The sequence below is a fragment of the Nestor notabilis genome, unplaced genomic scaffold (genome assembly GCF_000696875.1).
Source record: "Nestor notabilis isolate BGI_N333 unplaced genomic scaffold, ASM69687v1 scaffold127, whole genome shotgun sequence".
Classification (NCBI taxonomy): Eukaryota; Metazoa; Chordata; class Aves; order Psittaciformes; family Psittacidae; genus Nestor; species Nestor notabilis.
This window is the reverse complement of record NW_009934882.1, coordinates 3,559-57,603: the sequence shown is the minus strand read 5'-3', so window position 1 is coordinate 57,603 and position 54,045 is coordinate 3,559. Positions and strand designations below refer to the sequence as shown.

General features: G+C 44.2%; 1 protein-coding gene across 1 annotated transcript; it reads right to left on the bottom strand.

The window, feature by feature from the left end:
- Window positions 1–4,036: 4,036 nt before the first annotated feature.
- On the bottom strand, window positions 4,037–34,064 carry LOC104408069 (1-phosphatidylinositol 4,5-bisphosphate phosphodiesterase delta-1-like; the record flags this gene model as incomplete). The annotated part of the gene is made up of 8 exons (XM_010017542.1): window positions 33,965–34,064; window positions 28,986–29,150; window positions 17,342–17,570; window positions 12,620–12,749; window positions 8,152–8,380; window positions 6,823–7,024; window positions 5,208–5,352; window positions 4,037–4,186 (listed from the first exon to the last, which is right to left on the bottom strand). Coding segments are annotated over exons 1-8 (1,350 nt in total), but the record flags the coding sequence as incomplete, so codon positions are not given.
- Between the last annotated feature and the right edge of the window lie 19,981 nt (window positions 34,065–54,045).

Sequence of the window (54,045 nt, the reverse complement as noted above, 5' to 3'; positions counted from 1 at the left end):
CAAACCATTCTATGATTCTATGATTCTACAAAGTCAGGAGCACTCCTCAAGCCTGCAACCTCCAGTGAGGTCAGTGGGAGATTTGTTGCCACCTGGATGTGTTCAGTGCTCCTGGCTTTGAAAGGTGCTAGTTATTCCAGGATACAATCTCAGAATTAGCCAATGCAACCCCTTAGTCTGCGTAGCATGTTCCACTTTTCTCTGCAATACCCTCAACTTGCCCTTTCCACAACAGCAAAAGCAACAAACCCTTTCTCAAATGACAGGGCTGTGGAAAACCGAGAATCTTTCATAAAGCAGCACAAGCATTTTCAAAGAACACAATTCCCCCTTTGTGGGTGCAAGCAAATTGCATCACGTCTTTACAGAGACCAGCCCAACTCCTCACCACGCCACTAAACTGTGGATGAAGCTTGGATTGAGCTGAAATTTGAAACTGGCACCTGAGGCATCAGCCAAGAGCATTTTTCTTCAGCTACCACAAATGACCTGCTTACAGTGGGGCACTTACCCTGTCACTCAAAAGCCACACAACGGCAGCTGGAAGGAATGCACCAGTTACCGGGAATAAAAGGCCCAAAGGAACAGTCAGAGCACAGCAGTATCCTTCTCCCTATCCCCAGCCCATCCTCCATCATCCTAGCCCCTCAGCCCTCTTCTAGGCAGAGCTGTGACTAGAAATAAGGTATTTGGGGCAGATTGCTTGATCTTAATTACCAGGAGGGCTACTAGCCTCTTTTAAGCTTCTCCACGTTCTTTCCAGCTTCTCCACAGCCTATCCAGCAAGTGGGAGGTGTAATTTCCGGCACAGACCATCCTTCATGGCTGAATACATCAGCAGTGAAGGCACAGCAACACATCCTCCAGCTTGTCTCACCACACCCCATACCAGGGCTGCCAGCAGTGGGTCCTCAGTGCTGCAGAGGTTTAGTATCCCCTATGCAGATAATTTCCACCAAGCCTACAAAGCAGAGCAGTCCATGTGCCACCTAACTCCAGAGGAGACGCATTAGCTTATAGGTCCACAACAAGGGGTGAAATTCACCTCAAAACAAAGTATTTTTATCTCCATTTCCTGCTATTCTATAATAGCATTGCACTGAACACACCCTGCAGAAACTGCCAGTCCCAAACACTGTCTTCCTCCATTTAATATGGGTGCTAGGAAGCGAAGTCCTAAATATGAGTGCTTGTCTTCTTTAACAAGGTTTTAAATAAGCTGGTAGAGGCAGACACAAACACACATATGCACTTGTTTCATCTCTCTTGGTGTCCCTACATGTGATGTTAAGTATTTCTAGCCTGAGGCAAAAGACACTCAGCTCATCAGTGCTCTGTTTTGCTGAGCCCTGCATTACCACTGCTATACTTGAATTGGTTTCTGAGGTGCACGGCTCAAAGTGATGTTGAATGGGGACACTGGACACAGCAATGGATGGGAGAGCTGGTGGGAAAGTGGAGGTATGGGATGGCAGAGGCTCCTGCCACTGCACTCCCAACTAGGGGGGCTCACGTTCCTAAGGGTCATCCACCAAGACAGGTCTGTTAAACCCAAAGCCACTGTTGTTGTAAACAAGGAAGTCCAGGAACAAAAAACTGGAGGGGCTTCCAGATATGCCTGATATGCTGAATAGTTGCATGCAATGTTGCCAAATGTTTCAGTCTTAGCTCTGTTCCAAAGCTGGTTTTTTGCAGCACTTCAAGCTGGAATGAAGGGATAGGGGGAATGGACCCTGGCAGACCCCTGTCATCTCCAGATCACATAGGGCAGAAGGACCTGCAGCAAGCAATGCGCAGCAGAGACTGTATCAGTTCTTCCCTGGCACTGCCTGGAGCTTTCATGTGACTTTTAGCCTTTCATCCTACAAGTCTTTAATTTACTATTGGGATCTAAAGACAGCAGCTTGAGAGATATTTAGATGCTCTGTGTAGCCCAACATTGTTCCTGATTGGAGCCTAATAGATGAGATGCCCTGGGCTGTGGCATGAATCATTAGCATGAATCTAAACTGTGTCGATCTTCCTTTAACTACTGACAATGCCTTGCTAACACAGTCTACAGCAAGCAATGCTTTGCCTGTTTTTATTTACAGCCTTTCAGCCCCAGACAGATCCCACCTTTTTTCTAATATAAAAAATACCACGTTATCCCAGGCTTCCCCATGTCAGCTTCACAAGGAAGTGGAAAATACAAGAGGTTTCTGGTTTGGCCTTTTTTTCCCCTTAATGTTTCAGCTTCAATGTATTTTCCACCAAAAAAAGCAGCAATTCAGCTCTTTGCACTCTCCTTGTTAGCAGGAAGGCAGAAGAAAAGTACCAGAAAGAAAAGGATAGGTTTTGTTACATTGGCAATTTTTCCCTTTAAACTAAATGGATCAGTCCTTCCAATGGAGCATATCAGTGCAAACCATTCACTAAGCTAGATCTAGGCTGTTTTGTTCAAGCTGGGGCCACGTGTCCATCTGGGCAGGAGACTAGACAAGCACAGGAATGGGAAAAACATCTTTGGGAAGCTGGGGTCATTCCCTTACACACACATCACACATTTCTATCCGTGGTGTTTCTCCCTTCTTTCTCTCTTTTATTCCCCTGGTCACAACGCAGTGTTCCAAAAAGCCACCAGCAGCTTTCCTGATCCTGCACTGCAGATAAATAATAATCCAGGAGGTGACACTGAAGACTGATTTTTCCAACTTGGTAACAGCCTGCAGAGACCTGTCTCTGTGCTGGGTGTATCCTCACCTTGGGAGAGCCATATCTTAAATGGAGTTACCTTGTCTGTGTCAGTGCAAAGGACCTGCTGAAGCAGCAGCATTAAAAGTTATGATTCATCCTAATTTATTGTACTGGTGCCCAGGGACCAACCCAAACCAGCTTCCCGGTGTGCTAGGCATTGTGTCAAGTGAGGCATGACACTCCCAAACAAAAGGGGAAAGTCGGAAAGGGAAAAAAGAAATGGAGAGAGAGGGTGAACAAACACAGAAGATATTTTGGGTGGATCATTTTCCTCTCTTCTCCCCTGATGACTGCCAGCTTTATCCCACCCACAAACTCCTTCCAGCTCTCTGGCTAGGCATGCTCATCCAATTTTTGGCAAATGATTTCTTTAGCAAAGAAATGTAATTTAAAAGGAACTGCAGCTATCCACACAGCAATCTGTTTCTGCAAAGTGCTTAAGAAAGAAAACACAAACCCAAAGGGTGAATAGATTAATATTTCATTTTGGTTTCTGTTTTGGAAACTTTCTTTTTCACATCAACAATCCATTTCCAATTTTTTCTAACTGTCAGCTAATGACTTTATAGTGGTGGTCCACTGTTAAGGGCTGTATACCTCCTTCCCCTTGCAGGCTCCAAGCTCAGCTCACAGTTTCATGGCTGCCCTGATTCATGGGAATCAAAGGGGCATCTCTATGCAGCCTCCTGCCTCCCCTTGTTCTCCGTGGACATCTTCATCCCCACCACCCCATCAGGCCATTCTCAGCGGGAGGACACTTCATGCTATACAGATTTAGACTACCTGTACAGGTAGTGTCTAGTCTTGCTGTATTGGAAACACAGAGACACCTTGTAGTCACTCCTTATGGTGCTAATGTTCACTGCAGCAACCTAACAGTGCTTCAGAGGACTAGCCTGAAGAAGGTCATATTCAGCTTTGGGGTGTGGGGAGAAGACACAAGGCAGACTCTCAGGATTCAGCTCCCCTGGGAAATGCCAGAAAAGCAACCTCTTCATGGGACAAAGGATGTTCTTGGTAAAGGAATCAGGTAAAAATCCTCACTGCTGCAGGAATATCTCCTCTGAGATCTTAATAAACAAGGAGCAACCAGACATTTTGTGGTTGATGTGCACAGGCTACTTCTAGATATGCCTATTTCTTACTCCACCTCTGCCCACAGACAATCTCCGATCCTCAGCAAGTGCAGTTCCCACAAGTCCTCAGGCATATTGCCCACTAATTGGCACCTAGCAAGAAGACAGACCTCTCTCTTGTTCCACCCTCAGAAGGCAGAAAGTGCTACAGTAGCCTTGCTTACCTCTGGGGAGGGGAACTGGGATTTGTTTCCATCGATGGGGGCAACCAAGAGCATGTCCTGCAGAATTGTCGTCATGTGCTGAGCCATGACCTTCTGCTGGTCGACACTGCAGTGGTTCTCCAGGGAGATGATGACAGGGTATGGTGAGGTCTAGAACAAGACAGAAACATACATCATCAGTGAACTCTGCAATTTCACCAGTCTATAGCAATTGATATAAACCCCAGTGCTGTTTTCTCTGCAAATGAGTGGGTCAACAGCATTCTACTAAAATGAGTGTTTATAAAACTAGACAAATTTAACCGTGAAGTAGCTACTGATGATGCCTTTCTGAGATGATGATCCAATGGACAGGGCACCAGGTGCGTCAGGATGCTTCCCACAGACTTGCTGAGGCACTTTAATGAGCCTCCCTGTGCCTCCATTCTCCAGTTGAACTGTGGGTCTAAGCACCTTCCTACCTCAGAGGAAGTACTGGAAGGAAGGGTTCAAAATCACTGTGTTTTCTCAAATCCTTAGGTGACATGAATCCTCCTTCCATTTGTAATAGGCCTGATCTGGTTCCCCATGGCTGCTCCTGGTCATCTTGTGTGCTGAAGGCATTGTCATTGTCACTGCTAAAGGAAAACTGACACTAGGTCTAAGTGCACTCAAGAGAAATAGCAGAAAGCCCAGGGAGTCTGGACAGAACCAAGGCTTTTTAAAGGCTGCTAGCCCGGAACTGCCATACAAGATTCCAGACCTGCTCATTCCTTTAAAATCAGAATAGAAGCAGTCTTTCTCAAGAGTCCCTCCAAAACAAATGCACATGGGTTCCTCTCAATTAAGAGCAGACCCTGAGATGTCAAAACCATGTAAGTCATGGGCTTGTTTGCATTTCCCACCAGGGATGCTCGAGATATTGGGCCTTATTTTCATTGTACTGGGGTCCTGGATGCAGCTGTGCTGCTATAGATTCAAACTCATCCTTGGATAGTGTGCTGCAGCTCCCCAGAATGGATCTCTGCAGAAAACAGAAGATGGATGCCCAGACACAAGGACACATCTCGTACCCCTGAGAAAAGCTAAGGTGAAGTCTTCATTGTTTATATGCTCTGTTGGAAGGGCAGAGACCTACTATCAGTGTTGGACTGTGCAATATGAGAAATCTTAGATGGTGCCTCATCCTTACTTTGAAAGCATAGTTCTTGATGGCCTTAATGACATCGCTGAAGAGGATCTTGGAGGTGAGAGTGTAGCCATGATAAATGACAGGCTCTGAATTAGGGCCATCCCAGCAATCCAATTCCACACAGCGGCAGCCTTTGGTGAGGGCTCTGGAAACAAAGAAGGGACCTGGTTGGGTTCTAAACCTTTTGCTCCATCTCAAAATGAGGGTGCAGCAGGCACAGGTGTAGCCTGGGAAGGCTGACAGAAAGTTTAGGGAGCAAGGGAGAAAAGAGGAAAAACAGGAAAACAGATGGCAAAAGGATGGGATCAGAAGAGCTCAAAGTCAGCAAAGACAGCTCAAGTTTGAGCAAGGAAAGTACAGTGGGATCTGAAAAAGGAGGTTATGTAAGTCCAAGATAAAAATTATCCAAAGAAGACGACAGTGAGTGCCAGATGAGAAAGGACACTCATGACTGTGCCCCAACTCTTTTCCCAAAGATGGTGAAGAGAAGAGGAATATCAAGAGTAGCTGCATTGGAAGAAAGACAGTAAGACAGTCAGCCTTAGAAGTCAGGTCACAAAGCCTGGATAATGTGACTTCTTCATCTAGATCTGGTAAGACATGAGAGATGAATCCTCAGAGCTGTCAGGGAGGGAGCTGCGTGAACTCCACCACAGCTGGGGACACTGCTGAGGGTCAGTTTCCCAAACTGAGTCCACATACTGAATTTCCACTTGAAACTCCTGCCTCTACATATCCATACTTTCATTTAAATTTACTTTCAAATGTAGTTCCCCTTGTACAGACTTCCCTGTGTAAGAGGTGATCCTGTCTTTTTTACAGTAACTCCCTATACGTTTCAGATAACATAATTCCCTTTAACTTACTGCAGTAAGAATCATAGAACAGTTTGGGCTGCAATGGACCTCAAAGCTCATCCAGTTCCAACCCCCTGCCATGGGCAGGGACACCTTCCACTAGGCCAGGTTGCTCAAAGCCCCGTCCATCCTGGCCTTGAACACTGCCAGGGATGGGGCAGCCACAGTTTCATGTGCAGAATCATAGTTTTTTGGGTTTTTTTTCCAAGCAAAACATAATTCTGTATTTTTAAGATACTGTAAGAGGAATTCAAACAGATACTGAAAAGCAACTTGTGACATATTTCACTCTCTACTCTTTTGAGCCTGTGATCCTAGACAGCCATTGCTCCCTGAGGCTCAGATAAGCAATAGTCAGAACTGCAGTCATTGGCTTGCTTATAAGGAAACACTCTCTCACTTGATAAAAATACAGGACATAGCAGAAGCAATGCAAGGTGGTTTCCACATGATTACGGGTATTTTAAACTACACCTAAATGTACTAATTATACATCTTACAGTCAGGTGGACACCACATGGGGCCCAGCAGTGACCCAGGTCAAAGTGCTTAGAAAAGGGGGGCATAGCCAGCCTGGCTTAGAAACAGCTTACCCTGATGTGAGCATGGGCCAGCCCACATTACCTGGTCTCAGGGTGGGTGATTGCTTCTCAGTCCTCTTGCATCTAGCAATATAGATACACCCTACGTCTTCTATGAGAAAGGGGTCAAATACGCACACACACATAAATACACATACATAAATACACATACTTTACCTGATATAGGCTTCTGTGCTGCTTGGACCTGTGAGCTGGTCTTCCATAAGATAGGTATTGTGTGAGGATGACACTAAGTAGTGACTGAGAGGCTGAGTCATGTCCTGGTAAACTTTACGGTGGGTGGAGTTGAATATATTCCCATCATCGGACAGCAGGTACATCAGAAAACCATCTTTGGTCATGGCGTTACCCCTCTTGGCTGCCAGATAAATAGACAGAAACCCCTACTGAAAAGCTGATACCACCCAGTTGTGCTGCCATCCTCACCATGATGCCTGCTGCTCTCCAGAGGATCTCAAAGGCAAAATGTGCTCTGTAGGCATCCAGCTGATAGTAAAGATATTAACGCTGTTCAGACAATGATGACAGCTTCACCTGCCTGAACATGCTTTTAAAACTCCTTCACAAGCATGGCTTTTTATGACATTTACGGTCCTTGATAACACCTTAAAAGTGTCAAAGACAGCCCTTACCTCACCTCTCTAGAGACCTACAGTATAAAAATCTCCATTTGAGCACTTCAAGCTTCCTTCATGCTGATACAGAGAAGTTGTCAGATGTCTAAACGTAGCCAGATAAATGCTGTTTAGATTATCTGATGAATACATGATTTGCAAAGAGTAAATGCAAAATTACCCAACTTTGGGGAGAAATTGAGGTCTTCCCATCTTGAAGGACTCAGCTAGATCTCAGTCTAATCCCCAAATTTTACATCTGCAAAGCACTGTGCCTCTCCTGAAGGTATACCAGGATAGTGCAAAAACAGCCTATGATCCTATGTTAATTTCTTGAACATGTCCTCCCAGGTACTCCAGACTGGCAACTCACTTAATCTCTGATCAAAATACAGTTCTGTTATTGCTCTCCTAAACAGCTGTCACCTTCTTAGCCCTCTACTCTGATATCAGATATACTAAGATACGGCATTTCAGGTGCCCACGTTCAAAAACATCTGCCTCCATTCCTACTTCTTGAGAACAGAAATACTGCTGTATTCTTAACCTTGCAAAGCCACATGGGGTCTTGGCATTTGAATAAGCTATCAGAGCCTTTCCCTTAGGAATTTCATCACCCCCTAGCCAACTCTGTATCAATCCCTCTCCAGCTGCTCAGTGTACCCAAGTCAAAATTGAAGAGAAATATTTCCTCTTCTGTGCCCTCTCCTCTCCTAGAGTTGCTAATATTCCCCTAGAAGACTGATGTTTTAGAAGCAGCTGTGTAGAGAAAATGATACACACAGCTGCAGATAAAAGCAGGAGCAAAGCAATTCATAGTTCATCACAAAAGCAAGATTTTGAACCAAACCAGCCTGGGTTTCCAACCTACCTCTTTCATTGGGCTCGTATCTCTGAATTAAGGCAGGGGCAGCAACAACAGCATCTTCTTCTTGCTGTGTCTCATAGAGGAACCTCACCAGGTTCTGGCAGGACATGAACCCTTCTGCATCTGAGTACTTTTGGAATATCTTGTCTATTTCTTTCCTCTCTGTCAGTATCTTGTAAAATTCCTCTATCTCATCATCCTCCAGAGCCTCTGTTTTGGACTTGTCACAGTGCTGTAAACGTAGAGGGGAGAAGGAGTGAAAACCTTCTTTCCTTCTGGCATATGCCAGCCGTAATCTGCACCAGGGCTACACAACGCAGAACACAAAATAATTGGAAATAGTTATTGGCCAGTGAATGAGAAGCAGTTGGTCATTGACAATGGATCTCATTGACAAGGCCAACAGTCACATAACAGTTACAATTATTATTATTACTCATATTATCAGTGTGCTGAAAAGCACCAGGCATGGCCCATGACCTCAAGCTCTACTGCACCATACACAGTGCAAACTATTAAGTTAGGACAGCTCAAGACAATCTATGTACAAATCAAAACTCAAGAGAAACGTGACTTGATCTCATGAGGTGGACGAATATAGGGAAACAACTAACTCAATGTATCTTACACTACTGATAGGGATCGTGGCCTAAAGTCCAGTAAGTAAAGCAAAATGGCCCTTCCCCTTGACCTTGGTGGGTCTGAGTTCAGGCCTAGAGAGACTGTCAAGGCTAGTGGTAGGGGTGGTTGCAAAGATAACATCCAAACCAACTTAAAAATACTGCTAAACATGTGCACATTCAGGTATGAAAAAATTCCTCTTTCCACAGAAATCTTCCATTCTCATCCAAAACCCACTAAGTAACAAAATCTCCACAAAATTCCAAATCAGATATCATCTTCTCAAGGAGCTGAAATTCAAATTCTTCCTCTGTGGTTTGAACTTCTCCACCAGGTAAGAGCTCTGACAGAGCACCACAGTCAAGGACTTGACTGACCAGGAAAGGCTGTAAGTTTCAGATATGCAAATTAGCATCTCCACAAAGGACAGCAGCTTTTCCAACAACAAATATTTCCAGTTTATTTCAAATATTCCCGGGTTCAATTTTTCATCAGAAATTACAGATTTCTGTGGCAAATCCTGATATTAATTTTGTTGTTTGTTCCTAGCAGAATTCTTCATGGAGCGGTGAAGAACTATTTTTGAGTCATCTCAGGGATGTATACCCCTGCATTAAATATTGGCTGAGAAAAGCAAGCTGCAACAGAAAGCAAGGGCCTATCTCAGAGGGAGATCCCCACTTATGTCAGGGAGCATTATACTGCTTCCAAGTGTTTTTCCCTGCAAATTTCAGCAATCAACCCACTTCTAGTTAATGCCTTGTTATTATGAGGATTCCCACCCTCTCTCAGTATCTAAAGCAAGCAATCAGACCCTCAACAGTAGTGTCCTAATCTAATACAGTTCACTCACATCTTACATTTTGGTAAGTCAGAAAAATGTAATTTTTGGCATGGACACCAAAATCCCGGCAGGACATGGCTTGCCTTACTTTGGCCTAAAAACTTCTCTTCTTCAAGCCTGAACTAGGAGTGGAAAGTGTGTTCCAATCCACTCAGAGGAGGTATTGGTGCATTTCATTTCACCTTTGCTATGGACAAGTTGCTATCAGTTACTATGACTTAGCTGACAGATGGTAATTTGCCAGACCGGAGGAATTAAATTGCTTTCCATCTTTGATCTCTTATGACATGTACAGCTATTGTCCTAGGTTTTATGACCAATAGGTTTTAATGAGCCATCATACTAATCCCAAGCTAACTCTGCTAAGGATCTCAGTAATGGACATAGTGGCTTTGGCAGTGCCCCAGGCAAGATGGTAGTGAGGGAATTTCGTCCTCTGCAAATCCTCCACTGTAGTCCTTCACTATCTGTTTATGCTGCATGTATAAAACCAAACAAAATGATCATGATGCACAGTGTTTCGCAAACTGAACTGACAGCAAAAAGTTCAACTTGCTCTGACTTCAGAATCTGCTGGGTAGAAGCTATGGGCTCATCTCAGGGGTGGGAGAGTCTGTGAAATGCTCAGTACTACAGACACCTTCAAATTAGGTTTCAGCAGTCCAGGAATTGTCTTTTCTTTGCTGCCTTCTATGTCTATAATCCTGTTCTGTGGCTTTAGCAGATCTCACCAACTGGTGGAGACTGCAATGTTGCCATGAATGACAGACATTCCTTTCGTTATGACACAACAGGGAAAATGACATGATATTACTTCTACAAAATTGGCATTATAAGGGATGTGCCCCGGGAATTTTGTTCATCAGTGGCCATTAAAGGCTGTGATGGATATAGGACAATACACTGGCATCAGTCATATTCCAGGACAGATCAGATGCCCAGTATAAAAGTGAGGTCCCTGCTTGGGCTACAAGAGCTCCAAATTAGAAGACGAATCTCAACCCAGAATACTGTGGTTTCTGTCACTTGCATGGATTGCGACCATGATTCCTGAATGAACCTTGCCCTGCCAGAAAAAGTCAGAACCTTTCTGATGCACCGGAACAAACATTCAGGTTGAAATGAAGTGCAGTGTCAGAGAAGTTTTGCCGTTTCTGGTTGCATTGCATATGTCTTAGGTGTGCCTAAAAGCTAGATGTGGACAGAGAGTTATGTGATGAAAAGCAAGAATAATGTGAGAACATGTCCTGCAGCTCTCTCTTGGACCGTTGATCAGCCTTCCTTCCTGTGACTAAATGAAATAAAACTCACTGAGACAGACAAGATCACCCTTTTAATATGCTGGATTGTCTCAGTCCATCTACGTTGAGGCAGTATGTAAACTGAAAATGAAATTGCTTTAGGAGCAAGACAGACTTTTCCTAGAGGCAATTTAGCCCACAAGAGATCTGAATAAACCTCTGAAGACCTTCTTTCCAGTGGCTATACAGGAAACTTGTAACAATTACATGTCTAATGAGGGTACTTCAACTGGCTGCCTGCATTTAGGTGGCTTGAATCAAGGTGTAGTAATTCCTTAGAGCCCTTAAGCAAAAAGAGGATTGAACTTCATCAAGTTTCCACTCCTACAGCTCCCTTGTAACTATTGCAATAGCGAAGTTCCCTGAATGAAGAGGAGGCTGCACCTCTAAAAAAAAAAAAAATCTTTTCAGATTTTCTATGTTTGAACATGTAGGGAGTGATTCATCTGACGTATGTGAGATTTATCCTTTAGGATGAGGTAAATCACACCTGGTCTCCATTACTGGGTGACCTACACAGGTTGCAAAGGATGTGTAAGTGTTAGTGACCACTTCCAATGCAGAAGTCTGCACTGCAGACATCTAATTTAATCAGAGGAATCCTAGCCTTATTGCTGTTCTTCCAGGGTCTTCCTGAGCAGGGAATCAAGCATGGGATATGCCAGCCAGAGCAGGCAGCACATCTGGAAGATTTTGCAAGGTGAAATTCTTCAAGATCTGCTGATGACCTTCCCCAATTCTTGAAGTTACCACAGAGAGAGAGACCTTCATAGAGCAATGATTAGGAAACTTGTACCTCCTTACGGGAAGGTCCTAGCGAAATCTTGCCAACCTTTCCTTCTATCTGCTTACGGTAAGAAGCAGGAGAACTACTGCCCGGTGCCCAAACCCACCTACATGTTTAATACTGATCAGAAAAAGCATTTCTGAAACTGCATACCCATGAATTCAAATCCTGCTTCAGACAGGATGGAAGTTTGGAAATTATCCAGATGTTTTATCTCGCCTCAGCAGGAAGGCTTCTTCAGAGAAAAACCAAAAGCTTAACAGCTGAGAAATATTCATCCCTTTCTTATATTCTGATAGGCTCAGCCAGCAAGCCAAATCTTGAGAATTTAGAATTGTATGTACCTGACCAGATTAAATATATCTTGTGGTAGTAAATGAAAAAGACTGGCCCAGGCTTGGAAGCAATGTTACTTATCTATCATTAATCTGGGTTTGGGTTTTGTTTGGTTTTATTTTTTTAATTTGCACCTTCTTTTTGCTTATATTGTTACTTGGCACCCTCTTCCTCTGAGAAGGTGAGGATCTAGATTTGTAACTGTAACTAAACCAATTTTAGCCAGACTTCGACACTGACATGTTGTTTGTGGTATGCAGAACTACTGAAACACCCAGGACTCAAAGTGCACTAGAACTTTGCTTTTCCCTTTGTCTCACATTATCTATGTTTGCATCTCATCTCTAAATCCTCAGCATCAATAGTAAAGAAAGACCTTAACACACCTTCTTCAAAAGCATTGTGCTGGCCTAACTTACATCTTAGTGGGAATCTGCTGAGCACCAGAAACCGAGAGTCCTTCTTTGGTGCAAGAAAAGATGCTAGGAGCTCACTTTAGCTTAGGTCTCCAACCAAAGCTGAAAGCTATGGGAGACCTTGACCTCAGCCAAAGTAAATACTTTATCTGCTTGCTCTCATTACCTGGAAAATCTTCTTGGCATGATAGTCATCAACTTCAATGTTCACTTCTTTCAGGAAGTTCTTGAGCTCTTTCAAGCTCATCTTGTTGTCTTTGTTTTTATCAGCTTTCCGCAGGCAGGTATGAATCCAGCTGCAGGATGATGTAAGGAAATCTTTCCAGGTCAGTGCCTAGCCTATTTAGGATGGTATTTACCATCCTTCTGCTGCCCTCAGGGTGGGGGTGGGGAATCCTCTTCTAAAGACTCTGAACCACCTCTCCAGCTGCTGCAAATCAGCATGCTACCACTGAACAGCTTACATCATCTCACCTTTTTGTCTGAAAGAGCAAAATGGTGCTTTGGCAGAAGCAAAATGCACTGTAATACAAACAATTGTGACCCGGGAGAAGCTTTTCACCATCTAGCCAAAGGCTGGATCAGCTCTCTTTACTCTGTAGGAGTTTCTGGCCACAACCAGAAACAGTCTGATTTCTCTTTTATGACAGAAAGTACATTCTGCTCCAGATTGTTAAAAGGGGATAGAGGAAGGATGAAAAGACCTCACGAGTGGAGTTTGGTAAACTCACTGTTACAGATTTAATCAATATTCAGTATCTCAAAGTGAACAACAAACAGAGATTCTCTAAAAAGAAGCATTAATAGAAATTTCCGGACTCACCTACAGCTTCTGAATTTTTTCAGGGATTTCTACCTATATGTCTTAAGAACTTTGTTGTGAGCAGAATCAAACCAAACTTTGTTGGTCTTGGCTCCCCTTCATGAAATGCATGGGGTCTAATACTGTATCGTACTGTGATAATAGTTCATATGAGCTTAGTTTATAATAACTTTAGTATATCTATGGATCTGGAGTAATTACTACAAAAATGAGCTATTTAATGTGATGTCAGATAATCCGAACTGGGTCTCCCATGTTTGTTCAGTCTCTCAGGAAAATAGTGTTACAGTTGAGATATGCAGTTTTAAATAACAAAATACCCATTCTTTCTGCATCATGGAACTGACTCTCTCTAATTTGCTTCACTGTCAAATAAGAAAGGTCATCCAGAAAAATACCCTATTTTTCAATAGAAAAATGACTAAAGTAACAATTTGATCTCCACGAATGTAACCTTCTCTGTCTTGCACAGGAAAAATTGCCTCAAATTCATTCTAAAAAATCTTGAAAAATGCCCAACCTGGATACTAAGCAGAGTAAACCTCAGGATTAGCAAATACCAGCTTAGGCATTTAGTACCATAACATTTTAACTGGGCCTTTCAAAATAACCCCCAAAAAGGGTATTAACTGACAGCCTTAGGGGCTGTAGACATAACCCTGAAACAAAGTATTCATCACAGCTACCACTGCATTCAAATATTTCTGAACTATGGAGATATGTGTAAACTGTTTGTAAGCATTGTTTGTCTCACGGAAAGTTGAGCTTTCTGTCTTTAAAAATCTTGGCAGGTGCTAAGCAATGACCTCACACCGCATCCGTCTAAGCCTGGTAATATTAATATTCCCCTTCTTTAGACACTAAAACCAAAAAAAGGGAGGCTACATTTCCCCAGCTCTCTCCAGGGCCCTGAACCAGGGTCTGATTGTTCCCAGAAAACCAAGTTCAAGTCATGAAGCTCCCATGCACAGGGGATGCTCTGCTGGGAACACAATGCCATCCATGCCGAGGTGGAAAACCATCCCCCTCCACCAGCTGTGCTCCAAAGAGGGTCTGCTCAGCATGTCAACATGGTGCCAACAGTGGTGCCATCCATTCATACCTGACCCTCACACCTCAGCTTCCCTTCTCAGCCCTCCCTAAAAATAACAGGCAGGAGTAATGTGCAACTCTAGCAAGCCAAGAGGAAATCCAGTCTGTCATGGGCAGAGGTGAGCAGCAGGGTTGGATAGCACTAACCGTCTGTAGAAACTACTCTTTTTGCTGTAATCATTGCAAAAAACCCCACCATTTTAAAAGTCTGCAGTCATTTCCACTGATGACGAGCACCCAGAGGTCATGCACATATCCGAAGTCAACCCTGGAAAGCAGTATGTGGGCAGTAAATGCATCTGCAAAAGTGTATGCCAGGGTCCTGCCTGCGAATGGAGGCTGCTTTCCTGTTCTATCCCTTCCAGTAGGAGGGAAATCACAGAGCCCACAAAAATCATAGACAGACGATGTCGCTGCAAGGGCAAGCAGCAAAGAGAGAAAAAGCAGACTACAGAGAACTGAGGCCTCAGCCAGTTGTTGCAGCAAACAGTAGAGTTCAGTCCCCAAAACCCCCAAACTCCCCATACACCTAGATCCCTCAGGTTTGAGAGAGCTTAGAGGAGCTGGATGAATTAAGCACTTCAGTTGAAATTATCAGCTGACACAAACACCATTTTGCAGCCATGCTTGTGGGTCCTCCTTTCACCGTACGCACCCATTTCGGCCTGGGTGGACTGGGAAAAAGCTGTTCCCATGCCTGTATGCATCCGGAGAGAACCTGCTTCCTGCCTTTTGTTTTTAAAGGATCTGCCAGCTCCAGGGCTACCAGCTTTCTATTAGAAACCAAAGAGGGATGACTGAAACTATCTGGCAGATATCCCATGAATGTGCTCAGAAAAGAAATGCTGCAAAACTTCTGGTAAGTGTTTTCCAACCAGAAGAAAAGCTCATACATAAATCCCAGAATCGAAGCAGATAGATAGTGCCACACTGCTAAAATGAAAAGTCCCCTGTGTTTTCTGGTCTAACGTCTCTCCTGCACACGTACCTGGAATATTTGCTAAATAACCTCTGCCAGCTTGTTGCAGGGTTGAATCTGAGGCTTAATAAAACAGTATTGTATGTTTAAAAACATCAGAAGTACTCACCGAGCATGTGGGGCTGGAAAGGACACATAAAACACTAAATCAAGTCCCTTGCTACCACAGGCAACTCCATCATATTATAAACAAGACAAAACCCATCTGAAACTAGCAAGATTTTTGTTTTCATACTTGTTTTGAAAATCTTGCACATTCCTTACTTGCTTTGCAAGGTTTGGAAGGCTGGAAAAGATATGCTGCAAGGCAGTTCTCCAGTCATGGGGGACAGGCAGGGGACCCAACACTTCGCCTCATCTGCTGCCTCATCCCCTTCTGTGCTCACAGATGCAGAGAACACTTCTGAGTAAGCCCACGCTGCCAAGCAAACCCAGTGAAGACAGACTAAATTTAAAATCCCAGGCTTTAATTAAACTTCATCAAATTTCAAATGAGAAATCATGCTGTTCTGTAATTCCAGGTTACGTTAAATGGCCTGAGACAATCCCAGATTGGAAGCCAGCACTGCACAGTAATTACTCTTCCAGAAATACGGCTTGCCTACCCACCCTATTTAGCTTCAATTCTGCTTTCCAAAGACAGAGAGGCACTTTTCCATGCTGGAAATTTACAGCCTTCTTCCCTTGCAAATGTCATTGTTATTTTTCCCCCTTTAGCAATCTTGTCTTTTCTTATGGGGAAGTTTTTCAGCAATATATTCAATCTGACACACTCCAGGGACAAATTTCTGTAGCCCACATTTTCCCCCACCACTCCATTTAGGGGTGGAGTAAGCCTTCGCATCTAAAAGGAGAACTGCCAGGGTACCACATTTTCAACTTGTCTAGGAACTGCTCCCTATCACCATGGACACACAAATGGTAACACTGCTGAGGAACGACCTTACAGCCTAGAGCTTGAAAAACCATCCAAAAAGACACTCACAGTGCAGGAGATAAAGACAGCACATCAGAACTTTCCCCAGCTGAGTATTTTGCTTCTCTCCTTCTCTCCACAGATGTGGAGATGAACAAGGCATGAAACTCACACTGCTTTCTCTGTCTGAGGGCGTTATCTGGTTTTCATTGTGATAGCTGGATGCCTATCTTCATGAAGCTTAAAGGATTTTATGATTGCTGTAAGTCTGTCAAATGAGGGTAAAATCAGCCAGCAGGTTCATATGTCATGGTTAGTGTCTCAGACACACAACCACTGGAGAAAATCCATCAAAAAACTGAACCCACAGATATTCTCTCTTTTTATGGGTATGAGACCTGTGGTTGCAAAGCAACTTAGTGAGTGAAATACAGCCCCAGGGGAAATTCCCTGTGAAATCAGCAGAGGCAGGATTTCACCCGATAATCAGCTCATGCTCTGTTTCACAAGTAATTCATCCTCCTTTCCTGCTCTGCTAATTTTCCTTTCTGATGCCTGCACTGTCACTACAGCATTCACAGATTCTTTCAGGGCAAAACTTCATCCCATGCTGAGGCAAACAAGGAGTAAAGTCAGTGGAGCTACCCCAGAGTAAATTTGGCAGTTAGAAGAGAAGAATCCATTCCCTCGCCTTGTATTACTGAGAAACATGATAGACAGCATGGGCTTTTCATGCCTTGCCAAGAAGTGCCTGTCCTGGAGTTTACTGCAATGCAAATGAAACCGACGCCGAGAAATACAAAAAAATAATGATTGTTTTATCTGGAGCTCCCTGAAAGAGGCAATTCTTTGTTTAAAGGATACATTAAGCCTCAATTCACTCTTGCTGGTATCACTACAAAGCAGGGGAAAGAAGCATTGAAAACCAGAGAGTTTGCCTGGGTGCAAAATCAGTGTGAGACAAAACTCAGTGCCCAGGGCCAATAGGAAAAAAGGGCGTTAGTCTACTATCTCCACCCACAGAGAAAGACAAGTGCATCTTTGTCTGTGATTAATCACTTTATAACGCAAAGGATACTGTTGGAGTTTCTCTTTCTGGTTCATGGAGTTGCTGTGGGCTATGATTTTCGCAAGGCCGGAGATCCAATGGTTGGCATCGTCCTCTGAACTCGCAATGAGGTCTAGGTTTTTCCGCTGGTCTTTGAAAATGATGGAAAAGCAGCGATACTCTGGGACATCCTTGGCATATTTTTCCATACCTTCTGTTTTATGGCCTGCCCTCACATCCCGAATATCTTCAATGGAGACTGTGGAAAGAAAGCAGTCTGCTGTCAGCAGGGGTTCAGTCAGGCTTATCTGTACTTGATGAGGGATATTAAGAAATTACTCTTTCTCCTTTTCCTGCAACCTCTGGAGGATTCCCTTTCCTCTTCCCCCTCCCCCAAACTTTGTCACTAAATGAAGCTCAAATCAAAAGGAGCAGAAAAAGCAAGAGATTTTTCAAAGAAAAAACTTCCCCTATATTCGTTATTTAACAAAGATGCAGAATATGCACTAGATGCCATACCGTGTTAGCATGCTTATGAGATACGAATCACTGCCAAGAGTTTGATTCCAGTCCTTGGAGCATCCTTGACTTGATCTCTGCCCCTATCTGAGGGTGGGAAGAGTGGAGATGTGCCTTCCCGTGAATATGGAAAACAAGAAGTGACTTCCCTAAGAGGAGGGCAAGGATCAAAACAGTCATTCCTTAGTTTGCAAAAAAGTGAGAAGGAAAAATTTAAAATCCCATGTATTCTTCTTAGCCACACAAGAGCGAATTAGGGAGGCAATGACCAATGCTTCAGAGAAGTTTGGTGTCACCCATACTCCACCCTCAACCCTGTCGAGGGTAGACTTGATCCTCTTTGTTGCAAGAAAGCAAAACACTCCTTTCAAGTCTACCCTTCCCTATTTCTATCTCTGCCCCTCAGCTAGTGGAAACGGGCCGTGAAGTTGCACCATAAGGCAATCCAGAAAGAGCAGTGCATTCAAGAGACTACATATTAAACAAGTGTAAGTAATGGAGAGATGCCAACATTGCTCCTGAGAGCATGCAGGTGCCCTCAAACTGTGCTGAAATCAGGCAAGCCTCCAGCAGCATGCACAGCCTCTTTTTGTCTTTTATGGTCCACTTAATACATCTACAAAGGAATGAGAGGAAAAGCCAGAAACTGCTTAACTAGATTTGACTGGTGAGAAACTTAAGACCGAAGTAGAAACGGCATCTACACACAATAAATGGCAAAAATGTTTGCAAACAGTGCTGGAGTCTGTAACTGAGAAAGCCTCATTGCATTTTCTCCAGTTAACATTTTGCAAACATCTACCAATACCATTTCAGGGCACACATAGAAAAGACAGCACAGCTGAGAGATATTCAGCCATCTTCTATAACAAGCATTCAAAAAAACAGATACAATCACAGGATTTTGGGGAAAAAAAAATCCATATATACAGCTTAACTTCTCTATCTCAAACTATAAATTACAGGTAAAAATTATTTCCTCTATCACAGATGTGCGTGTGTGAGAGAGATTTTATTTGTGCTTATCTTGAAGGAGCTGTGTTGAAAAGCGGCACATGACTATAAAATATCCCCACTGTTAGCTGAATAAAAGTAACTTTACTTTAAACATCCATTTTATCCACTGCTTTATTTAAATAGGTGCAATTTCACCATTTAAGTGCCCAGTTCATTCAAAATCAACACTGCAGAAAAGCACAACTCAATATTTACCCTGCACATTTTCAGCATGGCTGCCCTGCTATCATCCAGTATTTATTAGAGTTTGAAATCCTTCCTTTTTTTCCTGGGCAGTCAGGATAATGCTCAGCTGCTGGGGCGGGGACACGACCACCCAAAACTTCAGTCTTCATAAATCCATAACTTTCCAAAACCAACACTTGACATTTCCTTTAAATTCTTACCACATGTTGGGGCGGTCAAACATCTTCCACAGCACTTTGCTGATTTAGTTGCTATACAAGAACATACCATGAAGACCTTCCCAGTGCTGGCAAAGCTCCTCCCTGACAATTATGAGCAATTGTCTTTGTGTGGTCTTTTATTATCACTTTGTAAAGGTCAACAGTTGATCATTTGGAGTGGAAGAAAAGATTGGGTTGGGATGGGCTGCTGTGGAATTACGTTATCTGGCCAATATACTGTAGAGTGAAAGTTTATGGTTTTGAGTACTAAAACCAGCCTTAAAAGAAAAGGGCTGCAATTTCCTTGCAGTCGCATTGCTAATAAAGTTCACTGCTATTAGCGCACTAACTAGGACACTGGGCAAACGATAGTGATTATGTCTCAGGTAGAACTACACCCTTAATGTAAAGGATGCTATCATGTTTGGATGGGTTCAGTTCAGTCAAAAAGTGTAGTTTAGTTAGCCTCCTTTTATAGCCAATTAAAAAAAAAGGAAAAAAAAAGGAACCTTTTGTAACACAAATGTTCTGTCCTGTTCAGACAAAAGCTTTAGGGTAAGATAAATCATACTCTTAATCCATGGCTACAGTGGACCCTTGAACAGAAAGGAAGTCCAGGCTAAGCATCTCAGATGCAGACATGTGCCATGCAGATTGTCCATAAGTAGGTGATTCTTCTCCACTCTGGGTCTCTTCTGGTTATAACAGTGCAAGTGGAAGGATCATCCTGTTGTTCCTCATCACCTGGCAACTGCTCACCACTACTTGGCTCATAGGAGTTATTGTCCCTTCAGAATGGCTAGCTAGTCTGCTTGTGCAATCAACCCCTAAACTTTGGGTTGGCAATGACCTAGTGTTTCCAAGACTAGAAAATCTGATGTTAAATATTGGAAATTTAGAATGGATTCGTTGGAAACCATTACCTGGCAAAGTAAATCCACTGGAAAAGAGAGCTGTGTGGGAGGAAAAAAAGACTGAAAACCTGTGTCTGGAAGAGCTGTCTTGATCTCTTTGGGGTATGCTGAGAAGAGGGTGATAAAGGGCGCAGAGCTCCTTAGTGCAGAAAAGGTACAAGGAAGGCTGAAGAGAAGGATTGATGTCTACTATAGTCACCCAAGAGATAAAGAGAGAAACTATCAATGCAGGAACAGTTGAAAAAACAGGGTAAGGGAGGACACTTTCTAAAGCTTTCCATAGCTTGGTCATATGTACTGCTTTCAACTACCAATAAAAAAAAGATGTAGCCAAAGGAGTCAGCCCAAACCATCTGCAAATGTTATCTCTTTTCTGGAAAATCTTAACCTAGCATAAGTACATTATCAGCTGCTCCCAGACAGTGAGTGTACTGTATGAGCAGTCCCAAAGTAACTGTGGTGAGCTGAGCTCTCTGCATGGAGAAATCAGAAATAACTGGGCGACAGAAACGTTTCACAACAGAGGAACACTTACAGAAAATAGCCATCAATCATGTATCCCTGCAACCTCCCTGTTCCTTCCCCATCACGCCACAGCAGGGAGGTAACCACAAGCAGAAGAGAATCTGGAAAGTTCGCATCTACTTCTGAGTGTTTACTTCTACTGAAGAGGTGGTTTGTGTAAAGCCCAAAACATCAAGCACAACACAAGGAAGTTTGTGTCCTTCTTGGCCTCCAGACATTGAGTCAAACAGGTTACATCCTGATCAGCCTTTCTGGCTGCTGAGGATGCCGCTCAGCCATTGCCACAGCGAAAGGCTCCTCACCGACGTGGACATACAGCAGCGTTCCCTGGAGCCAGTGGAATTACTCATGACTGAACTAGTCTTAAGGAGATGTTGAGAACTTTCTTTTTAATCCTCTTTTCTATTGTCATCACTGGATACTACCTTCATGCTCCTCCTTTGCCAATGCTCGGCCCAGTGCCTTTCTCCTGTTTCACCCATGTTTCAGGCATGTGTGAGTGAGGCCCGCAGGATGTAGGCAGCTGGTTTTAACAGCCTTGATATTTTCAAGCAACCAACACGTATTTTTTGGGTGTCTCTCTTGATCTGAATTTCTCTCTTCACAACTTTCAAGGAGCTTGCTGTTACACTTGCAAGCTTATCTCCTTAGGCAGAAGGAAGTGGAATACCTCTCGAAGGAAAACAAATCTGTGATTCACACTGAAGTGCTTGTAACCAGACTTAGAGAGCCTGCAACTACAGAAGTCCAAAACTGACTCACAAAACCTTGCTGAGCAAGTGCAGAGCCTCCCCTGTGCCTCCGCCTGGCCCAAAAGCTCCCTCATCCCCAGAAGTTAGATTCTTCCTTCAAGGCTGCCTGCCTCCCTCCAGCAGGATCTGGGCTTGGCCTGACCACCCTTCACGAGGTGCCTTCAAACACACCTCAGTGCAAGGATTTCAGCCTTGTGTGCATGCCGTTTGTGTGAGAATCATTCCTGAAGGAAGCAGTAGGGGAAGGGATATAAATCCAACCTACCCATCACCCTACAAGCTGTAATCCCAGAGCTTTTAGGCTTCAGGAATGTACTCAAGCCACATGTATGCACTACAAGCCACCAGGCAGCCAAAACTACAAGTCTTGAAGAGACACAAGGACAAGCCTGTCAGGGTGCCTATTAGCACACTTGTTTGAGAGATGAGCCCTGGCCACTGGACTCTCCGTCTCTTCTATCACTGGTCCTCAGGTGAAATGTTCAGACTCTGCTGGAAGCATGTACCATAGAATACTTTGGTAATCCTGAAGAACACAGAGAAAGAAGGAACAGGGACAGAGAGCAATCACCCTTTGCCTTCCTCCTGTTTGACAGGCAGCCTTTTGAGAGGAGATACTTTGTCAAGAATCTTACAGAAAAGAGGGAAAACAATGAACTGAACCTGCATCTCCTGCAGCAAAACGTGAAAGACAAGGACTGAAAGTTGCTTCTCCTTCCTTGTGCCTTTGCTGATAGAGACAGAGGAGGACCAAGGTATAGACACCTGGTGGCACTACTAAAACAGCTGCCCTTGAGTTGTCATGCTGTCTTTGGCTGGAGAAGACTTATTTTTCTTCACAGTATCTACTATGGGGTAATGTTTTAGATTTGTGCTGAAAGCAGCATTGATAACACAGGCATGTTTTAGTTACTGCTGAGCAGTGCTTACACAGATCCTTTTATGTTCCTTATTCAACCAGCAAACAGGCTGGGGGTGCACAAGAGGTTGGGAGAGGATACAGGACAGATGACCCCAACTGACCCAAGGGATAGTCCATACCGTACGGTGTCTGTTCAGCAATAAAAGATAGGGAAGAAAAGGGGGGGCAGGGGGAGCATTCAGTGGTGGCTTTGTTCTCCCAAGTGACCGTTAGGTATGACGGAGCCCTGTTCTCCTGGAGGTGGCTGAATGAATTACTTGATTTGTTTTGCTTGTGTGCACAGCTTTTGCATTGCTTATTTAACTATCTTTAACTGAAGCCATGACTTTTCTCACTTTTACCCTTCCGATTCTCTCCCCCATCCCACCAGGGGGGAGCGGGAGAGCAGCTGTGTAGTGCTGAGTTGCCAGCTGGGGTTAAACCACAACAATTACTCATTAGGGGAGGGGTGCAGTTTTCTTCACTCTGGGGGAAATACTCCTTAGACCCCTTCCTTTCCTTATCCTACTTCCCTGTTATTAACTAGTGACCTCTGCAATGTGGCATTCAGTCATGTTGAATTACTCCACCCCACTCTAATTGTCTCAGTAAGTCACTTCTATTTACTGTCAGGAAATGCAGATGAGAAATGTACTCAGCTGTTAATAGCTTGCACCGTATTTGCACACCATACTGCATGTCTACAGAGAGGTCAGACCTCCACCAGCTGCAGCTCAGCCAGGCTGGCTTAGCATCTTGTCAAGAACAGATGAAAGCTGCTGCCTGACCCCAGGACTGCCCTGCCAGCCAGGATATCTGCAGCGAGACTACATGGATTTCACAACACACTGAGCACACAGGGCAAACTGGAACTGCATGCTGCTTCTCTCTTTTCACCCCAGAAAAAGCAGTTTAGTTGATTTCAGTTTCACCACGGGTGGCTGATGCTAATGGCCAAACACAGTTGGGATCAGGACCTTTGTAATCAGCACAAGCTGGAGCACTGTCAGCTCCCCTGGATCAGGAACACCGAAGGCTATCCATCAACCTCATCCCTGAGGGGTGCTTTAACACGATGATTCAAGGGTGGGTTTAGCATGAGCCCCACTGTGCTGTGCCTTCTTAGTCCTGACCGCACTGCTCTTTCACCTCCCTGAGCGCGAATTACTGCAGGTCCCAGCTGCTAATTCCTCATCCATTCTCTTCTCCTCTCTCCCTCCACTGACGTGCTCAGCACGTTGTTTTAACTTGAGATCTGCCTCACAGCAGTCAGCCCTCATTGCTGGTGTGTGTCACCAGCTGACAACCAGTGATATAATGCACATGTTATTTCACAAGTTGTTTGGAAATACGTTTTAATATAAGGTCTTTACCCAATCTTTCTGTCTACCCATCACAGCTTGGGGCGTTGATGTAAATAGAGTGATCTCTATTTACATTCCTTCCACACATCACAACCAGGACCCTGCAAACTATTTCTGCAACTAGTTCCTACTTCTCCTGCCATTACAGTGCAGCTAAAATTGGATCTAAGGCTCTCAACACTTCTGTCTTTGCATTTAACATATGCTACGGAGAACAGGGTCAATATTTGTCAGCACACTGCCTGTGATGAAAACTGTCCCAGCAACACATGCAGTGGCCTGATTTAAAATTAAATCGAAGAAGCAGGCAGCTCTGCATTTGAAACAACTTGTTTTATGGGTTGAGTGATTTTGATAAAAACTAATGAGACCCACAGACGGTTTTGTTTTCACAGCTGATGGCCGCCTTGCATAACACATTCACATCAGCAAATATTTTTCCAGGAACAAATACATGTCTGACCGTGAAGCAATGATTCCTAAAGAAACTGCCTATCCAGCTCCAGAAGGAAGCTGTCAGTGCAGTCAACTACCTGCTGTGTGTGTAGAGGTTGCTGAGAGTTTCTATTGGCTTTAAGCACTTATCAGGAACAAGTTAAAGTTTTCACTTCTCAACTCAGGAAGCACAGAGCAAGATCACGTCCTTTCTGTTCTTCTGCAAGCAAGTTCAGTGCATTAATTCAATGGAGACAATTGTTGATTTTTCCACAAAAATGGTACACTAGATTCATCGTATGGCATTTTAAGGGCATTCTTAACTTTCACAGGAACCCAAAAATGAAGGATATAGTTTTCTGCTGAACACTGGTAGTAGGTTATAAACATAAAGCTTTTGTATTACATTTAAACCATATAAAAATAACCTATAGTTGGGTCAGAAGTCTGAGGAACTGGAGCAAAATCTGTGCATTTTTTATAATAAATTATTAAATCAAAATATCCATTTCATTACTTTAAATCACTTGCATGACATGATTACAATCATATGACTTTATGCCAATCATCATTTGCAACACTTGGTTGTGCAAGTAATTTAAGCCACCTCTGTAAATTGCTCCCAAAACTGATTCTTTAAATCAAAATACAGGGGAATACCCAAACAACAATAGTAGTTTTTGAGTGAAGCTCTTGTCCACAAATGGAAATATCTCATCCAAAACTCCTAAACTTCTTTCCTGACTACGCTGCTCGTGACTCAATGACACACCCCCCAGTTAGTCATCCTTGGTGCACCGGGTGAAGCTCACTCATGGCTGTCTTAGGAAACGTCATCTCCCTGAGCCTCCAGCAGAGAAAGAGAGCAGGAGGCAGCAAAACTGCAGCTTCTCTGGGGCTGCACTGTAGCACCCCTAAATATAAATAACTCATTCAGTCTTTTCCTTCTGGCTTTGAATATTCTGTTTCTTCACCAAAAGCTCAAAAAGATGTTTCACTGGAAGGTTTTCAACCATCCTTACAAATCCCCAGGTTCAGACAGTTTTTAAAGGAACTGAGTCTGGCTTAAGTGAGCTCACCCTAGGGATTTCAGCTGGTATAAGGAAAGACTTTCACAAATCAATTTCACTGAAAGCCGCACATGCCTTTTTGCTCTTTTTTCCACTTAGATGAGACCTGATGTTTGACCATATCCTATCACAACAGGCCCTGCTAAGAAGTCTCTCCCCATCTTTCCTACAGGCCCTTTTTAAGTACTGAAAGGCTGCTCTAAAGTCTCCCCGGAGTCTTCTCTTCTCCAGGCTGAACAACCCCAACTTTCTCAGCCTTTCCTCGTAGGAGAACATCCACCCTGACTGTAGCTCTGCACAACATTTAAGATAATAGAAAGCAGCAGTGTGTTTATGGACCTGGTATGCAGCTCAGATAGAGGATTTAGCAGGTCATGCTGAAAAATTGATTTTTAAAGGTGCTTTTGTGCAGTCCTTCATGCCAGCACACCTGTGTTTCTGCTGGAGCCAGCCAGAGAATACACACAGGGTATAACATGTTTGTTGGAAAACTAACCACTTAAGATGTTTCAAGGGCTTTTGGAAAAAACTCTTTCCTTGGGCCTAAATGGAACATACCTAAATATAATGGATAATACGGAAAAAATGGATTATGAACTTTCTATGTACATAGAGACCATACTGGAATGGCAGCCTATCCCTCAAAAAGCCCTGTGATAATACAGCTCTAAAAAAAACCCTGGGTAATATAGCTATCACAGCAGAATCTAAACTAAATTTCTAGTTGTGTAAAACAAAGACAACAGAGGAAGGTACTGGTCCTACCCTTGTATCCAATCCAGGCACCATCTGTGCCTGTGACAACCCTGCTATTTTCGGTTTTTTTAACTTCAAGCATCTGAGATTTCTCTGTCTAACTTTGTCAGTCCCCAGTTTTATCTACTAGACATCACCACACAATGGTTTACAAATAGCTTTGCTGTATGATTACAAGAACAGTAACAGGAATAACAGGAAACTGTCCAAACAAAAACACAACCATTACCCTTCCCAGACTTTTCTCCTCTGAGGTGTCTCCATCTGCTTGCTGTCAGCAATGCTGCAGATAAGATTAGACCTGGTGCTAAAACCTTCCAGTTTCCGCTTTGCTCATTCTTTTTCCTCCCTAAAAAAGGCAACTTATCTGCAGTTCTAGAAAGGCTTTGTACTGGAGGGAGAAGTTACTGCCTGTTAATAAGGAAGGGTGACCCTCTGGAGAGACTTTCTTTGAAGTCCCTGATTTTTAGTATCAAATCGTAATCCTGCACTCTTCCTCTGATTTGACCACCTGCACACACTGAACCAAGTAAGGCGGCAGCCACAGTGCTAAAGCCTGCCAGAGGACACTAACCAGCAGTAATTCACTCTATACCTAAACCCAAAGCAGTCTGGTTTAGTTGAAAGCTCCAGAAACAAACTTAAACCCAGCAATCACTCTTAAACTTGGGAATGGAAGGTCTCAGAAGACCAACAGAGGAGAAAGGCATGGGAAAATGGATGTCCTTGGGGTTATGGCATGGGACTGGGCAGTCAGTACTCATCTCTCTTGTTGACTTCCAGGTTGAGTTGCCTCCAGGTGCTCTGAAAGCAGCCCTGAGGTGAGCCTCCAACCCTCCCAAAAGCTTGCACAACCACAGGCACAGCTTTAAATGCTCCCAAGTAGGACACAGCCTGTCCCAGAACACTTGGTAGGTCAGCCTGGCACCAGGCATGCTCCTGCAGTCAGACAGGAGTAGAAGTGCAAAGCCAGTCTGGCCAGAGCCCTGCCAGAGCTTGCTTTTTCAGCACAGCAAGGACAAGCTCTACCTCAACTGCCTTTTCTCCTTTTCTGCTATTCTGATGACAAAGAAAAGAATCTTCCGCTGGGAAAAGGTATACATGCATGAAGACATTATGGAGCATACATGTGGGTGTGAGTCAGCAGGCAATATTCCTCCATCTTCACTTTGCACTGGGGATACTCCCAGGTCATAGCAAGTTCTCCTTCCCGCAGTGGCACTGCCTGTATCCTCCAGCAGCATGGCAACATAGGTTGTGTCCAGTCAGAAAAGTGTATCTTGAGAGCTGTAAATCTACACCCACACAGGCACACTCCCCACCTTTGCTCAACACTGGGCTCAAAGGACCTGATCTTCCTGCAGGGCTCTTATTGCAGCTCAGTATATAAAAAAATCACAGTTGTGTCAGCTCTCTGTGCCACTGTCCCAGTGATGGAGGAAACGAGTTCAACCAGTGCTTCTCCAACCAGACGTCAAGGTCCCTGGAGCCACAGCACAAGGACCCCCTCCCATTTACTTCAGAGGACCAGGTGGGGTCAGGCTGGAGGTGCTCTCAGCCCCCATAATTTGGAAACTGCTGTCTCAAGAAAGCAAGCTCTTAAAGTCATTCTTCTCAACTCATGTACTTATTTGTTTCCATAGAATTATGGTTTGGGTCTGAAGGGACCTTAAAGCTCATCTAGTCCCACCCCCCTGCCATTGGCAGGGATGCCTTCCACTAGACGAGGTTGCTCAAAGCCCCATCCAAGACATTCTCTGGGAGAGGACTTTGCTTTCGTATGGTACAGAGCTCAACAGAGCAGGTGCTCCTAGGGAGTAAACATTCACTGAGGCCTTTGTGTTTGCTGGTTTTTTTCATGGGTTATTGCACTGGCAGCTAAACAGCCCAGTTGAGCTCCGGACCCTGCCATGCTAAGCATGCAAACAAAGAGTAAGGGACAGCCTTCAATCCAAAGCCATTTCTAGCTAAAGTAGAGGAGGAGAAAAGAAATGTTTGGGGAAGGATGCACAAAGAGATTAAACGAGATGCCCAAGGTCATGTGAGAGGAGTGTGGTTGTCGGGGTGATAAACTAAACATATTTTGCCCTGCTACCTTACTCCTACTGAAAATCTTATCGCTGCTTGTGGGAGGGGGGTAATTTGGAAGACCCACCCTTCATTTAGTTAATTATGACTGTTATCAAAAATATTGTGCAAATAACATGGGCAGTGTGTTCTACATTTCAACATGCCTTAAAATACATTCCACTTTATTAATTTATCTGCTGGCTTTACAAGTCCATGATCAATGGCAGAGAAACATGTCAGAAAAACACTGGATGAGAATTAAAAACAGATATAAACAGATATAAAGAGATACACACCCTGTCCAATCCCCTTTTGATCACACAGTTGGGCTCCTGGTCTCAATTATTGCCCCAAGTTGCGTGATGCTGGCACAGAATGGTTTATTCTGTGTCCACACAATGGTGACTGTTGCAGTTGGACTTTTAAAAATGGGGCAGATTCTGAGTTTCCAAGGTAAGGATGAGAACAAGCTTTCCTTCCCAGAGACATCTCCTGCCAGCCCTTGGATCTCCACACCTCTGTGGTTTCTTGTGAGGTTTAAACGTCAGTTTTCTTACAGGCTGCAGGCAGAAGTGTCCTGGCATAACCCAGACCATCAGCCCAAGCACACCATACCACACCACAGATGCTCAAGCCATGTCTCACGCATGAGGGTTTGGGCACCTGAGCAACCTGAACTCTTACTCTGGGGAGGAAACAAGCCAAGCAAGGCTGCTGAGACCAGCACAGCCTACCCCACAATGATTTTAGGCAGTAGCTCTGAGCTTGGGAAATGTGGCCATTCCTGACATGGCAGATTCCTCCCAGCTGTCTCTGAAGCTGACGGCATCACGCGGTTTGTGTGTTACTGGAGGTACGAAGGATCTGGGCTCATTGCTCCACACCACAAGCATAATGGTCCTGGTTCGCTCCAAGCATGTCTGCCCACAGTACCCCATGCCTATGATGAAGTAAACTTTACTTACAGATCTGTGACTCCGGAGACCTCAGCATCTTCTTTGATTCCTGCCATATGGTTTTGCAGTCCTCCTGGAGCTTATAAAACCGCTCCTTTCTCCAAGAGCCTGACTTCACTTTTAGCAGCTGGCTGCCTTTCAGGAGGAACTTCAGATCCTTGTCATCTTTCAGCCCTGCAGAGAAATAGTAGTTGTATTGTTGTAAGATTCAACTCAAGAAACGATGTTCATAGGGTCTTCCCTTCCACAGGACACTAAGCACAGACATAGACAGAGCACTACAGTGCAGCCAGATCCAGGGAGGACCACAGAGCAGAGAGACCCAGAAATCTGTCATGTCATACTTTATGCTGGAGCCTTGTAGATTTCTTAGATTGAGTCCAAAGACTTTTGTACCATAATTCTCAGATGGTTTACAAACACAAAATATCTTCTTCCCAGCACATATAGTCTTAATGTTAAGATGCAAAAAAGATGCAAAAACTAAAACAAAACAACAAAACCAACAATGTAACAGTAAAAGTAGTAAAAAAGAAAGTTGTATAACTTTTAATTGGAGTACTGTCAGGAACTTTTAAGTGGTTTCAAATCCATTCTGCAACAGATTTCCTTTGTGGAAACATGAATACACAAAGATATCTCCCTTCTTTGGCAAACAGTCCCCACCTATCCACATGGGGATTTTGAAGATCAGTGTCATGAAGCTTAGGACACACACAGATAAATCTGGTAAGAGACAGCATCACATCGGTAAAGTTGCAACCATATTCCCCTAACCTCCCAGCTAGTATCCAAGAGGGCTTTTATCTTTCTTACTCTACTAGGCCGCTACAATGCCAGGTGATAATAACCAGACCTACCAGTTCCACGAACTTCAGATTTCACATCTTAGCCTGGATTCAGGAAGGCATTTAGACACCTAAAGATGCAACAGGCATCTACTGAGGCTTTGAAAACATAGATTCGGCATTCTAAGTATTTTGAATGTCACAGCAGTCTACCAGTTTCACATACCTAAACACCTTGGACAATCTGCCCCTCAAACCAACCATTAATTACAGATCTGGAGTGTGCGGGCTGGGGAGGGTGAGGGCATGAAACATGAGAAACACTTCCTCAGCTTTCTGTAATAGGCACTTTGCATCTCTGACATTGCAGGAAGCGCTGGTTCAAAGCTGGTGAAACAGCATTTAACCCTGCAGTACTGATCAAGCACATCCTGACTCAATGGGGGTTTTGCTAACCTTGTCTTGACAGTGCAGATAACCACTTGGCCTCTTGCAGCCACATGACACATCATGGGAAATCTTCCAGTGCCACATAATGCTGTGTCTCGCAAAGCAGAAATCCAAGTTAACTGATCTATGCAGTAACATTTATATTGCAGTGTGGCATTCCCCTATGACATTTGGTTTGTTGTTTTTTAAACAAAGCAAGGCAATAAACTATCAAATATGAGTTCAGGCTTGCTTGAAAAACAAAATCCAGCATGAGAACCAAGTTGCCAAATCCCCAGAATCCTGACAATTCATACAGCAAAGTGAAGTGCTGGGTCCTGCAGAGCACCACGGTAGGTCATGGTGGCAGCAGTAAAAAGTAGCACCATGAGTTTGTAACTGGGATACATTGGCCTCAAGCTCATTTTTGACTGCCAAAGAAAGACTGAGATCTCCATAGGAAATAAATATTAGGGGTGTCCAGTGTCCACTCAGTGAGCCATTCACACCATTTAGTGGTTTTGCAGATATCAAAAGCAGAGCCCAGCTGAGGCATCTACAGTTGAAGTGCCACGGTGGGAGCTAGAGATCCTGCAAAGGCACTTGTGGCCTCTCCCTTTCCTCTACATTCTATTAGCTATCTCATCAATTAATTTTCTCCCCATGCTGCAGCATCCCTTGGGCCTCTAGCCCTTACCTGGTCTGGAGATTCCCAAGAGGAGAATTTGAATGCTTCCTCCTCTGGAAACCTCAGAAAGAAATCCACTGAGAGAAGAAAAAAGCCATGTCCTGCAAAGCACAGAAGGGTGAAAGACTGACCCCAGCTACAGGATCTGGGACACCGTCCTGGGTTTGCTGAGTTTCAAGCATGCCCAGGGGTTGACAAGAGGCCAAGACCATCTAGTGGAAGGGCAGACACCACAACAGCTTCACAGGTTCTTGGTCTCTTGAATTGTGGTGTTAAGGCTTCCCTTCCAAGGCAAAAGTCTTCCAAGTGCAGGGAAGATACCACAGACATAGGCTTCACTAACAGCACTGTGGTATCCCTCAAGGTTTCTGGAGAGGAAAGAGACTTCTTCTTCTCTCTATTCACCCATTACATTTCTGTTCTGGCTCCCAGTATCATCACAGAATCATCATCATAGAATAGTTAGGGTTGGAAACAACCTTAAGGTCATCTAGTTTCAACCCCCCTGCCATTCCTTCTCTTTTTTCAGATCCCAACCATTTGAGGCATCATTACGGGACCAGAAGAAAGACATGCCATCCTAGAGTGACAAGAGGAGGAAAGCAAGAAAATCATCAGTTCCTTTAGGTAACTATGCACGTAAGTGTGTCACGAGAAATCCCTGTGAAATAGAGCATGTCTTGTACACAGACACCACATGCAGCATGTGTAACATGTCATGCTACCTGGACACCCTAAAGAGTTGCACCAATGTAACACAGGCAAATCTGGGTGGGCACATGCAGTGGTCAAGGGCAGATTCCTCTCTTCCAGGCTTGATCCACACAGGTCAGACAGAAGCTGGAGCTCAGAGCCCTTCATCCTGCTCACCAGCACAGCCCAGTCAGTGCATTAGCGTGGGTCAGAACTCCCTTTCCTCTTCAGAGGATCTGACTATGGGTTGGGAGCAGCCCTCCCAGTCATCCTTGGACGCTGTGCCTCAGGACCAGACCAGGTGGACTGACTCAGCAAAGGAGGCCGCTGCACTTCCCAGGAGCAGGAGGGACAGATGAAGCAGGATGGTGCATGGTGAAAGCATGGCAAAGATCAAAGATGGCAGGAAGCTTGGGTCAGAGGGCAGTGAGAGAAAGCAGGGAGAAGATGGAGACAAGTTTGCCTCTATGATACAGCAGGTTTGGTCAGGAAAGGCCAAAAGGCTAATCATGGGTGTCTAACAGCTCCATCATTCCTTGACGTGGGAGGCCTTTCAGAAAGAGAGCAGTCACCCAGAGTTGATCTCTACCAGTGGTGACTCCAAGTACTGACTGAACCACCCAATGGTGGGCCTGGAGGAAGGAGGTGCATGCCCTTAACCAAGCTGGCACAGCCTATTCCAGGCCTGCTCTGTGTCTGTCTAACTACAGCTCAAGCTCAGACAACTAAATTGGCTCGGAAAGAAGGCCAGTGTTTCGGGGTCTGCCTGCTATGCCCAGTCCAAGCACTGCTACAGACTCTTTAAATGACCTTGGGTGAGTCACTTAGCTTCTCTACTCTCATCTACAAAGCACCAGCATTTTTTTTTTTGGCCATAGATGGAGCAGAATATGCTCTGATCCTGATACAGGAACCACAAACACACCCTGATGTGCCAGTGTGACGTTAGTCTTAGTTGGTCATTTGAAGGTTTTTCCAGAAAAAAATGCCTTTTCCCAGCAGAAACCTCATTTCAGGTTTTATGCCTGAACCAGCTCCTAAGGATTTGTGCCTAACAACCCCATGGAGCTGAGGATGTTTGCAGTCCAGAGCTCCATCTCACTGCAATGGAAACTTGTATGAAAGAAACCAGAGTCGTCACACACATCATTTAAAAAACACTGTGCAGTAGGACATGGATATTGATTTCCAACCGTATAACAAAACTAGGCATGAGAAGCACAATCCCTGCATTGCAATAGATGTCCAAATCCTGCCTGAAGCATGTGGCAGCACTGTGTATTGCTTAGCATCCTATGTGAAATACCAAATACATACTTGGCCTGCAAAATTTCCAAGGGTCAGGACCCCCTTCCTCGTGAAATATCAATCACACACATTCTAAACAGAATATATTTAGTGTGCAGTAACGTTCAGAGTGAAAATCATGTCTGGCAAAGGTAGGAGTGCCTCAAGCAAACACAGTACTGCAATAACCATTAAGTTAATATACTGCACTATGAAGCTTTAGACACTAAGACATCAAAAATATTGACCTTTGTCTTATCTGTCTCAGGTTTACAGCAAGCAGGAAACACAATAAAACAATAGCTGTCATGGAGGAAGCCAGGCTTGAGTTCACTAAGGAGATAGGTAGAATGATGCCATAGAGTGATCTGTATTTCTACATTGCTCACTTGCAAAGCTGCTGATCTGACATAAATATGTTAATTACAGCTGCTACAAAACAAGCCGCCTCCTGCCTGCTCTCCCTTTCCCACCTGGTTTAAGACCAGACATAGGTCAGGTTTGCCAGCTTAAAAGGGCAGAAAGCCTTTCCATAAAAAATCTAAAGAACTCAGGTGGGTAAATGGCCATTTTCCATTTCCACCTGCCCTCTGCAGCCACGGAAATCAAGGGATTCGTACCCACTTGGGCTATCTCTCCAGAGAGCAGGAACCAGCAATGAGTTCATAGCCAGCCACAGAAGTTACTAAACTCCCTGGGTTTCCTCTTTCTTTTCATCTGGCAAATGCAGACCTCTAAGTGGTTCCTTGGGCTCTTACGGCAACTGGCAATACACCACTGAGAAGTCCTAAAATCAGGCAGGAAAAGGGCACTGCCTTCCCCAAACATCCTCAACAACATACAGTTCAGAAAGCCCAGCAAGAGATTAGGAAACCGAGCCTTTGCCAAACAGGTCCCACCTTCTTTGATGCCTCAGACGAAGCGGTTTACACATCTGGCGGGTGGGTACAGGCAAAGGAAAGGAAAAGAAACCTCGGGAGTTTAAAAATAACCTTGGAGTTGCCTTTAGGGTGGAGCACTGCCTCTGCGCAGGGAAAAGAGGCAGAAATGAAGTGGCTGCCAGCGTGTGGAAGTGCCAGGGGTCTGGCCAACTTGTCCCTTACCCAGCCTCATGCCATTCAGTGCGGCCACTCTACGGCTCTGCTCCCGTAGGATGTTTTCCTGGGACACGCTGCGCTTGGGCTGCCTTCGGAAGCACTGCATGGTCCAGTGTGAAGCTCAGGGAGAGGCGTCGGGCGTCGGGAAGGACGGGGGGCCACGCCACCCCTGCGGGGATCGCTGCTCATCCAGGAGCCTTCAGCGTGCGCGCTGTCAAACGGGGCTCCAGGGAGGGCGCGGAGGGAGGCAGCAGCGGGAGAGAGGCAGAGGAAGGCAGGGGAGGGCAGAGTCCAGCTGGGGGTGGGACCGTGGGAAGTCTCTCCTCCCGCTTTGCTCACCAGCACACGCAGGATGCAAAATTACGCCGAGGAGCCTGCCAGCCCCTGCCCAGGTAGAAGGAACAAGTTTTCCTACAGTCATATGCCAGTGGCTTTTTACACATCACTTCCAGGGGCTGGAGGAGTCACAGATATTGTTTGTGGCTCCTAATCAGTGCCTAGAACTCGTCATCTTAGCCTGCCCACAAAAGCCTGGATCAGAGGGAGCTTGGCTCCACCCTTTCTCTTCAGTGAAGAGCTGCTCCGTAATGTTCCCACTGACAAGCACTGAAGAGGAAGCTAAAAACACCTTTTAGCCAGGGCAGACGTAGCCCAATAGCTGCTTGGAAACTGTGCTTTAACGCTTTTCTTTTTCCACCTAGAGAAGAGCATTTTCCTAAGACTCCAGATTGTGTCTTCTCTGCCACCGATTTCCTGTATGACTTGGGTGAGTCACTTGCCCTACGTTTCTGCATAGTTCTGGGTTTATTCTTGTAATTCAAATTTATCCTGCATTCTGGTACAGGAACAAGTCCCCATCAGTGGTTTAACAAGTCACTGATTACACAGAATCAGAGAAAAATTCAGGTTGGAATGAATCTCTGGAGCTCTCTATTTAAATCACCCACTCAAAGTGGGGTCACCTTCAAAGGCAGATCATGTTGTTCACAGTCTTGTCCAGGTGAGTTTTGGATGTCTCTAAGGACAGAGACTCCATAGCCAATCTAGCTCCCAGTTCAAGAGCTTAGATGTCCTTAGTGAAGAATTTGTTCATTATCACCAGCATAAATTTTCTTTGCTGAAACTCATGACCATTGCCCATTGTCCCAGCTAAAATCCATCTTTTCCCTAGCCATGACCACTTCTGTGGTGAAATACAGCAGCTATACTTATTAAGCTGTTCCATCTTAGGCAAGTTTACAGACCTTATTACAGACTGGAGGGTTTTGTCACTGCCTTTGCTAGCTGCTGCCCTGCCAGGCAAGCCAAGGGTGAAGATACTGCAGAGAGACGGAGTCAAGCTGGGGTGAATGATGGAGTCAAGCTGGGATGAATGTCTCTGCAGAATGAGCGTACGTGCAAGAAACTTGACAGCAAACCACGTCACCTTTTCTGCTGGAGACCTAACTGAAGGCTGTCCACCACGACCATTTCCATCACCACCCCCCTCATATTCAACAGAGGTTTTAGAAACATTCTCTATCTCAGGTGTCTGGTGATCTGTCCATCTTCCTCTTCTTTCTCTGCATTTTAAAGAAAGCTCTATCAACACTCACAAATAAACATGGAGGACTGGTATATCTGACCAGCATAAGGTCAAGATCAGAGTCATTAATTGCTGCTGTATGCCACACATAAGAAATTCTCTGGAGACGCGGCAGAGCCATTGCATGGCCTTGAACAGCAGTACAACTAATAATGCCTGATTTACACACAGCAACTACAAATCACAGACAGCAAAGGAGAATGAAGGCGCTTTCTGGATGAGACATTGCTGAGCATGTTAGCCAGACGGTCAGTAGGTGTTTGAGGAAACAACACAAGGCTTTTCTGAGCCCCCTGCATACATATACAGGGGCTGGATGTCAGAGCTCTAATCTCTGTAGTGCTCCCCTGGGAGCGGGGAGCTTTGCTTTTGCTGCGTCTAGGAGGTGGGCACCATGACGTAATGACTAGATGATATTTATTTAGCTAGCAGTCTCCCAGCACTTCCCATATTTCACATTGTACTGGAGAGGACTGATCCAATTAAAGGAGTGCGGATGAGAGTGCTCTTCCGTACGTGCCTTAGCAAAACAATTTGCTTCTGTGCATCAGCTCTCCTGTCCAGCAGCAGCCAGAGTTCCATAGGGATCAATCCAGGAGAACACAGAGCCCCTCCGCTTCATTTTCTCATTAATTCCTAAAAAGCAGTGCCAGTTACAGCATTGCTCATAGCTTTCTAGACTCCAGAGAACATTTTACTGTACTTATCCCTGAAGCTTGCACACACAAAGCACAAGATCGGCATTCACCGAGTTTAAGCACTTTCTGCAGAACAGCAGTGTGTGAGTTTGTGAGGGCTTCAGAGATGTAAGGCACTTAAAATCAGTTTGTTTTTAAAATGAAGATAAGTTCATTGGACCAGAAATGCCCTGCTTTGGGAAACAACAGATCTAGATGTGTTGTGGTCCTGAGGTCATTTAAAGACAATGTCACATCTTGCAGACAAAGCTTGAGGGGTAAGTGTGACACTGTGGGTTACATGGCATTGCTTATTGCTGTTACATGTTGCTGCGTCACACTCTGGCACCAGAGGAAGTGATTCCTGCAAATGGCTTAGGGAAAAATTCTCCAACTCTTATTCACTGCAGGTAACCTGACTGGGTCTGAAGCCTGCAAACACTCACGCATGCAATTTTACCCACGTGACCGATCCCACTGAAACAAATGGCACTAGTCACATGAGGGAAGTTATTCATGTCCTCATGCCCAGGACTGGGCTGTGCTAATTGTCCTATCGATTCCAGCTGGATTACTCACGGAGCAAATGGAAATCGATGTGAACGAGGATGTCAGAATATGGTCCCAAAGTTAGCTTTAATATCCAGGAAACAGACACTTGAGATAGATAGAAAGGCTGTAGAGTCTGGTAGGAAACGGGCCATGTGAGAAAACTATTAATGCACAGGCTGTTCTTCAGATACTTTTTCAAGATGAATTAATCTCCATTACATCTTTATCTAAGGAGCTAAGGAAACACTATTACCACTTCACAGACGAAGAAACAGGTTGGTTTTGAGCTCTTTGGGGCTGGACTTGTTCTCCCATCACCACCACATTCGGGCAATACCAAAAGCGGTGCAACCCTAATGCTGATCATAGTCTCTTTACACCACACTGACACAAGTGATGTGACAGAAGTCAGCTGCTGATTTGCCCAGACTTGTGATAATTTAGGCCTGGAATGAAAATACCTGTGCTGGTGATGACCTCACCACTTCCCCATTGCATCATGCACATGATGTAATTTATTTATTATTACTGCTAATGCCTATGGCAGTTACATAGCAAACACTAAATGTCATGCTAAGGGGAGGTCTTCCCACTAAAGAGGCCAAAGGTTGTGCCCTTGCTCTGTATTTTGCTGCCCAGAATAAAAAAAATAGGTCTATTTGACATTATGCTGTTCTTTGAAGAATCACTGTAATTTCATCTTCCCTCCCAGGCCCCGTCACAGTGAAATTCAATAGAATTATTTTAATAACAGTAATAGCACAGTCAGAGTGTCACTGCTCATTAATGAACTGCAATGTCTGCCCCTACACATTCCTTGTCCCCAGCAAACATGAGAACGTTCAGTCCAGGTGAACTCAGAATCAGTGAGAGTTTGGAAAACCTGAGTTCAGCTGATGCATAGTAACATGACAACCTTCTATCACTTGTTAGGGTAATGGAACACTCAGAAGCTGAAGTTCCTGATGGTAAATAAAGTTTGAGGATTACTTTTGCACACTTAGTATGAGGAATATTGTTACTGCAGCAGCTGCCTGGAAATGAGCACAACCAGCTGCAGCTGCTGCTGTTTGGAAAAGCAGAAAACCCAGCAAGTGACAGGGATTTAACTGGAAACCAGTGCTTTTGCAAATCACTGATGTTACCCATGAAGTGCCTCTGCAGAGGCCCCTTTTGTCATCTGCCACCACCCCACAGTTATATCCAACCTGGCTTTTATATCAGCTCCTTGGCAGCCCTGTGCCTGAAATCAGCATGGCCCCAGCAGTGGCAAGTTGTCACCCAGCTGAGACCCTGCCAGAAGAACAGGACAGCAAGACCCACGCCTGCAGGGTCCCACCTGCCCTACCTTTCCCTCTGGAGTCCATTCTTCACTTCATTCATGCCCTCTCACATCCCACATATAGAAACCTCACTCTCTCCTCCTTCCTTGCTACCTCCAGGACACCAGTCACTGCTCTCAGCTTTATTCTCCCCAGTCACACACACTTCATATCCTCAGAGGACCAGGCCTTTCTGTTGGCACAGCAGAGCTAGAGAATAGTCAGTTTCTCACCAGCAACAGAAAACGTCAGTGACTCGTCTACACCAGCGCTCTCCTCCTTGCCCCCTCTAGGGAGTGGGGACCAGGGAATGGGTGCTGAGACGATAACCACCCGTGCACCTCTGGTCAAAGATGCTGCTGCTTCTTAACAGTGGGTGCATCTCGGGTGCATGTGGTATGTACCAAGTTCCACCTTGTGGTGACACGCAGAATGGGCTTCTCTACGAAGCCTGTGGCAGCATCAGCTAAACAACTTCTCTTCCTTACTTACATTCGCTCTTCTTGCCCACTCTACTTCCTTTCCGGGGTGCTTGAGAGGTCCTGCTAGCCAGGGCAGGGTGACCTTAAAGTTTCATACAGGAGGAGTTCTCCCCAGCTGTCATGTCGGGGCTGTCCTTCAAATCACTGCGTAAAACCTTCCTCTGGTGGCATGCTGGCAAGAAGTCCTATGATGGGCAGGTTTCTGGTGCATTTTCTGCAGGTTTCTGGTGATGTATCAGTGCTGTCACCATGCCCAGTATTTCTCAGCACCACTTTCTGTACCCTTTGGCTGCCTTGCCTTGTCTGCAAGATTTCTGGGAGGAGAATGGTCACTTCTCCAGCCCTGGTGTGATCAGCCTGCCCAGCCCAGCTATCTTTCCCCAAAACTGGCCAGCTATACACAGACCGCCTTCTGGAAATGACTGTAAGCCCAAGCCATCACCCAGATCATGCTATGGCTAGCTTGCTGTGGATCAAAACCATGCTGAGGAATGTGCTGGCAGTTAAACAGTGCAGGGCCCTGGCCTTGGATTGTACAGATGAAGCCAGGCTGACTGCTCAGCCATTTTACAGACAGTTCAAATTGTGACCTTTACTTGTGAAAATCTTCATAAATCTTTCTGCCAGTCTGGCTCACTCAAAGGGAACTTGAATCTGTGCACAGGTTGTGACTCATCAAAAGCTACTGCCCTGTGCTCTTGATGAAATCCAGGTAAAGCACCTTACTGAAGTTCACTCCACTCAGGAACTCAAAATCAGACTGAAGGTTTGGTTTGGACCTTCCACTGGTCCCTCCATCACAGTGCACACAAAGATTTGGCTGCAGAGGGAGAGGCACTAAACAAACACTGGCTTGCAGTAAATTACAGCTTTTCCAGTCACTGGTGTGAAAAGAGCATGAAGAAAGTAATTGGATAGAAGGATATCAACTTGATGGATAGGACCAGCAGCAAGAGCCAGAAGCACTCATGCATCTTAGTTGCCTAATTTCTAAATCATGTTTCTGGGCACACACTGATGAAGATGTTCTTTTCATAAAACCAAAGTCAATTGTAGGTTGGTCCCAGCTTCATTTTTTTTAAGATCACTTAACAGCTTTTCTTGACCTTTTCTTCAGGAGCTGAAATATCTTCCACAGACAAAATGCAGGTCATTTGTCACCATTCTGCAGTCGGGCAAGATTTGTGCAATAATTAAATTGCACAATTGAATTATGCAAAACTAGGGGAGAAACCCCTTCCCCCCCCCCCCCCCCTGTACGTGATTTGTCTGGAATTTTGGTACCCTCTAACTTTAGCCAAAAAAAGCCAACAAGACTTGTTGTGTGGTTATCTCAATACACGGCTTTAAAAGGCACCCATGTGCAGGGCAGTGTGAGGTGTGAGAATGTCTCCACACACATTGTCTAAACTGGCTTATTTCAGGTGTGGAAGTATCTTGGTTTAGAAAAAACTGTGGCAACATCTTCTCTACCTGCATGAAGAAGAAAAGAAACCTCCATGTTTGACCAAGGTCCACAGCCTTCCATTCTGGTGGGCTTGGCTGAGTAAAGACTGAGACCCTCCACCCACGGTAATGACCTAGTAGATGCATGGCCTGCGGGTTAGTCTTGAAGTATTTAGGTATTCACCATGCACTGAACAGGGTGCAATTCACCTCTCTAGATCTCTAAAAGCTTAGCATTTCTTGTGGAGACCCACATTTAGCCAGCTGAATCCCACCCTGAATAATCAAATCACCAAATATTTGTCTGCAGCTTTCCTTCATAAATACCCAATTATATATTTCAATTTCCCTGTAAAGGAAACCATACTTTGCTCCCAAATCATTGACACCTTTGTCTCCCAGAGCTGCCTACCCAGTCAGACGAGTTTCCAGATCTTGCACAAACCATCTCTTCCCCACACACCTCTCCTAGTTGCTTTTCCCTATTTTCTCCTGTTGCTTTATCCTTTCATCTCTGCTACATGCAGCAGTTTTCCAAGCAACTGCATTTCCTTCTTTCTCCTCTTTCATTTCCTCATTAAACTCTATTTTTCCTCAAGCATCTTCTTGCCCTGAATCATCCACTTTTGGGACGCATCTTCTTGCCCCAACTCATCTGCTTTGGGCCTGATGGTAGGGTTTGCACACCAGCAACAATCTCAAAACCAGCTGCGGGCTTTAATTTTACTATCAGACATTGCTCAGATTGGAAATTTAGTAGCTTTTGTGTCAAAATAAAAAAAGACTGAAGAAAAAAAAAAAGACTCAAAATTAATTTTACTTGTCCTGTAATGGAACAAGTTGCATGTTTAATGTTCTGACAAGTGTCAGTAATGCAAGTTCTGTGCTACTGGAAACACTACGGCTCAAAAAACTCCGTGTAAAGCATCAAGGCACAACCTGAATCAGATGAGGTGTGCTAGAAGTATTTTGCTTGTAGGAAAGGAGATCAAAGTCACCAGCTGTTTCAGCGCTGATCCCAAGTAGCATTATCTCCACCCACAGAGGTTGAAGCCTAAAAGGAGTCTCTTCGGTGCACCCAGCTAAGAAGGGCAGGTAGAGATGATTCGTTTGGAAATTTAAATCTAGAAGTTAATGCTCAGGACTAGCTGTAGAAGAAACAAGGAAATGGCCTATTTTCTAAGGTTTTACCAACCCTCCCTGCTGAATCTCACCCTGGGCTGTGGCAAAGGGCATTTCCATAACAGGGCTGTGGCATTCCCTGCACAATGTACACAGTGTCTTGGATGAAAAAGTCAACGTATAAGAACAATGCATAGTACAAATTAGCTATTCTATACTCTGTGAGAGTACAAGAGCTCCCAGTTCAGAAACAAACTAACTCATGAGTCAAGAGAAAGATTATTAATAGCTCACAGAGTCTAGCAGGTTCCATGCATACTAAATGTGGATGACTTTATAAAATAAGCAACAAGAAGCTCATCCAGCTGAATTAATGCATTCAAAATACATGGCACAGACCACTAAATCACAGCAGCTACTCTGACTCTGCAGAGACAAGGGAACATGCTCAGTTTCAGTCCCAGGACTCAGATCTCCATCCAAATGTAGAGTAAACAAAACTATATAAACTTTTCAGAAACTCTCATCCACAGTAATACCCACTTCTGCTATCGGAAGATATCTCAGGTGTCTCCTACTGACTGTCACATACTTTACTGAGACTGAGCCATGTGCGTGTGGTTAATTCTGACATGGTAAATACAGCTGTTGTTGTATCTATGTTGGGAAAAAAGGAAGAGAGAAACTGAAAGAATTGAGCTTCAATGTACAGCCATAGAGAAAACATATCTACAAACCACAGTACCTGAGAAATTTCTGACAAACTGCTTAGCACAAATCTGATTCTGCTAACAAACTAACACATGAGCAACTTTTCTTGTCTAAGTAGTCTGGCATTTAGGGTGACTTTGGCACTTGTGTGTGTTATGTGTCAAGGAATTTCTGTAAATACTTTTTTAAAAGCTTGGCTCATTCAACATTTGTGTATTTTTCTGCTTGAGAGAAGAAAATAGATTAACAAACAGCCACTGAATTCTTCTTGGTTCCTAACCCCGGAAAACTAAATAATATTTACTGAAAAATGACCCACAGGCTGGAATAGGAAATATTTCAGTAGTTCCAGATGTATTTCGTAGCTCTATTTCCCCAGTGGTTCTATAATTAATGAGATGCCTACAAGAAGTATAACATTAACCTGTGCCTTACCTTCCTGTCAGATTTCTAGCATCTAGGAAAATCCGAGAGAAGATTTCTAGAGCCTGTGGGAATCTTTTCACATTTCTTCTGGCAATGCTAAGCTGATTATGTTTATGGTCAGTCACTTATTGTTCTATTAGTTTATTCTTGTTTATAGCTCATCTATACTAAGAAAGCACCTATCTCATGAAATAAAAATAAGCACTGTAGCCTCTTCCCATTTCTGTGGGATCACAATATCCCATTTCGATCTGTAGCTATCACAGCTCTGAGTTGTTTCTGCTCATCAGAGTAAGTAAAATACAATGAAGAGGTAACAAAGCAATACATTAAAGCCAGACAAGGGAATTAGAGGTATTTCATTACCCTGTCTATCAGGCAAGCATCCCTGTCTTGGTACCACCTGAACTTCTTAAATCTCACTTTGCCTAAAGGGCAGAGAGGATTTCTTCTTTTGCAGAAACATTACTTATTTTGTACTTAACATTTATAGAGTCTTGGGGGCAGACCCTGAGCCGAGGTGATTTATCTTGGCTCTGCTGTCTTCACCAGAGCCCAGAGAGTTTGTTTAGCTGAGCAACCATCCTGCTCTCAGTTTCACCATAAAGGGGAGGAGATTTGGATCAACTTTTCTAGACTTGCAGACACTTCTCCAGCCATGACACCTTTCCTACCAACACAGCTAACCCTGTTACAGAGAAGAATCTGTCATAACTCTCTCTGTAACACCGACTAAATGCTGGCTTACTTCCAAATGAGAGAAGGGGGAAGCAGAAGACGGGGGAGAAGAGAGGAGGAAAAATAAAGCTTTTGGACAAGATAAGAGAGCTGAAACTCAAGGACATTTCTACAGACTTACTGTTACAAGCGAGGAAAGTGCCATTCGCTTCCATTGCTGCAAAACAAGCCGGTGTGCAGCAGCAGAAAGGGCTCCGGGAAGCAGCTGTGCTCACAAGTCAGCGCTGGCCCAGGGTGGGAGCCAGACCCGTGAGCTCAGCTCCCCCTGCTCCAGTAATCCCCAACGTCAGCTCCCTTCCGAGAGGCCTGCTGCTTCCCCTTGGCTGGAAATGCTATGTCTTCGTTATGACTCCTCATTTATTTCTCTCCCGCATCCGCAAGCCGCCGCTCGCCCGGCGCATAGACTGAGGGCGAGCGGCCGAGCCCCAGCACCGCTGGCCCTGGCTCCTCCCCGCTGAGATCTGGCGTCTTCCCCGCTGGCCCAGCCTCCCACGTTTCGCTACCGCTGCAGCTTCACAGCGATGCTTCTTTTCCTGTTGCTGGCACATTATCACGCCCCGCTCCTTTCCGGCAAGATTTCCAGAAGGCACTGAGTACGGCAAATCTGTCCTTCGTGGTACCCCAAAACAAGAAAAGGGCCTCCAGCAGATGCCAGGGGTCAGAGTATGTGTCTAAAGAGCTTTTACGTATTAGTGGGGCATATTTCTTTTCTCAGGGGGAATTAAAATAGCAGGTCACAAATTGCCAATGTAGACATAGAAGCTGTAACCACAAACGCTAGCAGAGGCATGAGGTTAAAAGCTGAAGAAAAGTTACAAGCTTTGCATTTGAGACAGCAAGACAGAAAGCAGATAAAAACTACACTGTCCTGAGGCTTTTACTGAATGGAACTGATTTCTTCAGCTCTGTCCCCTACTCTTGAATTAGACTTTTTTTTAATGGTAGAAAGATGATGCTGGCAAACAGGGAGGAGGAAAAAGAGGGAATCCACTGTGGGAAAATAAAGTTTTCCTCTACTTGAATGTTTAGGGGAGGTTTTCAGTTATTGTTTTGCTGTTACTTATTTCCATTTCTTGTTATTTAGGTTACCTTTATGCAAACAATGGATGGAGTTGTTGGCAGATGCAAGCACTCACTCCTCAGCCACTGTAAGCCAGCAGCACCATTGACAGAAGGGAAAAGTCCCTCTCTGATGGTGACAGATCTGAAAGACACATGTTGAAAAATACTTTAGGACTAGGACTGTTTGTCCCTCCCTGCCAGGAACTGGGCTGCTCCTTTAACAGCCCAGACTTGCTCTCAGATAGTTTACAGTCTGCAAATATGAGGCTACTGCCACTACCCAAGGAAAACTGCCCTAATATAGCAGAACTCCTCATGCTAGCACAAAACTAACAAAACCAAACCAGTGGAGGGAAAAAAAGAGCAGATATTTTACCCTGTGACTCCTCAAAACCCCACTTTTCTACCTCAGGGCCATCAGCATAGCATGGGGGGTGAGGGGGGAGGAGGGGGTGACATCTCTGCTTAACACTTTCCAAAGGACTCAGGGAGGAGCATTCGTTTTGCAAACCCACAGACAAGGAGACATTGACTTAGACAGGGGTAAACTGGCAGCAAGGTTGAAAGCTGGCGAGCAGAACAGCTGCTGGAGGCACCCAAGAGATCCCTTGTACAGCTGCAAAAGCCTCAAGGCAGGGGGATTTCTGGAGGACAGCACCAAAACCCATCCTCCTTTCAGCAGATGGGGAAAAGTACTGGAGGGAGTGTACAAGAGGCTGGCGGCTGAGTCAGGCAGACTGGAAACTCCAGTGAAGCTGAGGTGATGAGGACGTTACGGTTTTCGTAAGGGAGGAAAAGTACAGAAGGGCAGTTTGAAAGTGGTGATGGGAAATGGCATTATATTAACTCCTTCATTCTTCTCTATATCTCACCCCATTGCATCCTTGCATTCTTCCAGGGATGGGGCATCCACAGCTTCTCTGGGCAACCTGTTCCAGTGCCTCACCACCCTCACAGGGAAGAACTTAACACAGAACAAATACACCTTAATTAGCCCACTTGCTCTCTAGCTATATAAGTGAGCTTGGAAGGAATTAAATGTCAGCCAGGCTGGGTAAGGAGCCTGCCTCCCTCTGTAACACACCCTCCATATGGAGGGTTCATATGCAGAGGTGCCAAGATCATCAGCTGAACTTGAGTTATGGAAAGTCAAGGAGAGCTCTCCTTTCTCAAACACCTACGCCCATTTGCTTTCTCCTCTTTTGTTTGTGCACACACAGCCCAGCACAGGCATCAAACAGCATTTGCAGAGTTCAAAGCCAAAAATGTTCGCAGGGTTTAATACAACAGTGAACCATAAATCCCAGCAAACCCAAAGCAAAGCACTTTACCTATCTCCACTCTGAAAGCATGACTCAAGTGTTGATTTAATTGTATGCAGGGGAAGGACTAGCTTTTCACCTCAGAGGAATGCTACACCACCTGATCACCAAGTATTTCCTATGGAGCAAATGCCTCTTGGCTTCCTCTGCCTTTCAGACTCTCACATATACCCTCCTCATCACAAAGAAATGTTCCCAACCTCTTCTCCAAAAGATAACAGCAAAGCGCTTTGTTTGCTTTGCAAAAAGGGCTCAGGATTTCCACTGCTGTAACACAGCAGGAGTGTAAGAAGAATTTGGGGGTTATATGGCCAGCAGGGAGCTTTGGCAGCCACATGTTTGGATTTTTTTGTCAGCAGGAGGATTACTGAAACCAGCACAAAAGAAAATGTCATATTAAATAGAGTTCATGTCAATACAGAAGCAGGACTGGAATTTTTCAGACACTTGTTACAGTCTGGCTATTTGCTGAAATATTTTTTTCATGTCTTTTCCCAGTCTGTTTATTGTTTTAGACAGGGTGTCTTAGCATCCTCAGATCATCAGGTCTCTCTACATCCAACTGTCCTCTAAATCAGTCAAAAATAGAGGGCTAGCAAAATGTAAAATTCTCAATTGCCTTTTACATTTTGGAAACTGCTCAGGGCCCTTAAAAAGCTGCCCATGCAGCAGTTTGGATGGTCAGCTCCAGTTGCCCTGATGACTCACCTTTTGTAAAGGTATCATTACTCTTCTGTTATCAGCACTGTCTGTTGTTAGGTGGACACAGTTCTTGTTGATTACACGTTGCACATCCTGCTTGTGCTAGATCTGGGATTCAAAGTACTGATCCTGCCACTGAGTCTGCTACACCCAACATTTACTTATTGACAATATTTTCCACGTTTCTGGCAGCTGCTGGTCCTTTGCCTGATAGAAACATATTGCAGTGTGGGGAAGAGCAGCCTCATGGCTCAGCTGGCAGAGCACAGTACCTTTGGAAACCAGGTTCCCTCAGGATATAAATTGGAAAAAGCTCAGGGGTGGTATTTATGAGTCTCCAAGGACTATGAGATTATTTGGTTTATGGACAACTCACTGGATGAAATAATTCATGGTAGTTTATAAATTAGGCTGGAATGGAATAAACACAACACAGTATCATAAAGTTCATTGAATGGGTAGGGCAGCCAGATGCCTTGTTTATCACCACAGACAGCTGTGCCAAAACATCTTCAGACTGAATGATGTTGATGTATACAACTGCATTTAATCCATTTATTGCAACAGTTACTCCATTCAGAAGAGCAGTACATAGCCGTGGGAAAAAGAAGCAACAGATGCTGGGATATGTAAAGCTAAACCTGCTGCTGGCATAATTCTGTACAAGTCCCATTAAAATTAATGAGGTATTTCTGCTTGAGCAGAAGATAAATTTGATTTACTAAGCCAGAAATACACCTACCTGACTCTGGGTGTCTTAAGTATTTGGAGGGTGTTTCCCTCCACTTAGTATATGTAATCAAGAGCAGCTCTAACTACAAAATAAAGCAATAAAACAATCAAGAGAGCCATCTATTAATATATTGGTCACAATTAAAGACAGAGTTACCAGCTCAGCAAGTCTCACACTTATTTCAGACTGAAAAATTGTATGAAAATAGAGAAAAACGCAAGATTATGCATGCAATTCAGGAATAAACTACCTAGATTTTTCTAGTTGTTCCAGAAAGTTCATTATAACTCTGGGGATTACAGTATAAAGGAGACACCTAAGTAATTTGACCTCTGTCCAATAGTGGTAGATATGATTTAGACATCTCACTAATCCTGTCTTCAGACTAATTTTATGTTGAAAGTTTTATTTCATATTCATGTACCTAATTTCTGTCACTACAGGATAGATTTATGAGTGTATTAGTGCAACTTTTGTGCATTACTATGCTGTAACAAATTTAGGTTTAAGTGAGCCCTCTAATGTTGAATTCTCTGACTTAAAATATTTTGATTCTGGGATAATGAAAATGTTTTTTGCCAGAGAGCTGTACAGAAAAGTACATTTAGCTTTAAACACTTATTAGCAAGAATTTTTTTGGGGGGAGACACCCCATAGTCTTCCTTTAAAGCTATGAAAACCTCATCTATTAACAGTGAATGAGAAAACGTCTTGCATACATTTTATCAACTTCTCAGTTCAGTGCATCAGTAAACAGCACAGATTAGCCACACAATACTAGATAGCTAGATATGATTTACAACTCTGTGAATGACTTACTAAGTCTGGCCGTTAATATGAAGTTTACTTTACATGATTGAGAAACAGTAACCTAGTTGGGGAATCTAGTAATGTACTATGCTTACTGGTATGAAACATTACTTGGAGTTACTATCACTGTAGGAAGAAGAACAATGGAAGACTGGGTCCTGACATCTTTATCTGTTAATGGCTCTTTCTGATATATCCCAGATTACAACAGAGCTGAGACACTGAGCTTCACAACCACCGATGTACAGGTTTGCAAGCATATTTCTAACCTTGAAAAACAACAGTCATCAGGCCAAGTCACCTGTTGCCAGGAGTGCTTGACACGTCTCCTCTTACCTGCACCAATAGCACTGGGGTATAGAAATTAAGTATGGAGGAAGGTTGATGATAAAAGTCATAATGGTCAATTTTAATACACTTCATGTGTCATCTTAGTTCTCTGTAACTGGGATAATTACAATGATTAGATGCAGTTGTTCCTATCACTATCTAATTGCAGCTTTTTTCATTGTAGCCAATTGTCCTGGTTTCAGCTGGGATAGAGTTAATTCTTCCTTGTAGCTGATACAGTGCTGTGTTTTGGCTTTAGACTGACAACAATATTGTTAACACACCAATGTTTTAGTTATTGCTAAGTAGTGCTTTCTCTAGCTCAAGGACTATTCAGTCTTTCGTGCTCTGCCAGTGAGGAGAGGCATGAGAAGCTGGAAGGGAGCAGAGACAGGACACCTGACCCAAGTTAGCCAAAAGGGTATTCCATACCACAGCACCTCATGCCCAGAATATAAACTGGGGGATATTGGCCAGGAGTCCCCAGTTGCTGCTTGGGGTTGGGATGGGTATCAGTCAGCAGGTGGTGAACAATTGTATTGTGCGTCACTTGTCTGTCTTGGGGTTTATTCCTCTCTCTCTTTTCCCTATTATTATTACTACTGTTATTGCCTTTTTTTTTTTTTTTACCTTTTTTCCCTGATTTTCCTCCCCATCCCTTTTGGGGAGGGGGAGTAAGTGATCGGCTGCATGGCACTTAGTTGCTGGCTGGGGTTAAACCACAACACCAGTTCATATGAATGTTAAATGCTCAGAAAATATGGAAAGTCTGAAGTACGCTCATATCTCAGAAAATCCTATTTTGTATAAGATTGCCCCACAAGTTTAAACAACACATGAAGATCTTGTGATTCCAGAGTGTGAGACACAGGTAATCAGTGATGTTACAAATAAGGTGTTTTTATTTCTGATCCCAAAGAGTGAAAACTACAATTCACACAAGCCCAGTGACATCAGACTTTCCTCCACCCCATTAGAACAATCCATGCAGAGTATGAAAATGTTCTTGTATTGCTAACATCTCCAGAGCAGATGTCTGTTGCAGAAAGTATGCAAGGAATTTGTGTGTCTCCCAGAGGACTAATGAATGACCAGCCTTTTTTGTGTTAATTTATAATTAGCCACTCTCTTTGAAAAGCCAGACATGAGAAAAGAAAGAGACATACTGAAATCCTACAGGGCCAAAAAAAAACCCCAAAAAGATCAGAGAAGGTGACAATTTATTATTAGTTTAATTTTTAGATTAACGTATTTCCTAAATGAATAAAAGGATGAACTCGTAAATCTCATCGAAGGTATTCAAAAAGAGTATTCCTAACCTCTAATGTAGCTTCTTCTAGTATTTAGTTTCATCTCATCAGATGAAAGTTAGGAGCACAGTTCAATAAACTGTCACTGAAGAGAGAGAAGCCTTTGAAAAAAATGAAGAGGACTAAATTAGGATGTCAAAGTATCTAAAAATAGGCAAATACCCTTCAGAGAGGTAGTGTTGTATGTCTGAGATCACATGCTATATCTTTATTACAAAGGGAATAATGAAGCTTTGCTTTAAATGTGAAGTAGAACTCAAGTTTGTATGTAAAAGTGCAACAGCTGCTTCTAAAATCATGCATCGATACTCCTGATCAATCATTTATAATCTTGATCTATCATGAGTCAAATGCAGCCACATTCCTGTGGCCAGTGGTCTTATTTGGATTTTTGAAAAGAAAAAAAGGAGGGGATATCGGGGTGCAAAAAGAACCATAAAAGTTCCCATTGAGGAAATATTTTATTACTTTTTGGTGCCTCCTCTTCAGTTCTGCAAGCCTGATGCAACCAAAGGAAAAAAGGTTAAATGACTCATTTCCTTCCCTCTCCTGCTGTAGGGCACCTAAACGAGCAAAGCATTTACACAGACATGTACCCCGTCCGATTATAGGAGACCTGGTTTGTGCAACTGCATGCAGACGTGCCTGTGGGAACAATACCAGGAAACTAAAGCACAGATTGCTGCTAATACATACTAGTGGGATCCCAGCTACGAGCTTGTGGGCTGTACAAGAACCAGAGGATAAAATCTTGAAGCTGTGGTCTGGGCCTTGCCTTTGAGCTTGTGGCACCTCAGGCATCTCCCTAAGCTCTCCACGGCTTCAAATTATGCCATCAACTATGCTTGTGCCCACCATGTGATCCTTGAATCCTGCAAACTTCACCCATCTCACTCTCTCTGGCCACTTGCTTGGTGGAGGATAAGGTAAGAATCCCTATGGCCATCTATTCTTTTACAGAAATTGCACTTGTACATGACACACTCCTGCTTCTACAAGTGGTGGATCTTCTTTAGATGAAAGGTAAAAAGGGCTGCTGTAACAAAACAGAAGACAACCCAACAAACCAGCTTTGGCTACTTACTGAACAGTTTCACACAGAAGTGTTGCAACCATGTGGTGTCTCAGCAAAGGAACACACCAGTAGGACATGGTGAGACATGTTCTCACTGTTTTATGCCTTATATTCTTCAACCCCAATGAAGATGCAGACCTGATGCTTTTAATTCAAAGGTGTCAGCTGCAGCCCAGGTTAAAATGAGCTTTTGAAGGGTTTTTCTCACTTTCTGATGCATCGGGGATAATTCTGGGCTGCACTTTGGAGATGCAGGGATGTATCTTTTTAAGGCCAAGTGCAATTAAAGAAAAAGAATTCACCCTTTTTGCTGAATATGGAAAAATACAGTGAAGCCCCCAAGGTGCAAGCATTTCTTCTTGCATTAGGAAACTGTTTGTTTTCAAGCCAAAATTGGCACTGCGATGGAATCCATGCTAAACTAGCACTAAGGGTCAGGCCATCTGTCACTGTCTGGGGGCTCCTGTGGGGGGAAGTGTTGCTCCTTCAACTTAATGACTTTAAAAACAGTACTTGACTGCCTAAACACAGAAGTTTTCATGGCATTTCAAGTACTGTGGGATGTCCTAGCTGGCCTTCAGCTGCTCCAGCAGGCTGTCAGCCTCCAATAGATCCTGTGTCAATGTCTGCCAGTCCCTGGGAAATGTGTTATGTTCACCCATTCTGGGACCTCCTCACTAGGGCAATTCTTTGCCCTTGTCTCAGTGCCTTAGGTGAAGGCCAGTTAGATGGCAATAAATGAAGGTAAATGGAAACAATATATCCCTTACTTCATGATTTCCTGGTCAGAGTAAAGGGTGCTATTGAATGTGTCCTGCTAGCCTGGGCAGAAAGGAAGATGCTGATTTTGTAGTCAGGCACCAGTTCATCTGGGTGGTGAATCAAGCTGCCTCCTCACTGTCTTTGATCTGCTGCAGTGTTCACATGGGAATACATATGCAAGCTTGCTGGTTAGGCTGTGCTGGCCTTATCTTTCCTTACCAGCAAAAATGAAACAATACACTGGGAAAGTGTACATTTTTCTGATGGCAGGCTCTGCATGCCCTCAGGACATCACCACCTCTCCCACCCTCCCATCCCAGTGGGGTGGATTTTCTTTCTTTCATACTGAGTTTCCCTGACTGTACTCCTACAGACACTCTTTTGTCCAAGGCTAGGAGCACAGTTTGGAGCTAACTTGGGCAGCAAGAATCAAAAACGAGGCCAGGCTGTCCTTAGGAAATCCAAGCCACTTCCTTGGCATCTCTGCCACCAGGGCCAGTTTGCAGCAGTCATGAGCCCTCTTTCTCTGGAAGGTGGCAGTCAGAGACCCCGCTCTGATTTGCACAACCTATGTCCTCTCCTTGCACCCCAGCTCTTTGCAACAGGTGACATTGTGTTGCCTGTGATCAATTTACTCATGTCCCATCCTACCATTGCAAGGGCTTTGGAAGTAGCTTTAGCACTCCCATCCATATTCATGTTGTCCAGAGTGAAGAGTCTCCCTGAGATTATCTTTTGGGACTAGAGCAAGATGTTCTTGTTGCAGCCCTAACCCAGCTGTCCTTCTGGGTCATTTGCCTATGCCCAAATTCCTGAGGATAAAGGGATAAAAATACATTTAAGCCCAACTCATTCACCTCCCTGAAACAACATAGCCAGGAAAGATACTGTATGGAGCTTGGCCTAAATAAGCAGTTTTCAGGTAGCCGAAAAGAACTCAATGCTAAAGTAAAATTTAAAAAGAATTTCTCCTGAGGTTCATCTTAGAAACTTCCTTCTCCCCTGGTCTGATATTCCTGTGAGCTTCTGATCTGATATTCCTAAGAGCACCACCAGTGCTCTCAGGTAGCTGCCTCCAGCCAAGAGGGAACTCTGGGTTCAACAGTTTACATTAAATGTAAACTGTCTGAATCTGGGCCTGTTAGGATCGCCATCTGCTTCAAACACATTTTTGCTCATGCTCTTATTAAAGCAGAATGAAGAGCAGGGGACAAACCCAGATAAAAAATCCTGAAATATCCAACTTCTCCGGGCAACCTGTGCCAGTATCTCACCACCCTCACAGTGAAGAATGTCTTCCTAATGTCTAGTCTAAATCTTCCTTCTTTCAGTTTAAAGGCATCCCCCCTTGTCCTATCCCTACATGCCCTTGTATAACGTCCCTCTCCAGCTTTCTTGTTGGCCCCTTTAGGCACTGGAAGCTACTTTAAGGTCTCCCCAGAGCCTTGTCTTCTCCAGGCTGAAAAATCCCATCTCGCTCAGCCTTTCTGCACAGGAGAGGTGCTCCAGCCACCCAATCATCTTTGTGGCCTCCTCTGGACTCACTCCAGCAGGTCCACATACTTCTTATGTTGGGATCCCTAGAGCTGGATGCAGTAGTGCAGGTGGGGGGTATGAGCCCCTTGTTCTGCTCTGCTTGCAAGTCACAGTGTCACACCAGCACTGCACCCTCCAGCTGGATCTCTGCGTGGAGGCGTAGCCTGTTTGCAGCTTAATTAGAGAGTGGTGTATCTGCCCAGACACTGTCGGAAAGGAATGACTGGCTCCTTTGTGTACGCATTTTCCACATGCTTCTCCTACATGTTGGGTGTGTCTGGTTTGTAAAATCCCATGTGGCTTGAGTGAAATTACAGCGTAAGTATTTCAGCAGAAGCACGGCAATACCCACTGACATGTTTTAGTGAAGGACAGACTTGTAGATACAGGAGAGAGGTGTGGGAAACAAACTAAAGGTTGAGGTCAGGAAGTGTACACTGAGAGCAAGTGAAAGGGTTGACTCACTCAGGAGACAGCCACAAAATAACACCACAGAAGATGTTAAGAGAGAAAATAATGAAGAATATGCAGGTGGAACTGCCACCTGCATAAGTTGCAGCTTACTTCAAGCTGCCTCCAAGAGCACTGGAAATAACCTAAGTACAGCCAGAAAGGCAAGATCTATAATAAACAGAAAATCTTTAAACTAACTAGGACATCTGAATTAAAAAACCAACTTTGGCAGGACGAGAAAGCAGTGCAACGTGAAAAGCCAGATTCCAGAACCTGAGCTGTTGGTGTTGGGCATTTTTCACCTGAAAGTGAAAGGTTATTTCTCCATTTCCCATGTCTGCAAATTTTACTTGGGTTTTAAAGTCAGATTGTGGATACTGGTTCTAGTTCTTCTTCAAGATAAGCATGGTAACATGCAAAGGAAACCCATGTTCCAGTGATACCTGTTTGGCTGCATCTGCAATAATTACAGGGTAATACATAGCTTTTCCAGTGTAATTAACACATTTTACCTAATACACTGGCGAGATAATATGCTAGATTGCGATGAAGTATTTTTACCTGCTAAGATGCCTGATCAGGACAAACATTTAATACAAATTTTGTTTTTAAAGGCTTTCCTGAACACATGGAAACTTTAGTAAGACCACTGGAGGGCAGCAACGTCAAAGTGAAGTATTCTTCAGCGTGCTGCTGGGAATTGCTTCGTGAAAACCCAAACCCGGGAATTTAGCAAAGAAATAGAAATAATTGGAAATAATTTTCTGATACCCAGATGCACATCTGTGAAACAGTGCAAAAGATAATACTGCATAATGTTCCTTACTTTCCTGCATGTAAAGAATGACACCTGAAATCTACATGACTTTCTCTGTTTCCAGAAAATGCTGAAAGCATCAAAAATTATTTGGAGTCCTGATACATGCTGAAC